The 72,089-nt window shown below is 42.7% G+C and overlaps 1 protein-coding gene across 1 annotated transcript; it reads left to right on the top strand.

Moving 5' to 3' along the window:
• Positions 1-28,152: 28,152 nt before the first annotated feature.
• Positions 28,153-56,294, top strand: fgl2a (fibrinogen-like 2a). Its single transcript, XM_084049441.1, has 6 exons — positions 28,153-29,134; positions 32,114-32,315; positions 48,451-48,551; positions 48,944-49,062; positions 50,300-50,470; positions 51,879-56,294. The coding sequence occupies exons 1-6, from the start codon at positions 28,439-28,441 to the stop codon at positions 52,192-52,194; spliced, it is 1,605 nt and encodes a 534-aa protein (XP_083905567.1). The 5' UTR covers positions 28,153-28,438; the 3' UTR covers positions 52,195-56,294.
• The last annotated feature ends 15,795 nt before the right edge of the window (positions 56,295-72,089 follow it).

The following is a 72,089-nucleotide window of genomic DNA, read 5'->3' as shown; positions in this document are numbered from 1 at the left end:
CAGTTTGGGAACCAACTGTGCTAAATTGTAAATTGTACAGCAGGCCCCTTTGAGGCCTCTCTTCTCTTCCTCTCTCTCCTATCTGTTCTCCCCTCCCCTTTCATCTGTTCTCTCCCTCCTCTCTACCATCCTGTACATCCTCTCTGTTCTCTCCCTCCTCTCTACCATCCTGTACATCCTCTCTGTTCTCTCCCTCCTCTCTACCCTCCTGTACATCCTCTCTGTTCTCTCCCTCCTCTCTACCATCCTGTACATCCTCTCTGTTCTCTCCCTCCTCTCTACCATCCTGTACATCCTCTCCAGTGAGTCAGCATTCAGTCAGCATATGACGGACAGATGCTGCCCATGCAAAATATGTCTGCCGTCTCTCTCCTTCATCGTCAGCCAAACACGCACTCAGGAATTCCATCCGTTTTCCGCACGCTCCTCACATATTTGATCGCTGACGCTCCTTCTCTGTGTATATACCCGCTTCGTAACTGCTGTAGATCAAAACTGTCAGTATAGCGACGTTAATGCACTTTTGCTGAAGTGTGCAACCCGCTCCTCGACCACCGCCGCCACCTCCGTCATCGTGAAGTGGGGCTTATCGTCACGGAAATTGACTTTGACTGATTTTCTGTGAAAGGGAAAACTTATTTTTTGTTTCTGCACCGAAGCAAAAAAAAAATAATACAAAAATAGAAGGCCTCATTCTCTCTGCTTTGAAAAGGATGAAAAATTCATACGATTTATTTTTCTTTCTTTTTTTTCATTTCATTTTGCAACTTTCTGCTCTGTTTGGCAATGACTATATGTGTGTGTGTGTGTGTGTGTGTGTGTGTGTGTGTGTGTGTGTGTGTGTGTGTGTGTGTGTGTGTGTGTGTGTGTGTGTGTATGGTTTTGTTTATGTATGAGGGGTGGTTTTAATAGACGTGTGTGTTGTGAATGTAATGTAAGCGATGCTGCAGGCCACAGACATTGATATTTTAATCACACACCACCAAGAAGTCAAGTTTTCTTCTAACAACTTATGCCATATATAGTTCGTCGTACAGGTAGTGAAACAAATAGTGAAAATTGCCGATCTACAAGCTACAATAAATAGATCGTCTATTTTCCAAACAATGAAACCACGGCAGATCATAGCCAGTGACAAAAATGCTAATACACAGCTTGCATTTGGGGAAAGTGAAGAATGGGCTTCCTCACTCCCAGCATATGCCAGAGGTCAATGCCCATGTGCAAGTTCAGATCAATAGCTCAACCCACTGAGGATAAAAATGGATGAGGATGGACTGATAGTGTTTTGTTCATTTAAAATAATGAAAAATATATATTTCTGAACATATCTTTCAGGGATAAACTGAAATAAGACATGGTCTGCTATAGTTGAATATGTGTCAAGGCACACTGGCTTGTTGTTTACCTCCACAAAATGTGAATTCTTCCTCACATGTTTGCTGACTGCACTGATGTCTTGTGTGCACTGTGCATCACTAATTTCATGTTTAGCTTTGGCCATGACTTCTTCTTTGATCTCATTCCCGCGACTGTAACAACTTAATGTGCATGATCGCCCTCAGCCTTGTGGTTAATGTTACCTTGTTGTCCTTGTTAAAAGGAGAATAATACATTTTATTGGTAGTTGCTATGACAATGAAGGGTCGCAGAAAATATGAAACATGGGCCGCACGCATTGTTAATTTTGACAGCAAATGTAGTTTTAGTCACATTTTACATTTCACACTGTTTTAATCTAGTTTTAGTTGAATAAATGTCGTAAGATTTTAGTTGACTACATCTGCAGTTAATTTTGTCAACAAAATTCTAATTTAGCAGGCCTTGATGGTGTCCTAATGCCTGATTTATACTGCGTCGACTGCGAAGCTATTTTCAGCTATAGTTTTAGTCAGTTCTAAATCCGATTTTCATCATGTCATATAAGAACTGTGTTCCAAAAATAAACAAATGAGTCATATATGAAGCATCAACTGCCGGCGAGAATTTACAAAAGTATCCAAAGGGACGGCTACAACGCGACTAGAATTCTTCAGGCTTAAAAATGACCTAAAGACTACATCTCCCATTACCCATGAGTCCGGATCACTATTGTCGCACATAATCAGCGCCAAGTTGTGCAGCACTGGAGTTTTTTCTTTCTGTAGGAGTGTAACGTTGTCAATTCTCAGTCTGTTTCATCAAACAAACTGAACAATAACACATGGTGATAACAAATATAAGGAATGTCAGGAATGTTTTTGGTGGAGCGTGACGTGCTTCAGTGGGGACGGTGAGTCACGTGATCTCCTACTGTGGTTTCCTACGCTACTTTCATTAACAGAGAGTTAATTCAATTTCCTTCAAAGTACAGACGTTATGAAATGTAACTAAAAATCATAAACGACACAGAGCCACACATCTGACCTGTTGTATTTTTGGAACACAGTTCTTATATGACGCGATGTTGGAAAAAGTGTATGGGATTTAGAATGGAGAAAACAACACTGTGACCCAGGGGATAAGGTTAGTAATGTCAGGACTTCTTTGCTCTATCAGGGCTGTGCACACTATTATAGATAAGTGGTTTCTCAAAGTGGGCTTTATACTTCTCTCAAGTATAAAGTTATTTTCAATCTGTCGGAATGGAAAAGAGGATATTCTCTGTGTGTGTGTGTGTGTGTGTGTGTGTGTGTGTGTGTGTGTGTGTGTGTGTGTGTGTGTGTGTGTGTGTGTGTGTGTGTGTGTGTGTGTGTGTGTGCAACAGGGGCGTAACTACCGTGACGCAGATAACGCAGTTGCATTGGGGCACAGAGTCATTTGGGGCCGGGGGCGGTGACCATAGATATATATAAAGGCTAGATGACTCACCCGCGCTGCTGGCCAATGGAGTAGGACGTTGCCACATGGCGGCCATCTTGCAACAGTCATTCATAACATTATGTCTATGGTGCATGTACTTTGAAATAACCATAGCGTGCTCAATTTTCATCTGATTTTCAAACGGTTTGGTGTGTTGTAAATACCAAAGATGTAGTTATGATACTGCATACTTAATGTTATTTAAAAAAAAAAAACATGTTATCTAAAAAAAAAAAAACATGATTATAATGATAAGCGACGCCCCCTTGAGCCATCTAGCCTTTATATATATCTATGGCGGTGACCACCCCACCCCGGGGCCCACTGTTGGCTTGTTACGCCACTGGTGTACTCGTTCCTCACCTCTCCAGCTGGTACTGGGTGATGTGCTCGCGGTCCTCGGCAGCCTTCAGGTTGTTGTACATGTTGAGGAGGTCCAGTCTCAGCCGGCCCGCCTCGCTGTTCGGTTCCTCGCAGGCGGCCCGCTCCTCGGACCCCCGCACCGCCGTGCGCAGACCCTCCAGCTCGGCACGGCACCGCTTGGCCTCGGCCAGCAGGAGGAGCTCCGACTCCTGCTTACTGGAAAGAACGGGAGGACATATTATTATTATCGTCGCTGTCGTCGGGCAGAAATCTCATATCTCAACTTTTTTTGTATGTTTTTTTTCGTAAATGAATACCCTACTTCTTCATACAAGAGTGTCGCTCAAAAGTAGTGTGAGTTTGTAGACAACGACAATATACATTTTATCATCAGGTCCAGGGACCTGATGAAGACCCGCTAGTATTGAAACGTTGTCAACATTTGATTATTTGAATATTTGATGTTGTCAATATGTTGTCAATATGTTGTCAATATATAATTATATTATACTATATTTAATGAATACCCTTTATTGCGGTTTTCACATTTCTATTTGACAAAGAATCAAATGTTTTGTGGTCATGATTCACCAGGAGCCTGGATGGCTTGGTTCCAGGCTTAAAATAATTAATATAGATATTTGAGGAAATCTCTATGGGAACTCTAAGGGGTTTCTATCTGTGGAACCACAAAATGTCCATCACTGCAATGCCCTATACTCATAGAGCTCATATGTAGTCAGTTGGCTGAAAGAGCTTTTATTGCTACCGTGTAAACCTCATTGTTTCAGTACAGCTGTCTCGGTCATGGGCACCTTCTTTTGGATGAACCTACACGGCAGCTTTTCAAAACATTATTTTGGAGTAATCTGTGACTTTATTTGGCATAACGCATACAGCGCAGGGAGACAGGAGAGAGGGTTGCAAGTGAGGACAAACAAAGCCCTAGACAAGGCGCCGAGTCAGGATTCAAAACTATGACATTATGATTATGCGGAACGTAATCTGTTTAAGCCACTGGGGTGCCCTGTTCCCATACACTTTTACCAATAAGATGGAATTTGAAATCGCTGTACAAACAAACAAATGAATAAATACAAAGTCTCAGACTCAAATAGCAGAGCGAGGGAGGGGGGGATTTCTCCTTTGGAGAGACATAACGACTAGGAAAATCAAAACACTTTGTTATGGCTGGATGAATATTATGTCCTCGGCAAGCGCTCTTGAGTGTTCAATAATATTTCAATTACTGCGAGACCTAAAAAACTGTCAGCCAGCGCCGACGTGTGCTCTGCATACGAATGGCCCAGTTCCTACGGGCCGTGGCCACGCTATATGGGACTTAAGAGTTCCTATAGGGTAATGATCACTGCTACACACACACACACACACACACACAACACGTCTGCTCTCTACTGATGCAGCCAATCCACCTCGTTTCTGAACATTATTCTAATAGCATTTTGTGCTTTAACTACAGCGAGGCCCATCCTATGGGCCTGGGTCCACTGGCGGGCTGTGAGGATATTGCGGGTCGGACCCCCAAATAATTTCCAAAACACAAAGATTTCATTGATAATACAACATTCTACTATAAATGTAAGTTCACGTATCTCGAGAACTGTCCAGCCAACCGACTTCAACCTCGGTGCACGGGTCACAGAGGACCCGAGGGACTGCCATACCCGGCATCGAGTCGGTCGGATAGGCGGTTGTCCAGAACCGCCGATACACCCAATACGCCCAATACGCCCATATATACCAGGAGATCTGGTTGTCCAGAACCACCGATCCGACCGCCATGCCCATAAATGGGCTTACCCATACATGGGACTTGGCATGCGTATTTGGCAAGGACGCAAGGACGCAAGGACGTGATGCACCAAGTGGGAGGTTGGTCGGATCAGCGGATCTCCCAAAAATATAGAACCACAAACCCCCATATATGGAGCACGCTGATGTCATCAACATGACGTCATAGACTGGCCTAAGGATCGGGCTCAAATCCCCAGAACATTTCTCTGGGGTGAAGTGAATAGTTCCATTGATCCAAGCCGGAACACAATCGATGGATTGATCATTAAAATAAACATGCTCTGAAAATGGCCCACCCAACTGACCACTTAACACGTGTAAAGTGGTCAAATGGGTGGGCCGCTGCTGTGTAGAGAGAGGAATGATCCCTGCTACAGACACAGAACACGCCTCCGCTCTGATGCACCAACTCGGCCCTGTTTTAGAAGATTATTCTAACTGCATTTTTTTGCTTTACTAGACAAGCGCAGTGGGGGTAGAGAGAGAGAGAGGAGAGAGAGAGAGAGAGAGGTCTTGATCCATATTCTAACCCACGGTGTCCCAGTTCTGTCTCTGCCTATATGAAACGCCAAGTAAGTGTCTGAACCACCAGGGTGCAATTACACAGCAAAACCCTCTGTGCTCATTTAACTGAGCTTAAAAATGCACCCAAAACGGATATAAGGATCCATATAGGTCCACGTTACTCAAAAGTATACATAACCACTTTCAATCTGCCATCCCTATTTTGGGCATGTCATTATAGGTGGAAATGTAAAAAAATATATATTAAAAGATCAGAAATGGTAAAAAAAATCTACCACTCATAAATCGGTTATTTTCGCCATCGGACAAAATACTGTAGCACTTAACCACATGAACCTTATCCTGGGGGCAAACATTCAGCGCAAATAGCCAATCTACAGCACAAACTTGTAGCTTGGCTACTTTCTGCGAAATAATTTGGCGCTGAGCAGGGTTCTTCAACAGGGGGTCCACCAAATCATTGTGTGATAGGAACTTTTTCACATTAACCACTTGAACCCTAGTCTGGTGGGAATATTTGCCAAAAAAATAGCAGATCTACAAGCTCATAACACGCTTGCGACACGTTGTGAGCTTATCAATCTTATATTTTCGGCAAAGAGGTTTGGTGTAGAGGAGGAAAAAAGCAGACCAAGTACAGAGCCAAAGGTCAAGTTTACAAAGTATTGAGGGTTCAAGTGGTTAAATGTCTGAAAATACACATGAAAATGAATCCAACATTAATAGAAAAGATAGAAAAAGAAAAGATGTGTAAAAGAAAAACAACACAAACATTCCATTTACATAATGATGATAGTGCTCTCAAACAACTCTATGAAATCTATGAAAAAGTTTAATCTGCAACACAATTTGACACAATCCCTGCTTCAGTTTAAGTGGTTCATGCAACACTTAAAGGAGAATTACGGCCTAGCCTTTTTCTTACCGTTATTATATCCTAGAACGAGTGGTACAGTAGAACATTTTCATAACTCCATCCCCGAGTCCACTGCTTATTTTTTTGTAGATATCTGACGTTCATATTGACGGAAAACTCTCCACAGTGTTTGTGTTAGACTCCCTCCGGAAGTCTCGCATGACGAGATTTCACCCGTGAATTCATCCAAGTCCGCTTGTAAACACTACGGCGGCCCATTCGGGACAAAAACACTGCTGAGGTTTCTGTCGTTATGAACGTCAGATATATCACCCCCCGCCCCCAAAAATACACAATTTAGCCATCCGCTCATGTTTTTAGACTCGGGATGGAGTTCTAGGATATCAGATAAAGGTGGGGAGGGGTAGGAGAGGAGAGAAAGATGAAAGAGAGAGAGAGACAATGATAAAAGGTAGAGACAATACATCAATACATGACTAAAGACATTTGTTTTATTTGTTTGGGAGAAGAGCTTATGATACCGATTGTTTGATTTGGTAATCTTCTTTTCTGTTTATTGTGACTGTCGTGTAATCAGGTTTGGTTACCGTCATCGAGTTTGCATCAGAATGTGTCGACTGTGCTTTGGTAACAAGTGCTAGGTTGTACAATATTCTGTGCCAATGAACCACCTTTTGAATTGAGAGAGAGAGAGAGAGAGAGAGAGAGAGAGAGAGAGAGAGAGAGAGAGAGAGAGAGAGAGAGAGAGAGAGAGAGAGAGAGAGATTCCTTCATCCTAGCATATTTTCTGCATGTTAAAAAAAATGAAAATCAGTGTGGACAGTGAGGGATTAGGATCGTTTCTGAGCGCATAGGGTGGAGTGACGCAAAACTCGGGGTTCGTCACCCGGTGGAATGTAAACACAGTGGAGTTCTCTGCCATGTTCTCGGTGCCGTGTGACTCGCCACGTGTCGCCCAAATGTGGCCTTGAAATTATCTCACGTTGACGCGTTGAGTTTTGCTGCTCTTCACGAGCCATGGTACTTTGATGGTTTCAATGCCAGTTTTTCACTGTACTGTATGTAGCTCAGTGGTTCGCAAAGTGGGGTCCAGAGACCCCCAGGGGTCCTGAGGTTCCAGGTGGTCCCCATCAAAATGTGTTAAAATTGCATTAAAATGTGTTTAAACACTTTAACCCAATTTCATAACTCGGCTATTCGAAACTAGGTAGCATACAAGCTCACGATCGAGACGCGTCGTGAGCTTGTAGAAAGCTTGAAAACTTTGGGATATTTTAACACAAATCTTGTCTTACGGTGTCCGTGGCACAACATGTTTTCAAATGGGGGTCTGCAGCAAAATATATATATATCGATCTGTGTGGTCCTTGACATGAAAATGTTTGACAACCACTGCTGTAGCACACGGCCAAGCCAATTACTTGTGTGAACCTCATACTGTACATGGTGAGAAAAATAATGAATAATGATTGTGATTCTGTGGAAAAAAACAACAACAAATGAAAACAACACAACTCTACCTCATGAGGGCATCTTGCAGTCGCCTGTAAATGGACTTCAGTTTGGCTGCTTGGATGCCGTTGATTTGGTCCTGGGACAGCAGCTATGGGGAAGGAAAGAGAAAACACATTTGATTTGGCCCTTGGGACAACAGCTATAGGGCATAGCAGTGGCAGCCATTTTGTGGTGCCACTGATAGAAAACGCATTCACTTTTCCCATAGAGATTTCCGAAAATGTTTATATACATTATTGTAATCCTGGCTCCTGGTGAATTATGACCATGAAACATTTGATGCTGTGTAAAAAGAAAATGTGAAAACCACAAAAAGATGTATTTACTAAATATAGTATATGATATAATTAAATATTCAAATACGTTTTGACACATAATCAAATGTTTTATGGTGTTTTTTTAAGCAGGAGCCTGGGCGGCTTGGTTCCAGGCTTGAAATCATTTATATAAATATTTTTGGAAATGTCTATGGGAAAAATGTATGGGTTTTCTATCTGCGGCACCACAAAATGGCCACCACTTCTATGCCCATAGGGGAGGACACAAACAAGACATTTGATTTGGTCCTGGAACAGGGGCTAGGGGAGGACAGAGACAAGCACATTTCAGCTGCCACACAAGCAGACGGGAAAATAATTGGTTCATCATTATGATTTTTTAATAGGAAACGGCTTCCAAATGATACCTGGGAGCCTGCCAGAGTGTGCAGGAGTGAATAAAAATCACCACATGCCATCATGCTGCCTGGAAGGTGCTGAGCTGAGGGAAGACAAGAGTCTGGCATCTGCATTTGATCCAGGCCTGGGCAATTAACCCAAGATTTATCAAAACCCATATTTGGAACCAATAACCAAATCTTGCAGGTTAATCCATTAATCGAGCAGGTTTATATACAGTAAATATCTACTGGTAATCTTTTCTTATATATCAACAAATCGCCACGAAAAAACTCTAATAGTTTTTAAAATGAACGACTAAATCGATTATTGTGATTAACCACTTAACCCTGTATTATACTTTGGTGTACGATGGTGACGTACAAAAAAGTTCACAACAAGTCGCATCGCATTGTAGATCAGCTATTTTCACACACCCAGAAAAAAATATTATTGTGATCAAAGGATTGAAATAATCGTCATTTGATTCTGATTAAATATAGGCGATGTATCAGCCCATTGGGTTGTTAACTCATTAAAATGTGCAGGCTCATCTTTTCTACACAGTTAGGGAGTGTGTCCACCGAATGTGTCCAATGATGTATGTTTTGAATTGAGCGTTCACTAGAGGCATTTTCATGTGCACATTTTTTTTGGCGAGTGCCTTGGCGCTTTCAACCAGGAAAAACAGCCTCAAACCCACCTGCCACAGCCAAACCTCAGCAAAATAGTGACTGCAGGACTACATTCAAGCTTTGATAGAGCTTTTGCACAAACACAAATTTCACCCACTTCTTTACACATGCAAACCTGTGATGTGATATAAAAGGAAACTAATTCTGATTCCAAAACATGGAGAAATTAGTCTGGAGGCCAACAATCTATTGTTACGTAAATAATCTAAAAAGCTGTGCCAGTCGGGCACACACACCACTAACCCCAACACCTAAACCTAACCTCTAAAGGTCTAATCCTAACCTGAATCTCTTCCAAATTGTAAGCCAAACTTTAAAAATCTGTAAAAATGTTTCACAAAATGTCTATTTCTCAAATTTTACTATGCTTGTGGGGAAATTTGCGCACGAGTGCACGCACATGCGCGCACACGTTCACACACACACACACACACACACACACACACACACACACACACACACACATTTTGACCATTATTTATGTCCACACAAAGGAGAGCATACGAGAACACAAATATTAAAGGTGCAGTATGGTTACATAAAAAAAAAAATCATGGCATATGTCTTCTTGATACAACAGCGTCTCTGCTATACGTGGCGGCTGCCAATTATAGCAGAGACACCACAATCTCTTTGCCTCCTTTTTGGGCATCCCAAGTTGTTGGAACACACACACACACACACACACACACACACACACACACACACACACACACACACACACACACACACACACACACACACACACACACACACACACACACACACACACACACACACACACACACACACACACACACACACACACACACACACACACACACACCTCTGTATCAAATCAATAAAAACCTTATTTTGCTGAGTATCATTTTAGAAAGTTATTGAATAGTTTTTTTGAGAGAGCATGGCTCTCTCAAAGCTATTGCTTTGCTTACTCAGAGTTGTCCATCTATGGCTGAGCAATGACATTTATTGAAAACGCAGAGCGAGCGTGTGCATGGAAATAAGGTCTTTGTTTCACTTCCACACACAGACAAATACTTAAAAGGCTTACTGTGGTTGCTAGGGAAACAGATAGTATTGTGAGCGGTAAGCACTTCTGGATAATGTGGTTTTAAGATCTAAATTAAGTTCCCAGAAAGCCAAAAGTGAATCAGCTGTGATTTTAGAGAAAAGACCCCCACATGTCCCAACAACACCACACATTTTATAGATGGGAGGGAGTTATTGTATAAAAAATATGCCTTTGTTCCCTACTTCCCACAGTAATATGTTTACTTCGGTTATTCTTTTTAATCACTAAATTGTTTGCGGCCCACCCATCTGACCATGGGCTGCCGAAAGGCTGCCGGGTTAAAATGTATATTGAGCACATAGGACCACAATGAATTGTTGAACGGCAACCTTGCGCTTCATTTTTTACAACCAGGCAAGCCTCTTGTGAGCCAGGGATCTCACACATGGTGGGGAATACTAGTAGCCCTGGTCTTCGGCTGTGCCTGGAGGAGTTAGACCCCTGTTGAAAACCTAACCTCTGCAACAACAGCAATACACAGATCACTTAAATGGATCATTGGTTAATACAGTAGATATGTTATGATGATTTAGTCAAAGCATGAACAGGTAATCTCAAGGTGAGAGGACAGCGCAGTTTTAAACAATTTATAAGTTATTGACCAAATGTGAACAGGTAGATTGTTCCAGTCAGAGGGAGCTTTAAACTTAAAATATTTTGTAACCAGTGTAACTGTAACTGTAACCAGTGCTGCTGTCGTCTTACTGGTGGAGATGGCAAATTGTGATTTTCATACAGGGTGCAGTGATGAGTCATATATGGACAACCATGAACAAATCTATATAAACGGTTATACTGTAAATTGAATTGTATAAGTATATATGATTGGGGCTATACGGTCAGCCCAGTGCTGCACAAAGCTATGGCTCATATGGCAGCTGACTGGGCAGGGTTATGGTCAAGGTATGGTGGTAGCACACCCGGCAGTCGTAAGTTACTGAAGCATGACAGGAATTATGCCACAATTGAGTGCCTAGTGATTCAAGGGAAAAACCACTCACTTTCAACATTAAACTGTCATTTATATACCTTAGCGCTGATGTATGGAAATAAGGACTTACTTTCAGAGAAGCTGGTGAATGCAAATAAGACCTTTCTGCCCCAGACCCGGGAAGAACTTGTTTGTTTTTTGCTCCCACTCCCCCACCATTTTGAATAAAGAGACACTTTTTGTTGAGCGGCAACCATCTCACAAACTGTATTTAAGTAAATTTGGAGAAGGTGCACTTTACTTGAGTATTTGCATTTTTTGATAATTATGACTTTCACACCACTGCATTCCAAAGGCAAACGTTGTACTTTTGACTCCCCTACATTTCTAGAAAGGGAAAAAGTAAGAATTAGCCACTTAAGCCCTATTTCAAATAGTGAAAATAGCACATCTATATTGTCGGTCATTGCCATTGACACCGGGAACTCCCTGCCAGAAAGCTAGTACCACTGGGAACCAACACACGGGCGTCGTTCAGTAGGACTTTTATTTAGGGGCGGCAGTGGCTCAGGTGGGAGGGGAAGGTTCGCAGTTCAATCCCAGGCTCCCCCAGAGTTAGTGCCGAAGTGCCCTTGAGCAAGACACTGAACCCCTAATTGCTCCCGATGAGCGGGTTGGTGCCTTGCATGGTTTCCTCTGGCGTCGGTGTATGAATGTGTGTGTGAATGGGTGAATGAAATGCAGATTGCAATAAAAATGCACCATACTGTACGTAAAGAAAGACGCTGGTGCGGAAAGCACAAATGATCTGGCCAGATGTATGGACACGCCGATGGAAGGATCTTCTGAGGACGACGTGAAGAAGACAAGAACGTGTAGACATGTACATTTTTCAAGTTTTTTGGAAATGTTCTAAATTTCATTACAGCATTGCATTGATATAAACTCATTCACCGCCAATGACGTTGGTGTTTTCAGTGTTAGAGTCACCATTCGACTCCCAGTGAAAAAATCACCAAAAAAAACAGCCATGTTCACTTCCATTCTAATGGATTTGGAAGAATGCCTTTTGCTCTGCTTTGAGTGCTTTCTGTTGCTTGTTGGCGAAAACAACCTACATTCAAACTTACCAATAACTATAGAATGGATGATCACGACGGCACGCTTTTCTCACCCCGATTCTACGAGACTCAGATAGGTCTTTTAATGTGATCGGTGGATGGATCGTTGTAAAAAATAATATTCTATGATTTTTCAAAAGGTTAGTGAAAACGCTCGGAATTCTTCTGGCAGTGAATGAGTTAAAAAGAAAATGTACTTTATAATTTGTACGTTTTTAAAAGCAAGTACACTTTCACTTGAGAAGTTGGGTAATATTTGACCAGGAGCCTCTATACTTTTCTTTTACCCGTGGCCATGGTGTAAGTATCCCCATAAGGTTAGCTGGTAAGTGCCTACATCCCAGATATGTGCTGAACAAAGAGATAACAGTGTCGAGCCTCCAACCATCTCTGTTCCCTTATTTGTCACGTTGATAAATTAGTGTTTTCCACCATAAGCCTCTATTAGGACGCTGCTTTTTTCCCTGAGCGAGTGGATTGTGTTTTCCCCGGCGTCTACAGGAACTGCCCTCACAGAAGTCTAGGCATCCAGAAACACAAACACATCTCCCCAATGGGCAGGCAGCAAATGTGGATTGGCTCTGGCTTGAGCACACAGCAGATATCGTGCTATCATCAAACCGCATCATCATCATCAGTCCTGATCATCCGAGTACAAACACGTGTCTCAGAGAGATTGCAGGTTTTTTGGAGGAGAGAGAGAAAATAATCCCCCCCCCCCCGAAAATGGAGCGCAGGTGCTTTTCTTCATGCTGCCGACTGGCTTGGTTCTGTGTTGTCTCTCTGTACTGTAGAACAGTGTGGCCCGAGTCAAATCAAGCCTATAGCTTCATTGACCTCACTTGACCTGACCTCGCCGTTGGGATTTTGTGACAACCACATATTATTGCAACTAGACAAGGGAGCTGGCCTACTGGGGCGCCACGCAAGTTGCGAACGATGCAAGTCCGGAATACTTTTTGAAACTCTTTATCTGACATGTTGTCTGATATGTTGGAGCCGCAGTTCGTACTGCTTTTCCAATATAAGTGGCTGCGTGTGACAACACGCAGCCACTTGTGTTACACGCAGCCACTTATATATTGGAAAAGCAGTACGAAGTGATGCAAAGCTCAGCCAATCAGTGCAGCAGACAGGTAAGGTTGGCCAATCAGGGAAGCCGATGACCACACCTCTCCCAAACACGTAAAGATTTGTTGAGTCCTCCGCAGACCCGTGGACAGACAGATATTGCTGTTTTTTTGGTTCTGCACACCACCAGGCCATATGGGACACACGGCAAGTTTGAGGCCGTATTTTTGCTATGAATGCAGGTGATGCCTTTCCCATTAGTATGCGTACGTAGGCACAAAAAGTTTGTAAAACCACACTGGCTCAGAGGTTCGAGAAGCAGACGAGTGTCTGCAAAGTCTCTGCAAATCCCCTGGACAGTCCTGAGTATCAACTACTGTCAAGGTTCAGCATGTCAATACATATCCTTGCAGAAACCTTGTATCTCCATATTTCAACTTTGTATAGTTTTTGTAAATGAATGCCCTACGTCATCATACAAGAATGTCACACTAAAGTAGTGAAAATAGCAGATCTACGAACTCAAAGCTTGTAGATCGGCTATATTCACTATTTTAAAATATTTTTGAAATAATAATCTTATAAAAGGAACGGACATACAAGGTTTCCACCCAACAGCGACAAAATCCTTGTCTATTCTTTGGCCAGACATCGACTTTGTACATAAACCCACAATGTTCACTGTATTTTTAGATTACAGTTTTGTTAACGTTTCCCCAAAAGACGTTAAGATGTTACTGAAATGGACTGTATCTGAATAATCGAGTAATGTTGTCTAAACATAGTTTGCGTTACTATTACTAAGTCATGACTCATGATGTTAGACGTTTGTTTATAAATCAATCTTTTCTCCAGGGACTACAGAATTTTCAGATTAAGACTTTTCAAATCATTCTGCACTTTAAAATGCATTAAAACGCTAGGATAGCAAAAACTTTGACAAAGATAAATAACACACACGATGATATATAGTGTGTTAAATTAATTCTTATCTCAAGCAGGTTTCAAAGTCTGCAAGTTGATTTTCATACCGGACTGATATGATCTATATCAAAAGCCAAACAAACCACAGTGTGCTTATAGGAAAACTTTTCAGGGCTGCTCGGTTGGTGCAGTGGTAAAGTGCCTGCCCACTTGTGGGTTCAAATCCACCGCGGTGTATCCGGTTTTGTCGAGCGTCTACACGAACACAATTGGCAATGTGTTCGGGGGAGGGAAGCCAGGCGGGGAGGGTGGTATCACTGCATGTATTCCTACGGTCTGGGGGGCGGCACCTGTCAGCAGGGAGTGTTGGGCGGGAGGAGTAGGACGAAGGCTCTACGTCTTCCCGGTGGGGGCTCCTCACCGGCAGGTGAGTCAGTAGGATACAACAGCAGTGACAACACACAGAATGTGTGTGGGGAGGAATCAGCAAAAACGGGGAGAAAAGGGTGTAAAAAAGCACATACACACATGGATCATAGTCAATGTTGGACTGAACATGACAGACCACTGGTATGATCCAGCAGCCAGAACTAAAGCACTGTGTTACCACAAGGGGTTCTCAAAGTCGGGTCCGACAGGGACCCCCAGGGGTCCTTGAAGTGGATCCAGGAGGCCCCCAGCTAAAAATAGTTAATATAGCATCAAAACTAGTTTAACCCTATTTAATAATGATAGTATAGTCCAAATTCCTTTGTGATATTTGTCACTGTACATTTGTATACACAGTGAAATGAGGATTCTGCATTTAACCCATCCTAAGTAACAGGAGCAGTGGGCGCTACAGGGGCAGCATCTCTGGGAGCAGTTAGGGGTTAAGTGTCTTGCTCAGGGACACCTTGACACATTGCTGAGGTCTGGAATCGAACCTTTGGTGGGTCCAGCAGCACTGTGTTAACAGGTTGTGTTACCAGGCTGGTACCAGGGAAATGTGTGTGTAACTGAAAGGATGAAGCAATAAAAACCCGCGTTCCACACACATTTGACCTTACCTTGGATAAATAATATGAGCCGAGTCATTTCCGTTGTGTCACAGTGTTCCCAGGGTGAGCCCAGATGGTCACCTGTGACCAACTCGCCAATAAATTGTGTGTGAATTGAAATTGAATCCCTTTTCTTCGCCTGCCATTTAACAAAAGGGTAACACTTGCTATGCATCCCATGACGGTAATACATTCTAATTGTATGTAATATAAACAGTGAGGTTCTCATATAAGGCCTCATAGGGTTTCTTATCTCACCAGCACAACAATATTCTGTCATCTTTCCTAGGAAAGAACTAGTACACTATGTAGGCCTATATGTATAATTCCTGTTGTGCAATCAATAAAATCCTGTCTATGATGCGTTTTAAACACACGTATAATGCATTATAATCTGCTTATATAAGACTGCATAATTGTCTCCGCCAGGAGAGTTTGTTTTCACTTTCCGTCAGCCAAGCAAACATTGGTCGAGCCTCACGTGACACTTGACAATACGGTGAAATAGTGTGATCTGATTGGCTAGTGACATATAACGGGCTATAAATACATGTGTCACTTTGAAAGAGTCTTTGCCTCTTTCAAAGTGAGGTAAGACAGGAATAATCACGAAATGGCTGAGAAATGGCGGATACTGTAACAATTGGATAGGACACTTACATAGACAGGACGGATAGGACACTTATACAGACAGGACGGATAGGACACTTATACAGACAGGACGGATAGGACAGTTATACAGTAACTCCAACTAAGGTTTATCCAACTAAGGTTTGGATAAAACAGACGGATAGGACACGGATAGGACACTTGTGTCATGTTACTATGACACAGTAACATGTTCTAATTAGAACATAAGAATTAGAACATTCCCAACATTCCCAACACAAGTCTGCTGGCGGAGACTTGTGCTCCGAGGAGCACTTTTTCTAGTTATAGTTATAATCACTCACAAATACTCCTAATGATTTATAACAATAATCATAGCACATTATATGAGCTTGCTAATTGTCTGTTTTTGAATGTGCCTGTGTATGAAATAGACTTTGGCGAGTGTTAGGCAAGTGTTACCAACAAATAAAACCATAATAGGCAGTTTTTTCCCCCGATAGTCTTTCAGAATCCACAGCCCCCCCAAACAGATGGAAGGATAATATGGTCCCTGGCTGCTAGCAACTCATGAATTGCCACAAAAACAAACAAACAAACAATTATAGGACAATTCTTGTATAATGAGGCCACAATACAGAACCGTATGGTAATAGGTAGTCTGCCGCACCATCATCACCACTGCTTCAAACTGTCCAAGGAGAATAGTAACTGTGTGCTCTTCATTTATATTCCAGCTAAATTATTGATAGGGAACCATACTGACCCTTACGGGTCTGTCACTACGAAAGTGTACAAATTGAACCAAGTGGACCCTTAGGGGTCTCAGAGTTAAATCAACACTGAGGATTTAACAGTGTAGATCATTTGGGGTCCGAAAGATTTTTCAAAAGCATATTGTTGCGGTCGAGCAGAAACCTCTTATCTCCATATTTTAACTTTAATCAAAAGTAGCAGATCTGCACGCTCAAAAAGCGCTGTGTTTTGAGCTTGTAGATCTGCTACTTTTGCTATTTTAATCCTGATAAGTTTTGGAGGTAAGAGGTTTCTGCCCGACAGCAACGATATCAAATGGGGTTCTGTGGCCTAATCAATGCATATCGAACTGAAAGTCCTTGAACTTTAAAAGGATCACTTGAGAATCACAGGCCTAGAGAAGGCCCTAGATACTGTAGGTTCATAAAGCACTGAATGGTTTAGGGCCAAAATACATTTCTGATCTTGTGTGATATCATGAACCATCCAGACCTCTCAGGTTCATCTGGGCTTTCTGTCCCTATAGAATCAGAACTAAAACGTGGAGAAGAAGCGTTCATATCTGGAACAAACTCCCAGAAAACTGCAGGTGTGCTGCAACTCTCAGTTCTTTTAAATCACAGCTAAAGCTTTCTGTTTGTCGCTGCCTTTTATTGAGATTTTCTTAAAATTATTCTTCTTAGTTTTATTTTCTGTATTCTATATAGTTATATTCTATATATATGTTTTCTGAATAGGTGTTTTCTATTGAAGCTGCACTATGTAACTTTCCTCTTCTACCCCGGATTTGAACACGGGTCTCCTGCTAAGTGCTGACATTTTTACCATTGAGCTAATAGAGTCTGCCTTCAGGTCAAGATTTGTGTCAAGCCAGAAACAGGATCAGGTCAAAGGTCATGTCTCACCTAATTGACACATTTTCTTATTGTTTATTCGTGTCACTCCTGGTCGTGTAATGATCTTTAAGATAATGTGTAAACAAACGAACATTTAAGTTACACAACACCGATGATAGTGCTGTCAAATGAATTTAGCATCATTTGGAGACAACCCATAGTCACTTAAAAATAAAAACCTGTGGAACACTTCTAGCTAGTCTCAAATCTCTCAGTTAACAGACATTGATCAGCTAAATATAGTATATTTTTCTACCCCCCTGTTCATTAAGCCAATTAATTCCTCCCTACACGCATTGTGTGTGTTGTCACTGCTGTTGTATCGTATAGCCAGTGAGGTGCCCCGAATGGGAGGACATAGATCCTACTCTTCCCGCCCAACACTCCCTGCTGATAGGTGCCGCCCCCATTTCCGTAGGAGTACGTGCAGTGACAAATATCAACCTCCGCACCCGGCTTCCCCCCGCCAAACACGGGCCAGTTGTGTTTGGATAAATGCTCGACTGAGCCGGATGCACCGAGGTGGATTCGAACCCCCAGCCTCCACGGTGGTTGGTGGTAAGCTAGCTTTTTAAAGCCTCTTGAAGTTGCATCTAATAAAATAAAATGAATATGCAACATCATTTTATGCAATATAGTTCTCTCTCTCTCTCTCTCTCTCTCTCTCTCTCTCTCTCTCTCTCTCTCTCTCTCTCTCTCTCTCTCTCTCTCTCTCTCTCTCTCTCTCTCTCTTCTCTCTCTCTCTCTCTCTCTCTCTCTCTCTCTCTCTCTCTCTCTCTCTCTCTCTCTCTCTCTCTCTCTCTCTCTCTCTCTCTCTCTCTCTCTCTCTCTCTCTCTCTCGCCTTTGCGTTGCCTTGATGTGCGAGGTAATGTTGTGCATTGTGTAACAGTGATAGAGCATGGGGACAGGTGCTGTTGGCTGTGTTATCTTTGCGTGCAGGTGGGGGAGAGATGGACTGATGAGCGATAGAGCCGCTTTTATCAAAGAGTTCTGTGGACGTGGGCCGCATATCTGAGGTCAGACGCTGTATCAGGGAGAGTAATGACACAGACAGAGAACACACACACAGTGTGTGTGTGTGTGTGTGTGTGTGTGTGTGTGTGTGTGTGTGTGTGTGTGTGTGTGTGTGTGTGTGTGAGAGAGCAGACGAGACACATGCATTGTCTGGCACGTGCACAGACAGAGGCAAAGATTATAAACCGGTGAGCTCTCTAAACTATTCTGGATCTTGAAAATCTTCAGACCATGGTTTATGTTAGCGATCAATCGATCGGTTGGGTTGCGTGTTGGCTCAATGGAACGTGTTTTGCTTTTAAGTTCCTATTCATCAATATCACAATGAAAACAATTTTTCAAGGTTTTAAAGAGGGAGAAAAATGCCATGACATCATGTGTTGTACATATTTATTTTATATTAATGTTAAATTATCAATACAATCTTGCCAATTATTTGAGGGACGCTTGCAATTATCCTCACGGCCCACAGGTTGGGTATGCTGATATGACACAAAAGCACAAAAAAACACTTGCACAGCCGAGAAGACAAACACTTACTCTCAGCTCAAGCTCTCAAGCTCACACACACACACACACACACACACACACACACAAACACTTTAACAATTTATTCATGTCCGTATAAAGGGACAAGGACACAAATATTTAAGGTACCATTAAGGTTACATTCACAAAATCATGCGGTAATGTCACCATGATACAAGAAGCATAACGCTAGTATGGCTAACTAGCAGTGTCTCTAGCAGCTGCCAATGACAGCAGCGACAGCACAATACTTTTGGGGGCATCCCAAGTTGTTGAAACCCTAACAACCAAGTAGTGGGTATGTCCTGGGCTGCCGAATATGAAAACAAATAGCTTGCACCTATAGCCCAGCCCTGAGATGGGAGTGGTAGGTATTTAATGACCGTGGTCATAAAGGCTTCCTCTAAGCTACAGTAAAGTCAAAGGTGCAGGCTCTAATACATACACTTCTCTGGACTCAAAATTAACCACAACGCACACGCACGCGCGCGCACACACACACACACACACACACACACACACACACACACACACACACACACACACACACACACACACACACACACACACACACACACACACACACACACACACACACACACACACACACACACACACACACACACACACACACACACGTTTATTTTTGTGGGGCTTTGTGGGGCATTTTTAACCGCAAGTCTAAAGCCGAATTTTTTTTTCGGTGTTTGACATCGCCGCACAACTAAGTATAAATTAGGTTAAAATCTAACCCCAACTCCCTAAACCTAACCTCTAAAGGTCTAATCCTGAACCTAACCACAACCTGAATCTTTTTCTAAATGTAAACGTATCTCTAAAAATGATTTCAACAATAAAACAACCATTTTTTCTCACGAGGACCAGGAAAAATTGTCTTTTTGTCTACTTGTGGGGACGTTTGGTCCTCACAAGTATAGCAACACACACACGCACACGCACACACACACACACACACACACACACACACACACACACACACACACACACACACACACTTCTTGACTTGTTTCATCTCCGAGGAGAAAATATAGCTGGCCTGATTATGTTTTCAGATTAATTCCATTACCTTTAATCAGACTGCTCCAAATGTGCTGGAAGGTACGAGGCCCTGGCTGCCTGCACTAACAGCCCACAGGACAGAGAGATATCTCTGTAAATGGTCACTGTCGGGTGGAAACCTTGGATGTCCAAAACCGTCACTTTCCAAATAATTGAAAATGTGGATCCAGTGTAATTATTTACAGTCACAAACTCTTGTTAATATTTTTCATTGGTTCAATATTTATGCATGCTCATAGTTGTGAGCTTGTAGGTCGGCTATTTTTGCTGATTTTGTGTGACGCTGACACGTTGTAGTATGACAAAGTAGGGCGTTCATTTACGAAAAAGCATACTAAGTTGAAATATGGAGATAAGAGGTTTCTGGCCGACAGCGACAAAAAGATGTAGGTTAGACCTCCCATTAATGTAATGGATTAACGCCTTTGTGTTGTGTTCACCTGATTGTCTACCGAGTCTCCATAACAGAAATGGAACTTTTGGCTCATTCTTTAAATACAAGCTGAAAAATACAGTCCAAGTGCTATGTTGCCTTGTGAAATTTTTTTTTTCAAGGTGTTCATTTTGTCAATTTGTACACTGCTACAACAGTTACAAATGGTTAACTTTAATATCATATAATAGTTTCCGTGGCATAACTCGGAGGGCGAAAGACAAAACGGTCTCAAATTTGGGGTGTGTCTCTCATACGACCCCTTGATGGAACGTGCTGAATGGCAATTGGGTGGGACCTACGGTTTCAGAGAACTGGAAAAAAACATGTATGCTGATATGCCAGACATCCTACTTTCATGGACATCATCAATGATATGCCAGCAGACACCAATGTTAAACAGAAGTCCAAACCGCGTCAAGCTGCATCTCTCAGATAAAATGTCTTTTTATGACCATTTCCTGCAGTCATAACTTATCAGTTAGTTGACAGTATAGCAGGGAATGTTACAGGGTGACAGGCATGACGCTCACATGTGGTGGACTGTCTTTGAACCGAGTTAGACAATCATTCAAAGATGTTTCTCTCTCTCTCAAACACACACACACACACACGCATGTGTAACTGTAAATACATGCGGCTGCACATCCCCTCAAACCCCTCAATTGCAAACACGGTGCACACACACACACACCCCCCCCCTAGTCCTTTGTGGTGCAGAAAATCAAAGACTTTGGATTCAAATCCATAAAATGAAAGAATGCTCTTATGGGCTGCTCATTGAAACCATAAAGCTAACTGTACCCCAATTGAGTTCCCACAATGATTCCACAATACTGGCATTTTGCTAGTGATTTGTAAACAGATCAGCCTGTGACTGAATGTTTCACAAATAAATAAAAAAATCTGCACCGTCTCTTGTTTCAAGTCTGTCTGCTCCCGAGATAAGACCCATTATGTGGTGTTGACCATGAACTTGGTTGTGACCTTGACCCTTGACCTTTTTGGAGTCCCGAACCAAGTTTCATGAAAACCAGCATGTCCATTCTTGATTTTCACCATGACCTTGATTGTGAAATTGACCTTCGGACGCCTCTACGGGGCATTCGACTAATCATTCACACCAGCTTTCATGAAGATCCCACCAATCAATTATTGAGTCATTTTGTTCGACAGACAGACAGACAGACAGACAGACAGACACATGCACTCATGCACACACACGATTACAATACCCTGCCACGCATGCATGCAGGCAGGGTATTGTTAATTAATGATAACATGTGAAATGGATCAACCTTTAGGTTTATCCTAATGCGCTACTAGTGCCAAAACAGCCAGAAACAAGTAATGAGGGAACAAGATGCCCTTCTGTGGCCTGTTTGCAATCTTGACACTGTAAATACTTTCCCTTTTCTCTTTTGAGTTATTTCTGTAGATGAAATGCATTCCGTCACAGTAAAATATGTTATGTGACATATTCTTTGCCAAATGCACTGATAAATTTGACTTAGAGCACTAGAGCAGTATACAATCGATCGAAATAAACTCGAGCACACAAGACTTCTCCCCACCTATCCGAAGCAAAGTATTATGTAATCTCCAAAACCGGCTAACATATTTCACCTCTTTTTGATTTGTAGTGCCACAATTTTAGTCACGAAGTCCAGCATTACTTTTTTTATGCAGGGTTACCAAATCATTATGATATGGAACCTTTCAAGGTTGTGACTCATCACAATCAACCCATTCAGACCTGAGGCCCGATTCTACAAATGCCTTTTAAGACAGTAGTTCTCACACGTTTTCAAAAATGTTAAAAAATAGCAGATGTACAAGCTTGTATAATATTTTTATCCCACGATTTTGTAACCCTTTTTTTTTCACCCCGGTGCCAATTTTCTAAGTGATCCTGGGCGCTACACTCCCCCCACCAGCCTAGGGAGCCCAGGGCCGAGCTCATGCCTCCTTCAATGCATGAGAGCCAACTGACCTTTTTGTCACCTGGCTGACAGGGGGAGTTTCCCTGGTTAGACGTAGCGTGTGGAAGGAACACGTTATTCCAAGCAGAGGCGGTATAGCGACCAGGATTACTACATGTTTTTGTGAGGGTATTAACTAGGAGACCCAGGGAGAACATGCAAACTCCACACAGAGTAGGCCCTTTCGCCAACCCTCCTAGGTATATCTGCAATTTTTGAATAGCCAACGCAAAAATCTAAAATGACACAGATTATTTCCCTGTTTTAATGGGTTAAACATCCAACTGCGAGGACAGGGGACAGTGCTGCAGATTGCGATTATTGTTGCACTAACAGCTGTGTAAGCAGCTAACACTGTCAGCCTATACAGTATGTTTTACACTATAGGCTCTGGTGTAATTGGGAGGCTGTAATATAATTGAGTTACGACTGTGTTTTGCATCAAGAATAATGAGGCCATTTAGTGTTTGAATTGCTTCCATTAGAAGGGTTTTCATCAGCTTAGCTGTGTTGTACTAACATTTGTCCAATTCACGGCCGGCATACAGGTGTCTACAAGTGCAAGTATACAAGTGTCTGTATCTGTTTTTCTGTGGGTGCAGTTTACTCAACTTTCTTTTGGTATTTAAATGATATCAATCTCCAAGGTACATTAGGCTATAGGTTGACAGTGAGTATGTATGTACTTGTCTGTACTGTACACCATAATGGGATCCGGCTCGGAGGGCTGCAAATAGTCATTCACCTTCTCTACTGCAGCTAGTTTAACTTGGCTTAGTTCAAATCAACGTATAACGTATAAATATCCCCCGCCAGGCTGGAACAGCCCAAATGCGAAGGATTATGTTTTTTTCATTCCCATGAGTAGGGCATTCACGAATAGTGATTTTTAACATTCGAATTATTCAACCTAAAAGTAGTCGAATATTCGATTATTCGCCGGTGATATATCATATTTTTTTCATCCAATACAAACGAGCCTTTATCAATAAAATGCCGTATTGCAAGCCTTGAAAACAATCAGCTTTTAAAGGGTTAACTAATGAAAGCCAGCTGTGCGTTCTGATTGGTCTAAACCCAGCTGGTCCAGGCATAGCAGATGTACAACTGCACATTGCCTCACGGATGGACGCGTTGTGAGCATGTAGATCTGCTATTTTCGCTACAACACTCTTCTACGACGAAGCCTAGCATAACATGCGTTGCTGCTGCTCTGCTCTGCGATACCACGGCTCTGGTTGAAAAGAAAGTAGCAAACTTATTAATTCAGTTCATTTAACTTGGAATAAGTCAAATGATTTTCCAAGGCTATCCCATCTACAATATGTTCAACAACAACCACAGTTCCATCCTTCGGTCCGGTCGTTACAAGGCATCTTTCTGGGATGCGCGCTGCTGTTTCAGCGCACCACTACCTACATTGAGTGACGGCACAACATCACATACAGTATGAAATGATTTAACAACAATCAACCATGAATGGATTAGGAGAACTACCAACACAAGAGCTCACAAATGCTTGTCTGCTGTTGAGAAGCCCCTGCTAAAAAAGAAAAATCAACAAAATCAACAAAAAAATAAAATAATAATAATAATAATAATAATTAAAATAATAGCGATTATTCGACGTCGGTTTACAACGTCGAATAGTGGCTTTGATATTCGAATATTCGAATATTCGACTATTCAGTGAATGCCCTACCCGTGAGTCTGTCTGTGTCTGTGTCTGTCTGTCTGTACGTCCGTCAGTGAACAGCTAATGTTGGGCACCGCTGGGCTGATTACACTCCCCGTTAGGGCAAGAAAGAACCTCTGCCCAAAATGCTTTGAATTGGCCTCAAGGTGGCGCTATAACAGCCCGCCTCACTCCACATAAGCCCCGGCCAGACTAGATTTTCCACCATTTCACGTTTTCTTCAAAACACGCCTTTTGCTACTACGAATGTTGTCCTGACTCCCACAAATCTGTATAAGAATCAGAGTCAGAATCAGCTTAATTGTCACATCACAGGTTTACAGAAGTAAAAAAGTGGGTAAAATTAGTTTTCGTGCATAGTTCCATCGTATTGTTATTTCCATAGAAAGAAGGAAAGGGAAGAAGAAGAAGGGTTTGAACAGCTTGTGAAATGGCACAGTACATATTATCTCGGGAGTAATGTGATTCGAGATGTATCGGTCAGATTTAGCAGATTCCATTCCAATTGGCCTTCCAAATTTGGAGGGCCCTGGGTAGGCAACTCGGCCTGGTTTCAGTTAGATTAATGGGTGGGTTTGCTAGTTTCAGTTTAGATTGTATTGTTATTTTTTAGTAAAAATGTTTAATATTTCATTATTGGTTTCAGTTTTATTCCGTTAAAACTAAAGTGTTAAGTTCCAGATTAAATCACTTGCTAAGAAAACCACAAATGTGTTTCACTTGCTCTTCTGTAGAAAAATGCCTGCTGACTGACGTCAGTCAGATTGTAGTGCACACAGAGCAACGGTCCACCACCACCACGGTACACACACGTCTGTGAGTGTGTGAGTGTGTGAGTCATACACTATCACTTACTACTGTTGACAGGCTGCTTGTACAAAGATCACGTTCCACAGAAACCAGCACAGAGATGCTGTAAGAGATTACTGTAACCACAAACAGAGGGCACACAACTAAATGCTGGTCACAGCAGCTACACTAGCTGGCATGTGTCAAACTTCAGCTAATCACCGCTGGACCGATCGGCACACGAATAGGACAGGGAAGAAACCCAAATTCTTACTGAAATCTACGTGATCTGATTTTCAAATGGTATATGATTTAGAAAGTAGAGTTGTTTAATAAAGTGACTGGTAAAATATCAGCGCTTAAGGATCCATTTGGTTACATGGGTACACTCTCAGTGTTAAATTAATTTAAAGTTACACTGTAGCTCAATGAATAAAGCTTGGTGCCAATAAAAGCTCAGAAATCAAGTACCATCCACTCCCAGCACACCTCAGGTCGACATGGCACTTTGGGAAAAAATATCATGCAGTTGGCATATTTTGATACATAGCCTCCTTACGGCATTTGCATTGCTAAGCCCCCATAGCGTTCCCAGCTCTGTCTATCTCTGGCTCGGACCCAAGCCAGAGCCAGAGGCGTTCCCACTCACCGCAGAGTAAACAAACAGCTTTAATAGTTTTCATGGCTTAATTATTATCAAAACCAACTCCATGAAAATGGATCCTTGCATTAATAATAATATGTCTGTGGGAGAGAATACGATGAGAGAGATTCCAATCATTTTAATCTGAAAACCACTTAAAGAATGACCCTCGCCGCCACAAACTGTTATTAATATCTGAGTCAATTAAGTGTGCAAGTAAACAAGTGTGCACATTAAGAACTTCATTAACTTTTCTATCTGCTGTTGTCGTCCAAAGAGCCTAAACACAGAACGGTGCCATTAAATCACCACTGTGGTGACATCACGTCGCAGTGGCGCTTGTCATGATATTCAAAAATGACGCTAAAGTTGTGGTAGCTTGGCATGACTTTACGGCAGCGTTTCTCAAAGTGGGTGCCGTGGCACCCTAGGGTGCCATGACGCCAGACTAGGGGGTGCTGCGGAATTTGATAATTTTTGGACTTCACTTCAGTTTAACCACTTAGACCCTCTACGTCCGTTTTCAATTTATACCAAATCTTTTTGCAAAAAATAGCGTCACAACACGTTGTGAGCTTGTAGATCGGCTATTTTTGGCAAAGACATTTTTGGCAAAGACATTTGGTAGAAACCCTGTCAAGTAGGCTATAAAGTTATTTTCAATCTATCCTAATGGAAGTGGATATTCTCTCAAGTTTATTCTCGTGACATACTGTGTCTTAGGGGAAAGATTTACATATTTACGTACCATAATTGTAAGCTATAATGTAATTCAGAGGTGCGGTGGTTGAGAAAGTTATTCACAGGGGTGCCTTAAGCCAAACCCATTTAGACCTGAGGCCAATTCTAAAAACGCCTTCTAAATCCTGACTAAATGTTTCTGGAAAAACTTCAAATTTGCATTTAAAAAATTCAAAATAAATGATATATAGCAACAGCTAATGATACATAGAGGTGTTTCCAGCTTGGCAATATGCCCACAAACTGACACCCAAATATTTTCATATTGACCGCATAGAAAGTTGTGCCTCGAGCCCTGTGGCAGAGAATTCTAATTCAAAAACTGTCAGCATCTTTTTTTATAATCAAATGTATTGGATGAGTGCATGATTACTACAGATTTGTCTTCTGTGCCCACATCCTAGAATTATTCTAACTTTTAGTGTTAGCAGAATTATTCTTTTTCCAATACTAAAGGTGAAGACAAACATTTTATTTATTTTTTCTTGCCAGGGACCCCCACACAAGATTTGTGTTGTTGAAATATTCAAAATCTTTCACATTAAATACTGTATTTAATTTTTGGAAAATTACATATCTACAACCTTGTAGATTGGTTATTTAAAAATAGTTGATGTGTGGTTAAAAGTGGTTACAATGATTTTGCTGCTATATTAACTAATGTTGCTGGGACCCCCTGGTACCCCCTCAAGGACCCCTTGGGAGTCCCCCGACCCGGATCCCACTTTGAAAACTACTGCTCTATGCGGCAACACACACACACCTGAGCCTAATTCCTCCCGAGAGAGACCTCAAATGGCACAAACACAAACTATGTATTTTTGGGGTTGTTTTGCAGGTGGGACGACTCATATTCAGAATCGGAACCGCCTTGGAATGTGACTTGGAGGCTTAGTGATGGGACCACGGCCAAAACAACAAAACCAAAACAGCGTAAAGAGCAAAGTGTAAAAACAAAACTAAAAGGACAAGAAAGAATTCCTCCAGTGAGTCATTTTTCTCTTAAGGGAAATAGGCTGAGTAATGCTGGACTAAACCATGCAGACAACGGTATGCAGAATACCTACAGTACACCCCCCCCCCCCATCCTCCTCTTTTTCTCTATTTTCTCTCTGTCTCCCTTAACCTCTCTCTCTCCATTTCTCTATCTCTCTCTACAGCGCTGCTGCTGATATTGTATTGGTATTACGCAATACAGCGCTGCCCCTCCCATCCTGTGTAACTCATCTCTCTCTCTCTCTCTCTCTCTCTCTCTCTCTCTCTCTCTCTCTCTCTCTCTCTCTCTCTCTCTCTCTCTCTCTCTCTCTCTCTCTCTCTCTCTCTCTCTCTCTCTCTCTCTCTCTCTCTCTCTCTCTCTCTCTCTCTCTCTCTCTCTCTCTCTCTCTCTCTCTCTCTCTCTCTCTCTCTCTCTCTCTCTCTCTCTCTCTCTCTCTCTCTCTCTCTCGCCCTCCCTCCCTCCCTCCCTCCCTCGCTCTCTGTCCTGATATTAATGACACAGCTATCTGAGGCAGAGGCAGTTCCCTGTGCGCTCTCTCTCCCTCCTGCAGACTGCGCTCACACACACACACACACACACACACACACACACACACACACACACTCCCAACAACTGCGTTATCGGAACACGCGCTCCACATTCCTATACACACACGCAGCTTCTCCTGGATCCAAAACTACAGACGCACAGGCGCACGGACTAAGAACCTGCACTCTGCCGTAACCGCTCGAATTGCACTTTACGCGCCGCACATACTTAATTGCACTTTACAAAACTCGCACCCATCACTCGCACCCCATCATCATCATCACCACGGGCACGGAATGAGGACCGTCTTGTTGTGCGTCTGTGCCACTCTCCTGCTCACTGCCACCGTGGTCCCGGACCCCTCTGCCAACGGCCACCAGCAGAGATGGGACGCTAAAGGACCGCGCTACTCCTCCGGAGGAGGCGACTCGACGGCAGGAGCCGTCGGCTGCGCCCTGAAGCTGAAGCCGTCGGGACAGTGCGGCGGCGGCGGGGGTTCTGGAGCGGGCTCCGCCGCCGCCTCCGCCGCCGGGGGAGAGGCGGCGGCGGGCGCCGAGTGCCCGTACCAGCTCACCCTGCCTCCGCTCACCATCCAGCTGCCCAAGCAGTTCAGGCTGCTGGAGAAGACCCTGAAGGAGCTGCAGAGCCTCAAAGAGACCGTCAACAAGCTGAAGAGCAACTGCCTGGAGTGCCAGGGCGGCGGCGGCGGGAGCCGCGGCACCGGAGCCGAGGCAGGGGGCTTTGTGCCGCAGGCAGATGAGGGACAGGTGTCGTTCCCGGAGGGGGACAGTGGCGGCGGCACCGGCACCGGCGGGGCTGCAGGAGCAGGGGAGAGGCGGGTGGAGCAGCAGGCTACTGGGGCCAGCAGAGAGGAGGTGGTGGTGGTGGTGCGGGGAGACGGGATGGTTACTGGAAGCGCGGGGAATGCACTCGGATCGGGGCAAGGCTCTTCCAGGACGCCGCTGTACCCCAACAGCATGCAGGAGATGCAGGTAAGAGGCACGCTGTGGTTACATTAGACAGATTTCCCTTTAAAATGCTGTTGGTGATTAAATATTACACCGTGGTATGATGAATAAAGTATTTAATACTGCGTTTGTGGCACCCGGACCAGCTGTCATAAATGTGAAGTACTATTATACTTCAGCAATAATTGAAGTACTAAGGAATCATTTCCTTTGGTTTCGAAGAGCGTACGCAATTTGGTTCAATTCCCCAAAATATAAACTCTTGTTCCGTATTCAGAAAGGATGTTTGCTCCTTTGACTTGAGAAGCCTGAAGTGTCATCAGATGAGAGAGTTACAAACTCAACGGTTTTGCAGCCGTGGGAAACTGCAAAACAGAAAGCGAGAAGCACAAAAAGTAGAACTGCAACAAAATCCAGATGAACACTTCTGTAATAAATGATGACTAAAGGCTTGTTTCAGTGGGTTAGTGGTTTAGTGGTTCCAGATCATCACCTGCTTGGAACCCTAGGCCTGAACGATGACAAAATGTCAGAATAAAAAAACAACAACAACAACACCACCTACATACCAGGTAGTTTAACCACTTTAACCCTGGCATGAACATTTTGGCCATGTCATTATAGGCCAGTGGTTCTCAACCTGTGGGCCGGGGCCCACTGGTGGGCCGTGAGGATAGTGCAAGTGGAACGCCCAAATAATTGGCCAAAACACTAATATTTTAATAATAATATAACATTAATATTTAGAAGAATTATGTAAAACAAATGTCACAGTATTTCTTTTTTAAAACATTGGGGGGGAATTGTTTTCATTGTGATACCGATAAATAGGAACTAAACTACGTTCCATTGATCCAAGCCGGAATACAATCGATTGATTGATCGTTAACATAAACATGCTCTGGAAAATGCAAAAAGCCCAATCATCTGACCACTTAAAGGACGACTTCACCCATTTTCAACCCATCTTCATATAATTGGTCCTCACTAATGTTCATGATAAAATGGGGGGAAGAATCTGTCTCGTAGGAGGGCTGTGGACACTTCAGAAACCCGCCTACCAGTGACATCATCGTTAAGCAGATAAATGTTTTTTACGCGAGAACAATGGCTTCCATTATAGCAAGCTAACTTTCCAGGAATAGAAAGCATGCAGTTTCTATTAGCTTGGATTCCCCATCAATGATGTCACTGGTAGACAGGTTTCTGAACTGTCCACAGCCCTCCTCTGAGACACAGACCGAGTAGACAAAAATGGTACCATATTATAATGAACATTAGTGAGGAGCAATTACATGAAGATAGGTTGAAAATGGGTGAAGTGGTCCTTTAACAAGTGGTCAGATGGGTGGGCCGCGAACGCTTTTGAGATTTTCAGGTGCGGGCCCTGGTCCATAAAAGGTTGAGAACTGTTATAAGCTATTTGAAAATAGCCTATGTACAAGCTCACAACTAGTCTCTTTTAGTTAAAGGACCACTTCCACTTGACCCATGTTCAACCTATCTTCATATAATTGGTCATCAATAATGCTCATGATAACATGGCACCGTTTTTGTCTACTCGGTCTGTGTCTCAGAGGAGGGCTGTGGACAGTTCAAAACCCGCCTACCAGTGACATCATCGATGGGGAATTGAAGCTAATAGAAACTACAGGCTTCCTATTCCTGGAAAGTTAGCATGCTAAAATGGAAGCCGTTTTTCTAGCGTTAATAAAAACGAATTATTTGAAAAGACCAAACCCGCCTACCAATGATGTCACTGGTAGGCGTGATTTTGAACTGTCCACAGCCCTCCTAGGAAACAGAGTGGGTAGACAAAAAATGGTACCATATTATAATGAGCATATGTGAGGACCATTTACATGAAGAAAATCGGTGAAGTCGTCCTTTAATAATTTAGAAAGTGTTTGTGGTCAAGTGTTTAAAACAGGAACATAAACTTCAAAAAAAGCCGACTAACACCTAATGAACACGCTGAATGCAAAGTGCCGAGTCAGATAGGATTTCCTTGCCTCCCTTCAGGTGTACTCAACTGGAATGTAAATGGAAATTAAATGCGAGTCAAATGACAATCGTATTTAGAATGCAAGGCATCCTCTCTCTCCTGGCCATTCCTACACCACACTGACCCCTACCTGGTTCCTAGCACATTAAACGGAAAAAAAAAACTAAAAACACAATTACACACTGGGTTGTATTTGTAGCCCTGGGACGTTAAAACAAGCCTCCATCTGCCAAAATGTGGGTATAATTTGGGCAGTGGCTGCACAGTGTGTCACGTTGGTGCGTATGAAGCGACCGCTCTGCCAGAAGGCACTTTTCTGCTCCAAATTCCAAATGAAACTAATTAAACGGTGGGCTGCTGATTTATACACATATTCACCAGCATCTGTGGAATTATTAACACAACCAGACTGGGGCCAATAATAATAGCATGGTTTCATGTGGGATCTGGGACTCTATGTGGCTCGTCTATATGATGTACAGTATTACAGACAGTGCAGTATTGTATTCATCTATATTTGGGTACGCTTTCAGCCCGTTCGACCACCATTCACGCCCTCGTTAGACCAGGGTCTAACACAACACACACACACACACACACACACACACACACACACACACACACACGTGAAAAAGGTGGACTGTTTTGGGAACATTTTACACAAATCTTGTATTGGGGTCCCTGGCAAAAAATATTTTCAGATGAGGGTTCGTGGACAAATACATAAATATTAATTTGGGGGTCCTTAAAAATTATATATATATTTTTGAGAACCACTGGTTAAAAGAACATTAGGCAGGAAGCCCAAAAAAAACGCAATCACCAATATTTACAAGCGACTTTACAAAAGTCTCTTATAATAAGCAGACTTGGCAACGCTGTTTTAGACAGCTTGGCCCTGAAAGAGGCCAGCCGATGACGCCATCCCTGCATGTGAGAAAAATGACAAACAAAAATGTCTGTGTGCTTCCCACCCCACAACAACACAACCCCCCCAGGTGAAGATGAACCGCATGTCGGCCAGCTTGCGCCACGCCCGCACCCAGATCTCCACGCTGCAGAGCAGCCTGGACGGTAAGCTGGTCAACATGGAGAAGGTCCAGGCCATGGTGGACACCAAGGTGGAGAACATCACCGGCGTGGTCAACAAGCTCAGCTCCACCTGCCACAAGGAGTGTCCCCAGCAGCAAAGCCCGCAATGTGAGTTCACACTTAGTTACTATAAAATCCATCAGTACATTTACTCAAGTACTGTACTTAAAGAGGTGGTGCCATGGTTTTGCACTTTTTCTGGTTTTCATGTGTCTATGAGGTTGATAGAACTTCATTAAGGCCCCCGCTGGTGGTTTTATGGTGTTTCATGTCTTCTCTGACTATTTGGAGTTTTTTCCTGGAGGCTGAAACCTTGAGAGTCAAACGTGCCAATCCAAAAACAGGGGCATAGTGACATCACAGAGCCCCCAAAAAACATACCCTCCCCCTCATTATCATAACACAACAGGTGTGGGCATGAGGAGGAGGAGGGACTAGGACAGGTGGGTGGTGCTAAGGTGGTGGAGGAGGTGCTAAGGTGAGAACCAGGCATACTTAATGAACTGGAGGCGTGTCCAAATTTTTTTTTAACAATTTCTGTACACTTTTTTTTTTTGAAAAAAATCCTTACATAATAATACCTTATGATTTGGTTTTAGGGTTGAAAAATATCATGGCACTCCATCTTTAAGTACAATTTTGAGCTATTTTTTACTTTACTGGAGTATTTCCAATTTTCAGTACTTTTGCTTCTACTCCACTACATCTCAGAGGAAAATATTATGCTTTTACTCCACTACAATTATTTGAGAACTTTGGTTACTAGTTATTTTGTAGATTCTGATTATTATTACAAAACACGCATTACCCACTTCAGCCCTATGTATATTTTGGCCATTTGAAAATAGCTGATCTACAAGCTCACAATGCGTCGCGATGCGACGCATTGTGAGCTTGTAGATCTGCCATTTTCAAAAGATGTTACATTTGAAAATTCTGCATAATGAGTACTTTCTACTTTTGGTACTTTAAGTACATTTTGATTCCAATACCTTTGTACTTTTATTCAAGTACATTTTTAATTCCGGACTTTTACTCAACAGAGTATTTCTAAATTGCAGTATTGAAACTTTTACTTGAGTAAAAAAGTTAATTTAAACTCCGAACCCCTTGTGGTCCTCGGCCCGATGTTGAGAACCAGTGACCTACATGATTCCATTTTCTGGGGGGGGGGGATCCATGCCTCTGAATTTGATATCCTCCTCTCTGGTCATTCATATTTTAACACCGGTGGGGGATATGTTTTCGTCTCTGCTCCTGGTCAGAATGAATATAATATGCATGCATTTCCTTTTGGAGATGTCTGACATGTTTGATATTTATGTTTGATTAACACAAAATAACAATAAAAAAACAGCATTAACAGCATTAACCATGGCATCCCTATTTTGGGCAAATGTTTACAAATGTTCAAACATATCTACAAACTCACATGGCGATGCGACATGTGACATTTTGGAACGGCCCTATTTTTATTATTTGTTGTACACGGTCAACGAAGTATAGAGCTTAAGTGGTTACGAAAATACACCCCCCCCCCCCCTTTTTATAAATTACAAATGGAACCCTGGTTACCTGCTATTGTTTTCTATTCTCGTCTATTCTCTGTGGAGCGTTGCAGAGTCCTGGTTTTCATAGCTCTCTGAGTAATATCACTCCTATTCCATTCTATTCTGGTCTCTATTCCTCTCCCCGTTTCGTTCGGCACGGTACACAGTTAGGCAGGCATGGCTGAGGACAGGACACTGCAGCACACACACACACACACACACACAGTCCCACCACAGCAGCAGCGCTGAGTTTTTGGCCGTCCTAACTGGTGTGAGGTGCATTCTGGCATGGAATCAATCCAATCATCCGTAAGAGGGCTAGGGGGCTGAACTGTAAACACAAAACAAACCTTGAGACGCTTCTATCTCACCTCCCCAGAATATACAATTCCTTTCTTGATGGGAACATTGTCTTCCAGGATAACAATATCCACGTCAACATATCACCGGCACTGTCGGGGCGAAATACCTTGTATGTCCAAAACTGTTACTTTTCAGGAAATGAGGGGGAAAAGGAAACCTATGTTCCAATTAATGTAGCTATTCTTTATGCTCTTACTGGTTAAATATACATTTAAAAAAACAGACACACTTAACTACTTATTTTCATTTGGCATTCATTTACAACAGTGGTTTTCAACCTTTTTCATGCCAAGGACCCCTAAATTGATATACATTTGGGCGCAGAGCCCCATCTGAAAATATTTTGTGCCAGGGACCCCCAGAAGAGAAGATTTGTGTTCTGCAAAATTCTTCAAACACTGTCGAGATTTTTCAAAAAAGTTCAAAAATAGCAGATGTGCAAGCAGCGCGGCACAAAGCGACGCGCTGTGAGCTTGTAAATCTGCTATTTTTGAATAGCCAACGTACACAATATGGATAAAGGGGTGAAAAGGTACTAACACCTTTTGCTGGGGACCCCCTGGAACCCTCTCAAGGCCCACTGGTGGTCCCCGGACCACTGGTTGAGAACCACTGATTTACGATAAAAAAACTAAAACATAAAAAGTTGAAACACGGACATACAAGCTTTCTGCCCGAAAGCAACGGTATGGCCCACGATTTCTCTGTATGACAGGCCTCTGCAGATTGCACAACGCAGGAAGCACATTGAGTGATTTCGGGAGGTTGGGAAACTGAAAAGGCATCCTTCAACCGCCAATAGAGGAAGCCCCCCTATAAAATGTAATTGAATCAATATTTTATTTAACTTTACCTGGGGCGAGTTGGCCAAAGCCATTCCAGGAAAGCACACTCCATTATAGAGCCAACATCCCTGAGGGAGGCCTTTCACTTTATATTGGCCTTTCCTTTATTCTGACTGACTGCACCGCGTACTGTACCTTCAACCTACAGCTACAGTATGTTCCCGCTGTCTATTAGCCCCGAGTCAGTGCAATAGGACAGAGCTTCTCAAAACTTTTTCATGTCAAGGACCCCTAAAATTGTATGTACTTGGCCGCCGGACCCCCATTTCAAAATATTTTGTTCCAGGGACCCCCAGAAGCAAAGATTTGAGTCACAAATGTTCGCTTTAAAAATATATATATTCAATGCACACATTTTCTGTGTGTACTGTATATAGGTTTAAAGTGGTGAATCAGATTTGATGCTATATATACAGTATTACCACATTTAGCTGGGGACTCGTCTTGAGGGGGTTCGGAACAACAACGGACGACAACGATGCGATGCGTGGTGAGCTTGTAGATCAGCTATTTTCACAATTTGTTAAACCTTGTATTCGGACATGCAAGGTTTCCCCCCCGACAGCAACTATTTCAAAGATGCATGGGGGAAAATTCTGGTCGTGGCTGCTACTACTTTAAAAACCGGTTTGAAACATGGCAGCCTTTTTAATATCTTAAATATCTCTAGCTCTCTGTGCTACACGCAACACTGCCTCCTCCTCACTGAGAATGATGATTAACACATTCAACCCGGGAACGCATCTGTGTCATTTTAGATTTGAGCTATAATTAAATAAATAAAAGCCATTATTTTATACTTTGGCTATAAGAAAATCTTGAAAATGTGTGGAAATCTTTGAATATATATATTTGTAACTGATTAACTCGAACATTTGTAGCTCAAATCTTTGCGGGGCGCTGCTCCGCAGCCTGTGAATGATCCAAGCACCACCGAAGGAGAGTACACCCAGAAATCGCGTGATCACAACAAAATAAAAGATCGCCTCCTTTCATGTTAAAGGATTCACAAAAGTCAAATTTTCGCGGATTTCTGTTGTTTTTGATGATTTCTGTTTTTCAAAAAACACGCCACATTCAAACGGCCATAGCTCTGGGATGGAGGATCGCGGACAGCCAAATTTGTTTCCCCGTTTCTACCGGACCCCCCGTGCGTGTAATGAGCCGATCTCCGCGAGGACGGCGGTCACGGAAAATATTCCATGATTTTTCAAAAGGTACAGTAGAATCGCCGTTTTCGCTGGCAAGGGGATGGTAGACGGATGAATTAATTAATTAGTTCCTGGCAGTCAATGAGTTAAAATGACACAGATGCGTTCCCGGGTTGAATGGGTTAAAGTGCAAAGAAAAAGGGCATCAGCCACATTACTATATGCCTCAGAGATATTTTCTGCCATCTAGCGAGGTACACAGTGGCGTGCACAGACATTTTGAGGGCCAGGTGCTCAAGTAAATTATACTTTTTTTTGTTTATTTGATCAGCTCTTTTTTCCCTCTACACCTATACCTCTTTGCCAAAAATAGCCGATCTACAAGCCCACAACGCCTCACGCTGCGACGTGGTGAGCTTGTAGATCGGCTATTTTTGGCTAAAGTTCTCCTCAGAAAAGGGATGCTAGGTTTCGAGTGGTTATGGTAAAAAGAAAAATCATATCACATAACGATTCGGCGGACCCCCTGTAGTAACTCTGAGGACCCCCTAGGGGTCCCGGACCCCCTGTTGAAGACCCCTGCTGTAAACTGGGGAAAAAAAAGGGCACTTCTGCTCTAGCACCACCTAGAGTCTATCTGTGCACGTCCCTGGAGGTACAGTCCAGCTACAGGAGCAAAATGGCTTCACGTTGAGGTCATGCTGAGGTCTCGCCTTACTGAGTGAAGTGAAGTGATGTGCTGGCTCCATGGTGTTGAATTATAATGATTGCAGATTCTATTACATAACGGAGTCAGGTTCCCATGACATTCCAATACGCTCCACTGTGGAGTGACTCTCAAAAGGTGGAGCGTAGAGGCAAAGCTATTGACAGGAAGAGAGAGAGAGAGGGGAAGTTGTTGGGGAAGTTGGCCGATGGAAAGAGAGGGCAAGAGAGCGAGGGAGCTAGAGAGAAAACGAGAGGGCAGGCAGAGGCCTTCCAGATCTATACCAGTGGTTACCAAGCTTTTTTTGGATCAGGGCCCAACTTGAATAATATTGAAAACAACTTAACGAACACATTGGCTGCCAGAATTATTTATTTATTTTCTACAGTAGACTGCCAGACTTTTTCAATGAAAAAAAAAAAGTACTCAGGAGCCGAGATACAGAATTTTTAAGTTTTAAGTTAACAAGGAAGTGGATGGGAGTCTAAATCTTCGATAAATCATATCTCCTTGGTCTTTGGGTCAAATTAAAAAAAGAAAAAAAAAAATTCAAAATAAAACGCAGATCTGCGTCTTTGGCAGCCTGCGTTCTAAGGACTCAATAGAACGCAGATCTGCGTTTTTGGCAGCCAATCTTAACGAACAACCACTTAACGCGGCAGCCGTTCAGCTGCCGCGTTAACTCATGTGTCCTTTTCAGATTTCTTTGGCTATTCAAAAATAGCAGATATACAAGCTCATACAGGCACAGAGTGCCGTGCTATGAGCTTGTAGATCTGCTATTTTTTTTTAAATCTTGAACATTTGTACAAATCCTTGAATATATATATTTTTTAAAGCAAACATTTGTAAAATATTTTGTTCCAGGGACCCCCAGAAGCAAAGATTTGAGTTACAAATGCTCGCTTAAAAAAAAATATATACTGTATATTCAAAGATAGGTGCAACTTTTCACGATTTAAAAAAAATAGCAGATCTACAAGCTCATTCGAGTGCCGCGTTATGAGCTTGTATATCTGCCATCTTTGAATAGCCAAAGAAATCTAAAATGACAGCGATGCGTTCCCGCATTGAATGGGTTAAGTTGCAGTAAGGTGGGGCATCCGACTTGTCGAGTGTCCAGAGCCGTCTGGGAGAAATGCGGGGCCCGGTGCGGAGTTGGCGAGCACGCGGAGTTGGCGAGTGCGTGGAGTACCCGCGCGCGCGCGATTTTTTTGCGGTTTCTGCTGGATATATCCGAGTTTTGGGTGGTTATTTGCGGTTATTTTTGCCCTCAAAACATTAAGTTGGGTGTCATGTTGGGTGTCATGTTAAAAAAAAAATGTTCCCGTTTTTTTGCGAGGCCCCCCGTAGCGCGGGGCCCGGTGCGGCCGCACCGTTCGCACCACCCTTCCTGCGGCTCTGCGAGTGTCCATACAAAACACAATTGGCCCGTGTTTGGGGGAGGGAAGCCGGGGCGGGGAGAGCGATATTTGTCACTACAAGTACTTCTGGGACGCACCTGTCAGCAGGGAATGTTGGGTGGGAGGAGTAGGACAGAGGCTCTACTATTCTCCGTCCTCTCGGTGGGGGCTCCTCATTGGCAGGTGAGCCAGTATAGGGCACAACAGCAGTGACAACACACAGGAATGTGCGTTGGGAGAAATGTGCCCGAAATTTGCCGAAGCAAAGATTTGAGTCACAAATGTTCGCTTAAAAAAAAATATATTCAATGCACACATTTTCACGATTTAAAAAAAATAGCAGATCTACAAGCTCATAGCGCGGCACTCGGTGCCGCGCTATGAGCTTGTCGATCTGCTATTTTTGAATAGCCAAAGTATAAAATATGGATAAAAGGGGTTAAAATGATTGCTTCATTAACGCTTTATTAACACATTTTGCTGGGGACCCCCTGGTACCCCCCTCCCCCCCAAGGACCCCTATTTCTGAAGTTGGACCAAAGAAATTGGCCATGCTTAATATAAACAGTAGATCTACAAGCCATGCGCCTCGATGTGTTCAGCAGTGCTTCCCAAACGTTTTAGCTCGAGACCCAAAAGAGAAATTATTTGATGTCTCCCCAGGACCCAAAGTAGTGAAAATATTTTCACTACTTCTTAAAAGTATCCAATTTATTTATCTATGAAATTCTTTGGAAGAATGTTGAAAAAATTGTGAATTTATTTTTGAAAACGTATGTAAATCTTTTGAACTAATAATATTAATTAAAACATTTAAATAAATGTAGGAAACAAAAAACAAAAGGGATATTTACTCAAGTCCTGACCCATAAAGGGGGTCCTGATCCACTGTCTGAGAACCACTGCTGTACCCCCCCCCCCGCCCCCCGCCCCATCCGTTGTCTCCTCATTTCCTATTCTCTCCGTCTCTCTCCATCCATCCGCCGACTCACTCACTCCCTCTCTCCTCTCCTCCTCTCTCGCTTCCTCTGGAGGTCGTGACCTTCGGCGCTCAATCCAGCGTGAAAACGACTAACCCTCATTACGTCTTGGGCTCGGCACCAAAGACGCTGCCGCCGGCCGCGGACGAGGGCAGCCCACCCCGCCCTAACATTAGTCACGGCCGGCTACGCTGGGGTCAGAAAACACTTGTCTCGCTAGATCAATCTGTCATGTTGGAGCTTGCGGATCTGCAAATTACTCTGGCGCGGGTTTAGCAGAAAAAAAAAAGAAAAAAATGGTGCCTGGTAGTGACTGTTATGAAGCCAAGAGAAATAAACAATTAACCCATTCAATTCGGGAACGCGTCTGTGCCATTTTAGATTTGACCTACAACCGTTATTTTATACTTTTGGCTATTCAAAAATAGCAGATATATATTGCAGATCTGCAATTTTTTTCTACATCATGAAAAATCATTTGAATACGTATTTTTTTATTTGTAACTCATATCTTTGCTTCTGGGGGATTCTACAAATGTCTTCTAAATCCTAACAGTTTTTGGAAAAAAACGTATGTTGCTGTCATCTAATGTATGTAACTAATGTATTTGGCCGCGGACCCCCATCTCAAAATATGTTGTTCCAGGGACCCCCCCCAGAAGCAAAGATTTGAGTAAAAAAACTGTTGCTTTAAAAAACTATATAATATATAGTTTTTAGCGATTTTTCAAAAAATAGAAGATCTACAAGGTCATAGCGCGGCACTCGGTGGTATATCTGCTATTTCTATTGCCAAAGTATAAAAAAAAAGGGTACACAGATGCGTTCCCGGTTTTAATGGGTTAACAGCCGGAGGGCTGCGGTTACGACGCGGACGGAACTACGGCCAAGATCAGAGTCAGGTGATAAACGCCTTTGTGGGTGTTAAGTGCTTTTGTAATTGCGGTGTAATTGCATTTTAAATGGTTACTGGACGAAAAAGTGATACATAATAGAGAGATAGACAATAAAAAATCTCCCGGTGTTAATTTAGTGTTAAATTAATCCTGAAGGATTTTACTGTGTCTATTTCAGCATAAGCTATAAATCTTCGGACCAGATCAACGGTTCGGTTGAGTTGTTGTTGTTTTTCTAATTAGGATATTGTGGAAACAAGACACGTCTCTTAAATCATCAGTTAAAAAGCAGCAACCCCAAAATGTGCTCTGTTGTGGTTGTTGGCCAGGTTTCTATCCAGATAACGGTGTGCTGTAGAGACGGATCACTGGCATTGGAACCGATCAACAGGCGGTCACACATGTGCAAGGCTCTTAGAAGTTAAAGTCACGGGTCATTACATTTAGTCGACGGTTCAAACAAACGTCTTCAGACAAACGTCACATATAGTTTTGCCTGCACCCTGTCAAAGTATAGAGTAGTTCCAGTCCTTTCGGTTCACCTTGTTATAAGTCCTGATCCTGAGATGCACCGGACCAGCCTGAACCCCCACCCCCCCCCCACCAGTGGCGTACACTGACATTTTGAGGGGCAGGTGCTCAAGTAAATTATACTTTTTTTTGTTTACTTGGTCCGCTCTTTCTTCCCTCTACACCTATACCTCTCTGCCAAAAATAGCCGATCTACAAGCCCACAACGCCTCGCAGCGTGAGGTGTTGTGGGCTTGTAGATCTGCTATTTTTGGCTAAAGTTCTCCTCAGAAAAGGGATGCTAGGTTAGTAGGTTTCGAGTGGTTATGGTAAACAGAAAAATCATATCACATAAATATTTGGCGGACCCCCTGTAGTAACTCTGAGGACCCCTAGGGGTCCCGGGCCCCCTGTTGAAGACCCCTGCTGTAAACTGGAGAGAAAAAAAAACTTTTTTCTTTCTTTTTTTCAAAAGGGCACTTCTGGTCAAGAGGGCAAAGGGCAGGTGCTCTAGCGCCACCTAGAGTCTATCTGTGCACGTCCCTGCCCCCACCCCATTTTTCTAAAGTTTAAACGTCTTCAGCCGTTGGAACTTTGAAAGGGCATTTCAGGTCAACAAAACAATATATACAGTATACAGGACATACAGTAAATAATATATCTATATCTACATTCTCTTTCACTAAATACATCCGCGGCTCTTTCTACCCATTAGCCCTTCAGCTGCGGCCAGGCTTCCCGTTTTAAACCCCAGTGTTTGTGCACAAATAATTACACATGCTAAATAATACAGCGATTTGCATTCAATTAAATTCACTCAAGAGCCTGTGCGTGCGAGCGATCGCTTGGAAGGGGATGGAGCTTGGCAATTAAGCCCACAAACTTACAGCCAAGAGGATTTGATTCACGTTCCTCTTGTTCTGTACACCTCACTTTTGTTGTTGTTGCCATCGATTTTGCTCCAGTTGCCAATTCCTTTCACTGCTGCAGGCATCACTGTCCATTTTGGGTGCTGCTGAGAAACTTTGCCCGTGTCTCACTGGGCCCTAAGATGGATGTACAACCGATATGTGTTACTGTTTATCTGCATTGCCTCTGTGATGGACAAGAGTGCATTTACTTGCTTAGAGCAGTTGTTCTCAAAGTGGGGTCTGGGGGCCTAGCATTTAAAAAAACCCCACTGTAAACCACTTTAAAACCTACAGTATATACTGTACGTCACGGTGTGATGTGAGCTTGTAGATCTGCTTTTTTCAAAAAAATCACAAATCTTGTAATGGGGGTCTCTGGCACAAAATATAATCAGATGGGGGTCCGCCGCCATACAGTATACATATTAATTTGGGGGTCCTTGACATGAAAAAGTTGAGAGATGAGATGAGATACTTTAATTAATCACCAAATTAAGGAAAAGTAAGGCGTTGCAGCAGCAAATGTGAAATAATATACAAGACAATACAAAAACAATACTCAACAATACACCAAACACCATCTCAACCATACACCATAGAGTACTTCCCTTTGCTCTTGTGTAAATCCTCTGTTTTGGGGAGGGGGGGGGGGGGGGGGGACGACGACACATTATGTGGAAGCAATGCGTTTCCTACAGGAAAGGGAGTGCGCGTGTGGACGAGTGTGGACTTTCAAAAAGGGACATTTAAATTCCACTTAGGGAAGAGACATACGTACTATCGCCGGCGGAACACATTTGCCTCTCTGACAGGTGGTGGTGTTAGATGAGTGTTTGTTGTCACTGGGCATGCTTCCCCGCGATAGCGCTGAAGGTTGCTCCCACCGGCCTGCCTGCCTGCCTGCCTGCCAATCAGCCCTATCAGGCTGAGTGGCTGTCAGAAAGTCACTCAGCCAGCTACTGAGATATTAGCAGCCTCATCACTCACTACTTCACTCTTTCAAGTACTATGCAGGGGCAGAACGCAGCGCACCGCTCAGTTCAGTCAGTGACGCAAGTCGGAAACGATTTTTAGTTTTATGTACTGTGATGTCAAGTCTGTCAGTCAAACAGATGGTCATTCGGTCTAGCGGGCGGGCGGGCGGGCGGGGGCGCCGGCAGTGAGTTTTTCCGTCAACAACAGATCCGAATTTCAGTCGTTTGAAAGCGCCGCAGTCAGTCAGAGAGATCAGAGCCATTGATCACAGACAGACAGACGGCTCTTCAGACAATGCAACAATCCCAACCACCGGCACGTCGATAACTCATCCAGGCAGACATTTTGCTATGCCGCCGGCCATGGCGGGCCAGCGAGCCAATCACTAAGAGGCTTCTTTTATAGTTATTTGGGTCAGCCAATGTAGCATAGCCGTGCTTGTGAGATGGCTCCTGGCTATCTAAAGCGCGATGATAGGACTGTTGCCCGGTGAAGAGCGATGAGGAGAGGCTGGGAGAGTGATAACAGAAGTTACAGTTAGACTAATGTGGAGAGAGAGCCTCCGAGAGTTTAAATGAGGGAGAGACGTTAGAGGAATTTATAGATACAACACTTTGTGCTGACAGAAGTGTTAATGTTACAGAGATATAATTCAGCAGCCTCGCGGCTTCCAACAATGTTTTTTTTTTTTACAGTGTACTCATAGTGCCGTATCTCTCATTTATCAAAGCAGACCCTGAAACCAACGGCTGTCTGTGGATTGAATTCTAATTCTAATACACCCAGGGAAGAAAAAGAACAGAAGTATTCTTTATCTCAATAAAAATGTAGATGGATGTCTGCAGTTGCAGTTGGACTTCTTCCTATACTTCCACCTGAGAATTCAAACACATCCTCCTGCTGTATAAGCTATAAAACGGTTGTAAAGCTAGAAGTACGACAAGAACATTTATCCCAAATAAGTTATTTATCCAATATCCAGGGGCGTGCGCATATAGCCTTTTGTCCCCAGAAGGAATTGGGCGGGCGTCAGGGGGAGAATGTTGAATACTCTAATCCATGCCTGTGGTCATTAATCATTATGCACTATGTCAAAAACTCAGGGCTCTTTTTGGAAAACTTGGATTAATGATGTTGCTTCCATCTGGCATAGACCAAACTGCATTGACTGGCCTAAGGAGGGGTGTAACAGCATTTAACATAAAACTTGGAACAAGCGAATCTACCTTACCTTGAGCAATGGTCGTGAAATGTTTTATTCAATCTGTTGTGAGGAACCTTTTTTTAAATCTACCATTATGGTCAATCGTTTACCTTTAAATATCGTTGCTGTCGGGTGGAAACCTTGTATGTCCAAAACGATTTTTATTATTATTTTACGTTTAAAAATTGTGAAAATAGCAGATCTACAATATCACAACGTGCTGCGATGTGACACGTTGCAGGCTTGTAGATCTGCTATTTTCACTACTTTTGTGTGACATTCTTGAATGATGAAGTTGGGGATTCATTTACAAAAAAATCACACCCTGTGTGAAGGAAGCGGTGCCTTTGGGTCCACTTACCAAATTTGTACTTGGTAGCATGCTGCAAACTGGAATAATGGCTGTTTAAAGGCCAGCCAATGGGCAGACAGAGGGGGCGGGGCTTCAGTAATTACAGTTCGTCCCTATTGGTGGTTTTAGTCCATGTACAAAATTTGTACTCCGTAGCATGCTGCGAACTTGAGTTATGGCTGTTTAAAGGCCAGCCAATGGGAAGACAGAGGGGGCGGGGCCCGTATTGGTGGTCTAAGTCCACATACCAAATTTGGACTTGGTGGCATGCTGCAAACTGGAGTTATAGCTGTTTAAAATCCCGTGCTCATCCCGTGCTCATACGGGCGGACGTCCCTGGGGTCCCTGGACCCCTCTTTGATAACCGGTGGCACGTGTGGCCAATGAGAGGAGAGATGGCATAGGCAATCTCCAAGTCTGTGTGTGTGTGTGTGTGTGTGTGTGTGTGTGTGTGTGTGTGTGTGTGTGTGTGTGTGTGTGTGTGTGTGTGTGTGTGTGTGTGTGTGTGTGTGTGTTTGTATGTGTTGCTTCTTTGCCGTGCTCATCCCAGGCTCATACGGACGGACACACAGACAGACGGACGGACGGACACACAGACACACAGACACCGAGTCAAAGCCACGTATAGAGCGGTTGGCACCGCTAAAAACATTAGAATATGGAGATGGAAGGTTTCTGCTCGACAGTGACTACATGTCTCTACTTCATTCCTCCACAGCTCCTGCCTTAATGCACGGCACATACCTCATATTAAAGATTGATTGTTTGAGAACACAAAATAGCCTCCGTATTGATCGGTGAGACCGACCCGAAGACATGTTTTTATCCAAGCCAAACCTTTAAGTCCAGGCCAATGTGATTGTTTCGATTTCTTCACTACCGTCTTCTACTGTCATTATCGCCTCTCGCCTCGCTTTGACATCGGGCAGGCAAACCTAACTCTGACCTTGCTATATCGGTACTGGCCTATGTGCAATCGCTGTGTGTTTTCACCCCGTTCGACTCTGTATACAACCACTTAAATCCTCTAGACCAAACCTGAGTTGGCTCTGTACTTGGACAGTTTTTTTTCCCAGTCTACACCATATCTCTTTGAGAAAAATAGCCAAGTTTGTAAGCTTGTAGATCTGATATTTTCAAATAAATCAAAAATTCAAGTTTTTACAAATTTGGAATCTTTTTTAAACATTCCAACATTCACATATCTTGTATGGGTGTGCCTGGCACAATATATTTTCAGATTCAATCTTTTTTAAATGGACCACAACGGAAACAAGCTTCTGCTTGTTTTGTGTGATCTTATCCATGTTGGCGCCTCGTGTACTTTTGAATGATGCCAGTAAAAGTGTTTGGTAACACTTTACTTAAAAGGTCGGGTCTATCATGCAATTTATAACAAGGTTTATGAAGTATAGTGCTGGTCATAATGCATTATACCAGCACATAGCAACCATAACTTAGTCAGTTATAATGTAGTCTTTGTTATAAGTAGTTATGCATAATTATAAACATATATAACCAGAAGCCTTATAAGTGCATTATAATGTATTATAAACACGCTTATAATGCACTATAGACACAACCTTTAAGTAAAGTGTTATGAAATATTCTATTCTAGTCTGCTCTCCTCTCCTCTCGCCTGGTGTCAGGATGTCTTACGTGCGGAGCGGGGTCCCTGACTCCCAGCGAGGTGCTACATGTCTCTTTAATCCCATTTCAACCCCCCTCCTGTTTTGACACGTCTGTCCCTTTCATTTCCCAATCTCTAACTGACGGGGAGTGTTGTGGACTTTTGGACCCGGGTTGCAAGCTAATAAGGCAGGCAGCGGAACTCTGTTTTGCAGTGAGTGGCCCTGCGGCAGTAGTTCGAGCCAAGGACCCCCAAAATGATATGTATTTGGCCGCGGACCCCCACCATTTTTTGTGTGCCAGCCTGCCAGGGACCCCTAAAAGAGAAGATTAAGAAAATGAAAGGTTAAGAAAATGCAAAGCTTTTCCCCCAGATTTTTCAGAGATGCACAAGCTCGCAGCATGGCACGAAGTGACGCGCTTGGAGCTTGTACATCTGCAGTTTTTTGCCCAATGTTCCCCCCAGAATAAGGATGCTGGTGTTCAAGTGGTTAAACGTCAAGTATAAAGTTAGTTTAAATCTGTCCTATAGTGGAAATGGATATCCTCTCCAAGTTTTTCTTGTGACAAACTGTATCTTAGGGAGAAAGATTTACATAATTATATACCGTGATATGACCTAAATGTAAGGTGCTATTAAAAACTATGTACAAATGTCAGGGGTACCGTGGATGGAAAAAGTTATTTACATTTACAAAAAGTTTGAGAACCACTGGTCTCTACTTTGACTCGAGTACTGTTGTGAGTACTTTGTCCACTTCTGGACCCGTATAGCATAGACTTTTCTCTCCTGTATTTTTTTATACTTATACCTCTCCCCTATATTCTCCAGTGTCTTCCTCTCTCAAACCCTCTCCCCCTTTTCCCACCTCTCGTTTATCTTTAAATAGCATTGGTGTACAACAACTTTTATTTTATTTTTTGCTCTTCCGTGATCTTCTTTCAACACTGACTGTACGATTCCCTCTCGTCTCAAGACGCTGTACTCTCCGCCATGCTGCTGAGGCACATACAGGAAATAGGCCAGAGTGCTAGCGGAAATATAATTCAATATAAACTATTGACTCTCTTTCTCTCTCTCTCTCTGTGTGTTGCCTGGTCTACAAGATACACTACACCTCAAACACAAAGACACCCATGTACCTGTCAAAACGTTAAAGACGTCCACAAACAAAACACCAGAGGGAGCTCCATAGATCACGTTCAACACAGATTTGGTTCAAACAAAGGGTTACATTCGTTCTACTGCTATGCCACCAAAATGTGGAATGCCCTACCAACAGTCATTTGGATATCTTGTCATGTCCATAGCACTCACACACAGTGTGGATATCATGTCCATAGCGCTCACACACAGTGTGGATATCATGTCCATAGCGCTCACACACAGTGTGGATATCTTGTCCATAGCGCTCACACACAGTGTGGATATCATGTCCATAGCGCTCACACACAGTGTGTGCATATCATGTCCATAGCGCTCACACACAGTGTGGATATCATGTCCATAGCACTCACACACAGTGTGGATATCATGTCCATAGCACTCACACACAGTGTGGATATCATGTCCATAGCGCTCACACACAGTGTGTGCATATCATGTCCATAGCGCTCACACACAGTGTGGATATCTTGTCCATAGCATTCACACACAGTGTGGATATCATGTCCATAGCGCTCACACACAGTGTGAATATCATGTCCATAGCACTCACACACAGTGTGGATATCATGTCCATAGCACTCACACACAGTGTGGATATCATGTCCATAGCGCTCACACACAGTGTGGATATCATGTCCATAGCGCTCACACACAGTGTGGATATCTTGTCCATAGCGCTCACACACAGTGTGGATATCATGTCCATAGCGCTCACACACAGTGTGTGCATATCATGTCCATAGCGCTCACACACAGTGTGGATATCATGTCCATAGCACTCACACACAGTGTGGATATCATGTCCATAGCACTCACACACAGTGTGGATATCATGTCCATAGCGCTCACACACAGTGTGTGCATATCATGTCCATAGCGCTCACACACAGTGTGGATATCTTGTCCATAGCATTCACACACAGTGTGGATATCATGTCCATAGCGCTCACACACAGTGTGAATATCATGTCCATAGCACTCACACACAGTGTGGATATCATGTCCATAGCACTCACACACAGTGTGGATATCATGTCCATAGCGCTCACATACTCAACAGAAGCCGGAGATAGGCTCCTGCCCTATGGGCCTCATGGCTCGGCATGGCTTAGTTACATACAATCAGCGCTCCTTTCCAAAAGTTGAACTGAAGTGCCCCAGGGCGCTGCAACAAAAAAAAGCTGGGTGTCGAGAACGCTGAAGTGCGATGGTCAGCACTGAGAAGAGGAGCGCACCAGCGGGTCTTTAACATAGAAATACCAAACTAAGTATTAACGGTGGGTGCCAACTCAAAGGGCGTTCTCTGTGGACACAGCCCTTAACAAAGTACATTTTTATTTCATTTGATTATCTGTACTTTACAGGCTGCATTAGAGTCTATGGTATGCGCGTGGACCGCTAGGCCAGCGGGCGCCCATTAAATGCTACAGTTGCTGTGTGCATGAATGTACAGTATATTGTCCAATAAATGTCTTGAATCTGATAAGAACCAGGTTAGTGGATCTCTCCCTTGCAGCGTGATGGTCATGAACATTACTGACTTTTGTATAATTACTCAGAAGAGCTACATTCTTCTCTCCCCTCCTCTGTCTCTCTGCAGTCATCCTGGCACCCAGGGACTGCTCTGACTACAACGTTTTGGACCAGCGGAAGAACGGCGTGTACAACGTGACGCCGGACCACCGCAACGGAACCTTCCAGGTACAGTAGAGACGATGGGGTCATAATATGAGAATGTCAAGTCACCATGTTGATGCCAAAATAATTGCGATTAAACGCTATTATCGCGATAATAAAAATTATGCTTAAAACTCTTCCACTTGCACCCCCAGCGTCCATAATCTGTGGGGAACATTAGCCAAAAATAGCCGATCTACAAGCTCACAACGCGTTGTGGCGTGTTGTGAGCTTGTAGATCGGCATTTATTTTGGCAAAAAGATTTTAGGTAGATGGAAAAAAAGCGGTCCAAGTACAGAGCCAACTCAGGTTCAGTGTATGACGGACAATTTCAGGATAAATTAAAATCTCCGCGATGCAAGTTTTTTTTTGTTTTTATCTAATAACGATTATCTTCCTATCCCTATACTTCCAGGTGTTCTGCGACATGGAGTCGTTCGGCGGCGGCTGGACCGTCGTCCAGCAGCGACTCAACGGATCGGTCAGCTTCAACCGCACCTGGGCCGAGTACAAGAAGGGCTTCGGGGACTTCAGGTTTGTGTGAGAAGGTTGACGGTTCCATTACGGTGCCATTACGTGTTTTTGGGGGGGTGGGTTGTACGTACATAGGGGTACAACAGGAAATCAAACTAAAACGATCGATAATAATTATTTTATGACATTTTTTGGGGGGGAAAGCAAGTGAAAGAAAGTGAAAATGTTCTATTCAAATAAATAGCAAAAAAAGTTCTTATAGATCAGCTGTTATTGTGCGACAAAGCAGAAAATAGGGCTTAATTGGTTAATCACGCTAATCGATTACAAAAAGAAAATGTATATTTTTGTACGCGTCGATTCATATAAAGTGGACTTGAGCCACGAGAGGCACCGCCCGAGTGAGCCGCAGGCGAGAGGGTTGCCATGCCGAATGATGTGAAATCCCCTTCAGCCCAGTCCAGTAGCACTAACACAAGTCATTTTATGCTTGGTTGCGCGTGGGTGTCACGCTCTGAAAAGAGTCGATCTACAAGCTCACAACACGTCTGCCACGCGAGCTTGTAGATAGACTATTTTCGGTTGAGTGCTTAGTATAAATCCGGCATTACGACACCATCAAGGCCTGCCAAAATACATTTTAGTTGCCTAAATCAACTGTAGATTTAGTCGGCTAAAACTAAACTAAAACGTTTCAGATGACTAAAATATGACTAAAACTGAATGGAATTATATTCAAAATACTATGACTAAAACTGCATCGACTACTGTGTCAAAATTAACACTGATCCCAGTCTATTGCACGTTGCATTCCAAAAACACATCTTCCCTCCACACTTTATTTGAGCTCAGAGGCAGCTAACAAGTCACTGTCCTCCATTCACCTCTCCTTAAATTACCCTCTCCTCTACGCTAGGTGTGAATTCCATCTGGGAAACGACGAAGTGCAGTGATATATTAGATTATAACTTCCCTCTTTTATAACCTCCTTCTCCCTCTCGCCGACTCTCTTAGGCTGAATTATGGCTCTCTAACAAATGATGATGATATCCCCTTGCTGATCAGGTCTAAGAATACAAGCCTTTATTTATAATCTCCTCTTTCCTTCGCTCCTCTCTTCTCTCCAAGGTTATCATAGTTAAGTAAAACTAACGAAATAGCGAAAACTACAATTGAAAAAAACATTAGAGTTAAAAGAAATAAAAATAAAAACTAGGCTTGACATAAAAATGAACGATAACTAACTGAAACTGTGTTGTGTGTTTACACGTCTCTCCGCTCTCTCTCTCCCACATAGGGGTGAGTTTTGGCTGGGTAACGACCACATTCACCTGCTGACCAAGTCCAAAGACATGATCCTTCGCATCGAGCTGGAGGACTTCGAGGGCGTCCGTGAGTACGCAAAGTACGACCAGTTCTACGTGGCCAACGAGTTCCTCCGCTACCGTCTGTCCATCAGCGGATACAGGTACAGACAAAGCTTTTCAGCATCAATTGATTGATTGACTCAACTGTATCAAGTAAAGCCTATTATGTGGAGCTCATACTGAAATTGCAGGCCAACTGAACTTTAGCATGCAAAATATCAAGTTCAATTGAGTGCAGGAGATATACACATAAATGTCTTATTTTTACATCACGTTATCAGCCGTTTCTTTAGAAGTATTGAGCATTCAGTTTAGCTGTTTGGGAGCTGATCAGGTGAGTCAGTAGGATACAACAGCAGTGACAACACAGACATGTGTGTGGGGAGGAATCAATTGGCATGACAACTAAATTGGGGAAAAAAGGGGAGAAAATGCAACAAAAAAAAAAAACTTCAAATAACCATACAGCACGGAATGTGCAAGTCTGCTGCTCTGCTCCCTTCCAAAAAAAAGAATAGATTAAGGTTCAGTGGCGTTTCATTCACTGCAGGCAAGCAGCACCTCCGCAGATTATATTAAAAAAAAAGTATAACTACATTTCCACGCTTCGTCCTCACCGCTGACTGACAGTAACTCGAGTGTTTAATAAAGCAAGACTAAAGAAGCAATTTGTTTTCTGTGACAGAGGTCCCTGGACTGCTCTCGACTTATCGATTTCATAAGAAAAGCGTTCTTTTCTAAAAGAGCGCCGGTGTTCCATTTGCATAACTATGCAATTTAAATCAAATGAGCGATTTGAAAGGATGTCTGACTATGACAACTATTTAATAAAACTATTATCATATACAGACGGTAAGGTTGCACCATGGGGACCACTGTGGGATAATGTCTAGTGTAATTGAAAAGCTCTTTGTTAAGGTGTAGGGCAGCGCTTCTCAAAGTAGTATAGCATCACAATCATTGTAACCACTTTATCCAGATCTACAAGCTCTACAATCTCTTCAAGATCTACAAGCTCACAGCGGGTCATTTCGTGCTACGCTGTGAGCTTGTACATTTGACATTTTTTAACAAATTTGGAAAGATCTAAAAAATGATTGGAAAATGTTGAATATTTTTTCTATTTTATATTTTAACACAAATCTTCTCTTCTGGGGGTACCTGGGACAAAATATTTTCAGATGGGGGTCTGCGGCCAAATACATATCATTGTATATAATTTGTAGATTTAGATCTGCTATTTTTGAAACATTTTGAAAGTGAATGTGGAAGTAGTTGAGTCAGTCCGTGCGTTTTGTAAATATTGAACAGATGAAAAGTATTAACAAGGAGCTAGTGGCAAAATAATAACCACATTGGATCCGCTGGACACTGAAATGTAACAGATTTGGACATACAAGGTTTTCCGCCACAACAGCAATATTAAGCAACAATCTACTGTATATCTACTTCCTTCCTTTAAAAAAAATATATAACCAAATATGTGTGTCTGAATTTAAACCACTATAGCGGCACGGCGGGGAACGCCATCAGCTTCAACAAGCACTTCAACCACGACCAGAAGTTCTTCACCACGCCGGACCGCGACAACGACAAGTACCCGAGCGGCAACTGCGGCGCCTACTACAGCTCCGGCTGGTGGTTCGACGCCTGCATGTCGGCCAACCTCAACGGCAAGTACTACCACAAGAGGTACAAGGGCGTGCGGAACGGCATCTTCTGGGGCACCTGGCACAACATGTCCACGGAGTACTACCCCACCAACTACCGGCAGGCTTTCAAGACCGTCAAGATGATGATGCGGCCCAAGAACTACGCGCCGTAGTGACCGCAGGACGGACGGACAGACAGGACGTGACAAAACCCAATGACGTGGACGGACAAACGATCACGGACACAGACAGACGGATGAACGGACGGACGGTGCGCTGAGATGACCAGCCGAGATGGTCATACAGACGAAGACTCTCCCACACATGCACGCAGTCACGCATGTATTAACAATGCTCCTACAAACAAAACAAAACAAACACACACACACGTTTGTATTACTATACTTGTGAGGACATCAAAACGTTAGGACGGTAATTTTATAAATGCCATTTTTACCTCTTTTTGCCATTTGTAACCCTACAGCCCCAATGCCCGAGTTTAGTTGCGTGCCGGTGTCGTGCACCCCAAAATAGCTGATCTACAACCTCCCGGCGTGTCTCAGTGCGAAGCATTGTGAGATTGTAGATCAGTTATTTTGGGCGTGTGGCAGCATCGCACAACAGAGTATAAATCAATCCTAAATCTATCATTTTTATAACCTGTCTAGGTCTGAAATTCTACTATACTTCTGGGTACATTTGTCCCTCACAAGTGTAGTAACACACACACACACACACACACACACACACACACACACACACACACACACACACACACACACACACACACACACACACACACACACACACACACACACACACACACACACACACACACACACACACACACACACACACACACACACACACACAGAGAGAGAGAAAGAAATCATGAACCTTTAGGACCATTTTGATGCAGTAATAAAAATAAACCGGGAAGTAACGAAAAAAAGAATAAAAAAAGACATCAGCCCGACTAGCAGTAAAGCTTGTGGGAGGCGGAGGTGATGTGATATAATGGACAATGGAGAATGGAGAACAGCAGGCGGGACAAGAACTAAACCTGATGTAAAAGGCTTCACATAAACACAGGACAGCTTTTTACCGTTTCTCTGTTATTTCTGCACTTGCTATCCCACTGGCTCATTGGCTACCAGATAAAGTCTCTGTCGGGCAGAAACCTTGCATCTCCATACTTAATTTATGCTTTTTATACCCCCTTTTCTCCCCAATTTACCCATTATGCCAATTCCTCCCCACACACATTCCTGTGTGTTGTCACTGCTGTTGTATCCTACTGACTCACCTGCCAGTGAGGAGCCCGCACCGGGAGGAACTTGTAGAGCCTTTGTCCTACTCCTCCCGCTCAACACTCCTTGATGGTTCTTTTTTTCCCCATTTCGGGGTTTTTGGACATACAAGATTTCCGTCCGACAGTGACAATAAGCTCGCTCTCGCTCTCTCTCTCTCGCTCTCTCTCACACGCCCATGAGACAGCCGAGCGAACGATGCCAGTACATGGTACCACTAAAATCTAATGAGCTGCTATCATTTTCCACTGCTCTAAGCGCTTTCATAATTAATGGCAGCCACTCAAGTGTGGGTTTTATGAGAGGCTGATGTGACAATTTCAGCTGCAGCTAAAAAAATCTGTCACAAAAAGTCATCATGACGAGTGGTGCGATTCAAAAGATTTTTTCCTTCTTCACGGAGTTCACCTCTGAAGTCTGAAGACAGTTGGCACACATGGAAAACTTTTTCAAGCAACCCCCCCCCCCCCCCGCAACCCCCCTGACGGGCGGCGTGGCGGCATGCAATGCACAATACGTGGTTGGTTTCCAGGGGGTCCTTGAGGGGGTTCCAGGGGGTCCTCATAAAAATGTGTTAATTTAGCATCACGATCAGTTTAACAACTTCTTTAACCCTATACACATCGAATATAGATCTACAAGCTCACAATGTGAACTTGATTAACTCATTTTGGCTGGGGACCCCCCGGAACCCACTCATGGATGACCTCTGGGGGTCCCCGGACCCCACTTTGAGAACCAGTACTCTAGATCCAAGAAGTATTGGTTGTGAACATCTATGCAACAATACCTGTCAAAACGTTGGCCATGGTTATTGACGCCTAATTTGTGTTGTTTATGAAGAGCAACAAACGCCATGCGACAAAGTATAAATTAGGCTTGTTTGAGGTGCCCTACATTCCAAAAAGCAGCAAGCTCAGAGGATGACTATGTGACCTAACACAATCTAACTGCACGGCTCAAACGCTTTCTGTCTATCGTGTGCGTGTGTGTGTGTGTGTGTGTGTGTGTGTGTGTGTGTGTGTGTGTGTGTGTGTGTGTGTGTGTGTGTGTGTGTGTGTGTGTGTGTGTGTGTGTGTGTGTGTGTGTGTGTGTGTGCGTACTGTGTACATCGAACAACTGCACATCTTGCTACTCGCCAGTTTCCAGGTGTATCACATCACTTGTGCAACACTGCCACCCAGTGTTCTTTAATGGTATAGCATCACAAAAAGGTATAAGGGCTCAACTCCACAGAGAAATCTGTTTAGAAGTATAAATTATTTCAGGAAAAGAAATAGGACATTTTGCGACCAGTAATCCCTTTGTCTACGTCGACCGACATCTATCAAGCTGCAATAATCAATTAGATACAAAAGTTGATTTTTATGGTTCCCCTTTTTTTGGTGCTTGGTGGGTTACATGCTGTAAGCCACTGGTTTTCATAGTGAGCTCCGGGGACCCCCAGGGGTCCTTGAGGGGGGTTTCAGGGGGTCCCCAGCAAAACGAGGAGGCGCTTCAACCCTATTTTGTACACTTTGGCTCTTTGAAAATAGCCAATCTACAAGCTCACAACGCGTCACATCGTGAGACAATTTTTGAATCATTTGAATGTTTTTAAACAATATATATCACCTACACTACCTTGTTCTTGTCCTTATACCCGAGTATCTCTGATGAGCAATGTAACATAAAAAAGAATTAACCACATGAACCCTAGCGTCCCTGTTCTGGGGCCGAACATTCTGCGGAAAAAAATATAGCCTCCCCAAAAAATACAAGCTCAACACTGACTAAAGCTCAATGTTGTGAAACTGTAGATTGGCTATTTTCTGTGAAGAGATTTGGTGTAGTCTACACTGGCTGTTTCTCAAACTTTCTTTTATTTTATTTCAAGGACCCCCGTAGCTCTGAGAGTGTACAAATGGAACCAAATGGACCCATAAAGGGTCCATTTGGTTCCATGTGCACACTCTCAGAGTTTACACAGACCTGTCCATTTGGAAACCCCCCCTCGAGCAACCTTGAGGGTGTTCCTGGACCCCACTTTGAGAACCACTGGTCCACACCACACCTATAAAGACAAAAGGAGGGTGCCTAGAGCAGACCCCTGAGGGACTCCAGTCAATGAAGTACAATAGGGTTTAAGTGGTTGTTAATGGAGTATGAGGGGGGGGCGACAAAAGGAGGGTGCCTAGAGCAGACCCCTGAGGGACTCCAGTCAATGAAGTACAATAGGGTTTAAGTGGTTGTTAATGGAGTATGAGGGGGGGGCGGTAATTGTCTCCATAAGTTAGAACAACACGTTATCGAGGCTAGGGGTTTAAGCTGAAGACGGATAATGTACAGTATTTATTTTTGCTGTGAGGTTATGATCGCTTTTTATATCATTAATATATTGGATTCATACAGTGAACTTTAAAGGCATAGTATGAAACTTTGCCTATAGTTAAACAAAAAACTTTTCTTTTTTACCAATTATTTCCCTCTATACCAGCCGTTATCAGCGACCTCTTGCTGTATTTTGATGTTTTCATTGTTTGTTTTGGTAGACTGGGATGTTCTGGGGGATTTTTTTGGGCTACCAAAAGCATCCCCATCCACCAAAACAAACAGTGAAAACACCCAAATACAGCGAGAGGACAATGTGTTTCTGCAGGTAAACACCACACTACTCCAGTGTCTGATGACTGCTGGTATAGAGGGAAATGATGGGTAAAAATGAATGTATTGGTTTGTTATGTAAACACAAGGGCAAATTGACATACTAAGCCTTTAATTAATATTGATTTATTGAGTGTTTATGAAGAATGTATAGAAATGGGATGCTTTGATGATACGGACAATGCGTGTACATCTAGAAGCTATATGTGTGTACATAGCTACAAGCTTTTCTAGCATTTCATCTTCAATTGCCATGCAAAAATGAGAGATGCATTTACTTTTTTATATCAAAAACATAAATAAAGCTTAACTACATGGTTGTGCTTGAGCTCGTTTTGTTATTTGCTAAGTGATAGGTCAGCACCAGGCCTGGAATTTCATCATTTTAGGGACAAGGCCACTTGGCCTTTTTGGTGGTGTACGTTTTTTGAGGGCACAAAGGCCAAATGCCAGGGCAGGAAGGCCATCAAATGCAAATAAAATGATCACGGAAACCATATAAATAATTCATTTAAATATGTTCATACATTTTTCAATAGATACTGTAGTATAACTAACACTGAAATAGATATAGGTGATAAATGCACAAAGTAATATACTAACAAAAGTTCATGCACGCACAGCCCTGGACTAATCACCTCATCAGTTACTGGACTCTTGAAGATGGGGATGTGGTGGGAGGAGTTAAGAATTCACAATGTCAACAAAAGACAATGGAGTTTAAAACAAAATATTGACAGGACAGAGACAGAGGAGAGGCATCAAGACCTCTGTGGTCTCATGGCACATAATTTGTGAGGGGCAGAAGGCCAAACTGAGGAGCAATGGCAGCTATGGCCTTGAAATTCCTGCCCCGGTCGGCACTCAGGGACTGATTAAGACTCACAGGGCCCCCACCCCCCCCCCCCCCCACCACCATGATACCCAAAACGGGCAGTCAATTGGGCACAAAAACACAGTATTCGGATTCTAAGGCATTTGTGGGTCAAGGAAGCACCTGTAGAGACAGTCTAAAAGGGCCCTCTAGGAGGGCCGGGGGCCCTGTTACGGCTACTGTATATATCGTCTCTGTTGGAAACCTCATATGTCCAAAACTATTACGTTTCAGGATTCAAATGAATAAATAGCAAAGGTAGCAGATCTACAAGCTCAAAACGTGTTGCTTCGCGCCACGCTTTGAGCTTGTGGATATGCTACTTTTGCTACTTTTGTGCGACGCTGTAGTATGATCAAGTAGGGCGTTAATTTCACACAGCTCTGTCCACACAGGAGTGAGTGTCCTTGTAAAAACAGAGCCCTTCCAGTCCTGAATCCCTCATCTAACTATATAAATGGCGACCGACTTCCGCACCCTCGGTGGCGACACCCCACAGCTCTGTTATCGAATAAACAACGCACCACCAGACCACATGTCGCCAACTGACTCGCCACGGCGGCCGCGCTGAATTTACGCCTCGCGTAGGGGACATCTCACTGCTCACTACACCTTTTCCACCGCGCAACATAATTAATTCTACTCACCAAATGTCGGACAAAACGGAAGGGGAGGCAGCTTCGTACCGTTTACCGTGCGCACGACCTCATCACCACAACAGCAGGCAGCCGCTGCGGGGGTTTTTTCCTTTTTTTCCAAACTTTTTTTTTGGTCACCATTTTCTCCAGGCACCATTTCTGGTGTAACGTGCGGCAGCATGCGCTGGGTTGCCAGGTTTGCACAGCCAGCGCGGTGTAACGTGCGGCAGCATGCGCTGGGTTGCCAGGTTTGCACAGCCAGCGCCAGAAACAAGCAACCACCTTCATGAAAAAAAAAAAAACACCGAAATGGTCCGCAATGTTCCAGGGGTGTCCCCGCGCGTCCCAACACTCCACAGGGGGTCAGTGGACCATCAGGGGGTCCGCGGACCCCCTGTGGACCCCCTGAAACATAACAAATATTATTTCTTCAAATTTTTTCCTTTTTCAAAATAACTTTTCCACAGTTTCACTCCGGCGATTTGGGTCCCCCAATATACACACGGCCACGCTGGGCCCCGTGCGCGGCTGGGGTTGAGGGGGGCGTAGCCCCCCGAAACTCTAGTAGTAAATAAAGAAACAAACAAACATTTAACCACTACAATAAATTCCTCCCTGATTATATGATTTTTCCGTAGAGATAACGTGGCCTAACATGGCATAAGACAGCCAGGGCTCCTCTGACCCGCTTGGAAGGTTTAACTGTGGTGGCTTGTTAATAATGGGGGCAGGAGATGTACACCCATAAAACGGTTCATGAGGTGGTGAATAGCGGGGATAGCAAATCTTGAATATATAAAAAAAAGACATAAAGCCACGTAATGCTACACTGAATTATGAGTCAGGGTGGGACATTTGTGTCACAGTGTGGCCCTGGGGGAAGGGGTCAAGCTTGTCTTTGTGCTATAAAATTATACATCTGATGCTACAAATACAAATTCCCATCAACATTCTGTGAAATATTCTGACCAATAAGGAACATAGTGAAACAGAGACTGGCTCACGAGGCTACAGCAAGTGAAACGGCATATCGTGCGGCCAGCCGATTTCGAGTGGCATGTCGCCTCGGCATGCCTTCATAGACAAGCGGTGTGGCTCGGCTCATGGACAGGGGCCTGTTACAATGGAGCCACCAGGAGGTCCCCCAAACAGGCTCTGAACCCCCTTACCCTAGATAGACAGATATATACGTAGGTGTAGGTAGGTGGGTAGGCACTGTAGGTAGGCCTTAGATAGACAGATAGATACGTAGGTGTAGGTAGGTGGGTAGGCACTGTAGGTAGGCCTTAGATAGACAGATAGAGCAAGAGGCACTGTCAATAAATATCAAAGTATACCGATGTATACACTCTATACCACTGTTTCCCAAACAGTGGGTAGGAACCCATTTTTTGATTCATACAGTGAACACACACTTCTAGTACTTCTAGGATTTAGACAAATAATTGCTTCTCTTAACTTTTTTAACAGTTTTATTTTGGTATTATTTTGTGTAATATCCAGACTGCTGCATGCTCTGCTCTTTTTTTCTTTAATATTTATCTTGTAATCTACTTATCGTGCTATCTTTTCATTCTCAGATGTGCGCAGTGGAAGGCTGTGTTTTTTTTTACTGTGCATGGCCTGGGAAGACCCCTTCTCCGCTTTAACCCATTAAAACCGGGAAAGCATCTGCGTCATTATAGATTTCAGCTATATATTGTCTCTTTCGGTTGGAAAAATCATATGCCCAAAACTGTTACTTTTCAGGATTCAAATTCAAAAGTAGCAACAGTAGCAGATCTGCCAGCTCAAAACTGTTGATGCTTTTGTGTGACGCTGTAGTATGATCAAGTAAGGCATTACTTTACAAAATATGGATATAACGGGCCCTACCTTGTACAGCAGCTTACCCCTTATGCCTAATCTTATTAGCCATATTTTACTATTTTGAAAAACATTTTAAAATAGTTCAAGTAACCGATCTACATCGACACGTTGTGAGCTTGTAGATCGGCTATTTAAACAATTTAGGGATATATAGCAAACATACAACATACAGCGATTCCCAAACTGTATGTGGGCCAGGGAAAGTCGGGCCCCAAATAATTTTTTTGGGGCTTTTTTTTCTTTCTTTTTATAGTGGAAAGTAGAGATTGACAGGAAACAGGGAGAGAATGATGGGGAGAGACATGCAGCATAGATCGTCGGGAACGGGACTCGAACCAGCGATGCGCTGTCAGGCTACATTATAGCCTAGGTGCCCGGACCTCTACGCCAGCGGATTTTAACGATAATGAAAGATGTAAAATGTTTTTTAAATACTTGACAAAATGTCTTCTCATTGTGATACCGATAAATAGAAAATGTAAATACACTACATCAGTTCCACTAATCCAAGCCGGAACTCCAAGCCGATTGACTGCTCATTAAAACAAAACATGCTCTGAAAATGTACCTGGGCTGGCAAACGCTTTTTTGAGATTTTCCAAGCGGGCCCTGATCCAGAAAAGGCTGAGGATAGGACCGATGTGATAATAAAAGGATCCTGGATCCTACCTCATCCACACACTGGATGTCAGGGCTGGCAGAGGTGGCTGTACTGCTGCTGGAGGGTCTCTCCTCTGGCAGGGACGCATCGGGGGCCAAAGCAGTTAGTGGTGCTGCATCCTCCTCCTCCTCCTACAATTTCACGGAATATCACAGATGGAGGCATTAACCTTAGTTTTTTTCATGAAATATTCTGAGACCATTCATGTTTATGGAAGATGCTTCTGAAGATGTATTCTATTGGTAGTTTGACCACTTCAAATACTCTTTTATCTTAAAATAACGAATAACCAAAAATGTGGCGACTGAGAACTTGAATTCACTCAATTTACAATTTAGGCATTTAGCAGACAGAGAGTATGCTAAATCGAGAGTGATTTACAATAAACCAGCTATTGTCCCTTTATGTTCATATTTCTTTCATTGAATTGTATTTATGGGGAGAGTTTATGTCTGTGAAGCACTTTGTAAAGCAGTTTTTTTTAAGTGCAATACACATTTTACTATTATTATTCTTAAAGCTGCATGTAACCTCTATCTACCCCGGATTTGAACCCGGTTTCCTGTGCAAGCGCTGAATGTTTTACCATTGAGGTAATAGAGCCTGCCTGCTTGCTCAGGGGATACATTGAATCTTGACCATCAAGTCAAAATTTGGGTCAGATCCTGTGTCTAGGTGAGACATGACCTTTGACACGATCGAAATGTCTCAATAGAAGAGCAGGGAGACATAATACAACCACCCCAGAAGTCATGTTGTATGAACATACTCTACCATACAGATTGGACAAAATTACATTTTATTCATTGACAAAAAGGTTACATAGTGCTGCTTTAAGGTAAACACATACATCAAATGCAGAGAGACAGTGTAGTGCCTCAATAAACCAGGATCACAGGTTAAACCAAGAACCTAGCATCAGTCTAAACAAAATACTATCAAAAGAATAATCTGTACATTGAAATAATAGGATACCTCCATCATTCCTTCCTCCTCCTCCTCCTCTGGTTCCACCCTCACCTCCTCCTCTGCTCCTCTCAGAGGTCCACTCCTCTGTTCTTCAGAGCGGCTCATACTGAAACAAAGTACATGCACACACACATGCAAAGAGTGTTCAAATCAGTTTTCATTTTGTCGACTAAAACTTTGATGAAAAATGTTCGCTTCATGATATCCTCAGAAATAGCCATTTTAACGCAACAAAATGATTTATCATCATTTGAATTCATTCTGATGGTCTTAAAAAAAAAAGTGACACTTGTGGTGTTAGGGTCCGAAATGACCCGGCAGAGAAGTGTGGCTCAATTCCCCCTTAATTGTCAATATTCAATGTTTGCATATTTGAGAGTAAGAGACTTGTCCTCAATTAGCATTTGCTATCAGGAGTAAAATAAAGTTTGAGTTTATGAAAAATAAATGACTTTTTACCTTCTATGGCATACGGGTCAAAAATGACCCTAACACCACTAGTGTCACTATTTCTAATAATATTGACATTGTTTAAAGTTAAAAAACAAAAACAAGTATTTTTTTTCACATTTTTTTTTAAAAGTGTGTTCTAATTATTATTCTTAGTTATTCTATTATAGCTAGATAACATCATTATCCATTGCCTTCATTATAGGAAATGTAATGAGGGAATTTTAACATTTATATATTGAAAGATGAAACCCTAGCCCTAACATAATATTTTAAAAGGTGTTTACACTTTACATGGATATGAATGCATTACAAGTCTATGAGGTGGGAGAAAAAAATGAATGAAAATAATTATTGTTTGAGTATTTTGGGGTGATTTAAATCACGGGTCAAATTTGACCCGCTAACACCACAAGTGGATGCAGTTTTCTAACACAATGCAAGGGTCAAACACATGTGTCACCAATGATAGGGTATATTCATTAATTAAGGCTGTGTTCCATAGTCATGGCCAGCAACCCCCAGTGCATCCTGCGCTTTCACCATTAAAGCCCGTATTTCTCTAAACATGTACAATACAAATATATAAGGTGCTTACCCGGTTGCTCTAAATGTTAACTAGCGGTCCGGAGTCTTTGTGCAATGTATTAGTCCGTATTTTTCAATAAAGACGTGTTTTAAACCCGTCTGTGGCCGAACGCCATTTGTTTCCCCTCGCTTACTTCCGGTTTACATGAGTGTAATACCGGCTTTCACCAGATGCGCACGGTCACTACCGCCCATTGAAGAATACAGGGAACTTCCGACAGAATCCGACAGATGGGATTAAAACACATATCTATTAAAACATACGGGTTAATACAGTGAACACTGGTCACTAATGTCGAGTTAACACCCGTAGCGACAGGGTCAGCACGTTAGCATTTTTTGTACATGTACGGAGTACGGAGAACTTCAGAAGTACGGGCTTTACTGGTGAAAGTGCCTATACCTAAACCTCACCCTAACCCTAACCGCACGCGGAAGCCACTAGTCGGAGTGGCGAGATGTCGGCGTGGAACACGGTTACCCTGGGGGGTGCAGGCCAAGGCTAAGTAAAAGTCAGACTTGATAAAATACATCTATGGTAGTCTTAATTGTGGTTAATTCATTCTTACCTAAAACTCCCCACACTCACAATCGCACTTTCTTTTCAATTATTCGCATGTGAAGATATTTCCAAGCAGTTACTTCGTCAAATGAACGTGTTTGTAGCGTTTTGGTCTCGTTTCGCTACAGACCTACAAACACAAATCACTGCAGCTGTGTTGATTCACTGGTTGTTGGTTGGTTGGCATAGCAACGACGACGATACCTCATCGTGGAGTAAAAACCCAGGTACAAATAAATAAACATGTTTTCACTTATTTAACTTCCCATTCAAATTCCAATAAGCAGCACGTCGAAATGTCTCAAACAAAAATAGAAACGCAAAACGTACAAAACTGAGGGAAAATAATGATAATCTAGGCTTGCCGTTGACCTCCAGAAGATGGCGCCAAAGAACTGCGTATGAAGGGAAACCATAGAGTTGAAGAGGGAAACCCACAGAGGTCAAAGTGAATATTTGAACTTCTGTTCAAATTACGCAACTACAAGTTGTCAAATTTATACTAAGTACTGAAGTACTTGAACAAATACGCAAGTATTCAAAGGTACACATTTTTATTTATTTATATCAAAGCATTCGTTGCTGTATTTCATTTTGCAGATTGTCCAAATATTTACAAAAATATCAATAAATGCAAAGTGGGGTCCAGCCAGGGACCCCCAGGGTTCCACCAGGGGGTCCCAAAATGGACCCTTACAGGTCTGTAACTCAGACTGAGAGTGTGCAAATGGAACCATTTGTAATGGGGGTCCTTGAAATGATTAAAACGTTTGAGAACCACTGAGCTAGTGGTAAACAGCTACAGGTGTCTTAATGATAATGATGTTTGCTCCATTCACATCAAAACAGTCAGGGTGCCACTGCTGATGATACCAAGAAAAAAGCAGGTGGGAATTTTATTTGGGACAATAATAACAATCAATTATATCTTTTAACAGACCCAACAGTTCTAAATATAGGCCTCTACCAAACAGTTGAAATGTCTCTTCATGTCAAAGGGTGTTTTCAAGCATTTACATAGATGTATATGCATTCACCTGAAAATACATTTCTATTCATACATATCTCTTGTCTATGAACATGACTATGTATACAAGTTAAAAATGTAAATATTAATCTAAAAAGAAAAAAGATTATAAATGATAACAGTGTATGTATCAAATCAAATACATTTACAAATACAAATAAATGAAGAAAAAGTCAAAATAAAGTGAAAGCTTATGTAGAAATAAACCAGTGTGGTCCAAACTAATTGGGCATAAATGCATGTGCCTGCAGTCACCATTGACATACAGTATAAAGGTAGACGCCGGCTCTCAGGCGCCCTTTTAGAGAAGGCATGCTTCCTGACTACTGGCCAATCACAGCGCGTCTTTTCCAGGACTTGCCAGAATGAGATATTTTTATACAAAAAAAGTGATTACAAAGATGATTTATCTTTTATGTTCTGGGTAGAAAAGCAGTAACTCTAAGCTGTTACATACAAGTAAAGTAGAATATTCAATATATCGGTACTAATTCATTCAATATATGTAATAATATGTATGATAACATGGAGGTGTTCTGAAATGTCTTTATTTACACATTCAACGACAGTGTACCTCCACGATTAATGTCTTTGTACCTACTACTGCATGTAATATTCTCTGTCATCAATCTCCTTTCAGAACAATACAATTAAATTCAGATTGGTCTCCCCTGACTGTTGAAAAGTACATTGAAAATAAGAAGTGATTGGATATATTGCTCTGCAGTAATGTGCATTCTGTATTTATTGTTGATATTTCCTCCTAACTAGGACAGATGATACATGGTTTAAAATCAGTCAATGTGAGCAACCACAAGTGAGAAAAACAGTTCAACAAGTCAAGGGACCAGCGCCCGTAGCTGTCAAACTACTTCAAAAGAGTGAAAAATGCCCATGGGCGCAACAGAGGGAGTTCTACTGATCTTATTCCCCCTAGTTTCGACACAATCATGGGGATGAATTAATTTTACGATTATGCCACCACAATGTGGAATACCACACCAACAGCCATCAAACAGTGCAGTTCCGGCCCGGATCATGGCCTGGCGGTCCGGACACCTAGACTCTAAAGTAGACTGACAGTGCGTCGCAGGTTTGAGCCCTGTTCCTGACGATCTTTACTGCATGTCTCTCCCCATCTCCCTCTCCCTGTTTCTTGTCCATCTCCACTTTCCACTATAAATAAAGTCAGAAAAGCCGAAAATAATATCTTTATAAAAAAAGGAAAAAAAGTGGTGCCCCCTACCCTCCTCCAAAACTGCCATAAAATATCACCTGTCTGCAATTTGCAACTGTACCAAGGCAAGTCTTCTTGCTTGCCAAAAGAAATTCACCTCCACTGCTGTTCTATAAATACTTTTGCTGCTCCTAGTATTGATGATTTATTCTTAGTATTGTATGTCTACAGTATATATGTTCCTTGATGAATTGAATACATAGGACCACAATGGAAACAAGCCCTCAGGGCTTTTTGCGTTATCCTTTTTGCATTATTTTATAACTGTACCTTTTTGCAAACTGTTAATAACGTATTCAATCAACCAATCAATCAAACAAACAAACAAGTGTCTTGCAGCTTTTAATAATAGGGACATACATACCTAACCCAAAATAAATGAAAAAAAATCATATTTGTGTATTTTTATACTAAAAGTCCCTAAAAGTTGAATTTTAATTACTTCCTGTCAAACACAAACTTACTGCATAGATAGATCCTTATTATGAATATAAATGTATGTTGATTTCATTGACCTGTGTGATTCCCATAGCTCAAGTTGCTCCACTCGCACCTGATTTTAATTAGGGAGACACTGCTGCATAGTTCTTTATCCAACTCAAGATAACGGCCAGACTCGTTTTAAACTTAAACAGTAGTACATTCAAATATGTATCTGAAAACATTTGATGTGAACGTTTATGTTTTTGTTTATTAAAGGATCCCCATTAGAGACACATGAATGAGCCTCTCATCCTCCTGGGGTCTTAAAACAGGCAATAAAGAAGTCTCAGCCAGCACTGCCTGCATGTGTGCTCAACATGTGTCTATTGTTCCCATAGCTCACGTGGACGGGGCGGTCGGTTGCTACTGGTTGCATCGGTGAATGGTTGATGGACCGTTTTCATTTAGCAAATTAGCCGGCCAGCTAGCAAAAAAAGCCATTTCACCACGTCTTTATGCATCTGCCAAGGACTTGACCATTTTCTCCAGTTCATCTATGTGAAGGCGGAGCTTCTGCTGAGCCTCCTGGGCTTCGCTCCTCGCAGTTTCTACGCATTTTTCCTCTGGGAACTTTTGTTTCAAGAGGAGGCTGTCTCTCACTTCCTGGAACGTGGTGCTGATAGAGCTCTTCACATCCTTGGCAGGTTGTTGTTTTTCAGGAGGGTCTTCGACTTTCTCACTCAGAGACGTCTTCTCCGCGATCAGCTTGGCCTTCTCCTCTTCCAGCTTGATGTTCTGTAGGATCATCTGGTTCATCTGAGCTGCTACCTGTCAAAGAGATTCTGTATTTGGGTACTTAGCAAACACAAAGACATAATAAGGCAAAGACAACAGTTCAGATTTTAGAGTATGAGATTTTTTAGTTCTCGAATAGGAGCTGACTTTCATTTAAATGCAATCTAGAACATCCTGTCTGACACATTAAACAAGAGTAGTCTAAATGATAACTTCAGAAATCTTTAACATACCCGACGCACCAACATCAGCTCCTCCATCAAAGTCTCCTTCTGCTCCACCAGCTCCTTGTTCTCCTGCTCCATCTTCAACATGGCCTCCTTCATCTGCTCTGGATCCTGAGGAGCTGAGCTAGACGTCTTACCCAAAGACTTCTTCTCTGCAATAGAGTGATTATGGTTAAAGGCATAGTATGTAACTTTGCCCTGTGTTTACATAACAAAACAATAAATACATTTTGTTTTACCAACCATTTCCCTCTACACCAGCAGTCATCAGCCACTGGAGTAGTGTGGTGGTGTTTACCTGGTGTTTTCACAAAAAAAAAATTTGGTAGACGTCCCCGTCTACCAGCAAAGATTTTAGATCTACAAGCACACAACGCTCATCCCTAACTAATAAAAAAAATCACACCCTGTGTGAAGGAAGCGGTGCCTTTGGGTCGGGCCTTAACTCATTTCAGTTCATCCCTATTGGTGGTCTGAGTCCACTTACCAAATTTGTACTTGGTAGCATGCTGCAAACTGGAATGATGGCTGTTTAAAGCCCAGCCAATGGGCAGACAGAGGGGGCGGGGCTTAAGTAATGACAGTTAGTCCCTATTGCTGCCTTTAGTCCATGTACAAAATTTGTACTCCATAGCATGCTGCGAACTTCAGTTATGGCTGTTTGAAGGCCAGCCAATGGGAAGACAGGGGGGGCGGGGCTTCAGCAATTCATGCTGGTCCCTATTGGTGGTCTAAGTCCACATACCAAATGTGGACTTGGTGGCATTCTGCAAACTGGAGTTATAGCTGTTTAAAATCCTGTGCTCATCCCGTGCTCATACGGGCGCTGGGGGTCCCTGGACCCCTCTTTGATAACGTCATCAATTCATGCTCGTCCCTATTGGTGGTCTAAGTCCACATACCAAATTTGGACTTGGTGGCATGCAGCAAACTGAAGTTATAGCTGTTTGCTTCTTTGCCGTGCTCATCCCGTGCTCATCCGGACACACGGACGGACGGACGGACGGACGGACGGACATACGGACAAAGTCAAGCTTAGAGCGGTTGGCACCGCTAAAAAATTTAAAAACTAATACTAAAATTAATAAAACAATAAACAAAAAATAAATAAAATAAACTGAACTAGAAACCCCGCCTTTAAAAGTAATCAAAGCTAAACTGAAATTGAAAACAAAAAGTGAAAATGTTTTTTTTTTTTTTATGAAATTAAATTGAAAAATTAAAGCTGCACTATGCAACTCTCCTCTTCTACCCCGGATTTGAACCTGGTTTCCTGCGCAAGTGCTGACATTTTTACCATTGAGCTAATAGAGCCTGCCTGCTTATGGGATGAATTGAAGCTTGACCAAAATGACCTTTGACACAATCTAATGTCTCAATAGAAGAGCAGGGACACAAAATACAACCATCCCAAACTCTACAAAACAGATTGGACAAAATGACATGTTATTCATAAAAAAAGAGTTACATCGTTCCATGTTAAAGTAACCTTGAAGTGTCTTCTTAATAATAATAATAATAATAATAAATTAAAGTAACCTTGGAGTGCATTCTTCTCTACGATGGTCTCCTAATTGTCCTGTTTCTTAAAAATAATAATATTAATAATTATAATAATAATAATAATAAATTAAAGTTACCTTGAAGTGTCTTCTTCTCTGCAATGGTCTCCTGTTTGTTTTCCTCCATGTTGTTGTTGTTCTTTAAGTTGTCCTGCTTCATCTGCTCAGCTGAACTCAGCTCCTTATTGGCCACAGCAGGCTGCTGGTCTGGCTCTTTATTTGCCACAGCAGGCCGCAGCAGGCTTTTTGTTGGCCCCAGATGTGGGGTCACATCTTGTTTGTTTTCTTCCATGTTGTTCATCAGAATAATACTGGTTCTTCTGAGCCGCAGTCTGCCGCACTAAGGTCAGCTCTTCATTCAGCTCTTCACTGTTCTCTTTCAGAGCATTATTCACCACTAGGAGGCGCTCGTTGTCTATTTCATTGACTTTAACGCTGTCCAGCTGTGAAAGGAACACAGATTTGTGTTAGATTGATTTGTACGTTCATACAAACATAAAGCAAAAAAGTTACAAACAAAGTTCAAAAGTTACAAAAAGTTCCGAAATGTGTCTTTGGAAGATTAATTATCTGTTGTAACACTGATTTGATTGATTGAATACTTCATCGACTGTTTGCAAAAAATACAGAGGCATAGTTATACAATAATGCTAAAAGGATGACACAAAAAGCCCAGAGGGATTGTGTCCATTGTGGTCCTGTGTATTCAATTAATCAAGAAATATAACAACATAGAATACTACATAAGAAATCATCAATACTAAGAGCAGTAAAAGTATATTTACAGAAAAATAGTGGGAGGGGTCGAAATTTTGATTGGCTGTTGGTAGGGCATTCCACATTTTGGTGGCATAATAGTAGAATTAATTCATCCCCATGTCTGTGCCAAATCTGGGGGGAATAAGATCAGTGGAACTCTCTCTGGTGTTGTGCCTGTGGGCGTTACTCACACTTTTGAAGTAGTTAGATAGGTACACATGGGCACTGGTCCCTTATCTTGAAAACTAGGCCCATTGCAAGTTGCTGTACTCTGTCCTCTATCTTGAGCCATCCCAGCCTATAGCATAATGAGCAGGGGTTAGGTGAGACCTAGGTGTCAGGTCTAGTAGTCTGACTAGTTTGTTTTGAAAGGTCTGGAGTTTTGATTTTAGTATCTTTGAGGTGCTACTGTATAAGGTGCATGCATAGTCAAAGTGATATTGGGTGAGTGCTAGTGTCCTCAGTGCATTCCTACTGACCAAAGAGGAGATCCTGCCCAAAAATTGTATTCTTTGGTTGACTTTCTTGGCTAATTTTGTTGCCATTATCACCGAAAGGTTGTTATCTAAATACAACGCAGATATGTAATCTCTTCTTTCCTTGTGACAACATTGTCACCCACTCTGATTGTAAAGTCTGTGGCCTTACTGAGGTTCATTTTGGACCCATGAAGAATATGGATACAGTTTTATCTAGGTGTAATGATAGTTTGTTTAGCGAGCCATTTGCAGATTTTACCGAGCTCGGAGCTATTAAAGGGATTTTTCAACCTGCAATTTGTTCTTCTCTGAGAACAGGAAAGCAGAGTCATCTGCGAACAAGAACAAATTGCAGTCACATGCTGATGTCGATTATATGTTATCGATGATGTTGAGGTAAATGAGGAACCGTAAAGGCCATAGTATTGCAGTGTCAAATGCCTTCTGGAGGTCCAGAATGACCATGTTGCAGTATTTGCCTGAGTCCACCTCACTATTGATGTAGTCGGTCAAATAGAGAATGCAGGGGTCAGTGGAATGAGATGTTCTGAAGCCAGATTGGAATTTGTATTTTTTTTTTCTGTGAGTATACTAACCTCTCAATAACCTTCAAGATGGAACATAGAATGGAAACAGGGCGGTAGTTGCCGGGGTTTATTTTGCTTCCTTTTTTGTACAGATGGGTTACTCTCGCAAGTTTGAAATCTTGTGGGACGTGACACTGACTGATTCAATAACTCAATAACTTTTATACCGTTAAAAAGCCTGTTTATTTAACTTTAAAATGGTGCCTCATTTGTAAGGAACATGCATTTGTGGGATGAGCAGCATAGCTCAGTATGTGGGTCACTCTCATAAAGAATTTGACAAATCTTCTCGGCCAAATAGCTTATTCTGCTGTTGTCCTGTTACCCAAGGTGCTTTGCTTAAAACTTGTGGTAATTGTTAAGCAGTTCATCAAAGTTAGTCACTGCTTGTTTGGCTTTTGTTAACCGTGATCATAGAACAAGATGTTTACTTCCTGATTTGTGGCACAGCTTTGTAAAGAAGACATGATCAAATGTGTAACAGTTAAAGGACGACTTAAAAAATTGTGTCTCAGAGGAGGGCTGTGGATGGTTCAACATCTCAGACACAAACCGGAGTTTGGGAGTTTGGGATTAAGTCAATAAGAGTGAATGAATTAACAATGTCTATGAACTACTGTGACCATTGATTGTCAAATAATCCATTCAGGAAAATAGAAGAAGACGTATCACACATGTATTGTGTGGTTTCTAAAGAGCTCATTTCTGACTCGGCAGTTTGGGTTGGGCAACTGCTGTTGTGCCCCACTGGCTCACCTGCCAGTCAGGAGTCCCCACCGGGAGGACGTAGCGATTCCGTCCTACTCTTCCCGTTTGATATTCCCCGCCGAAAGGCTCCGCCCCAGCCTGTAGGAGCACGTGCAGCAGTGGCGAGGCCAGAAATGGAATAGGGTGCGGGCCTTGGCAAGACAGGGTGGGCACTAGTCACAGAGCTGTCATCTTAAGATCTTACAAGTCATATTGTATAGTTAGTCTTTAGTACATGTTTGCCCATTTAACATCTCTTTGGAATATCTTGTTGTTTTACATTAGACAGAATCTACAGCAAAGCAAATGCATTTTGGTCTCATTGTTTCCCTTAGAATAGGGATGCTATAGGGTTGAAGTGGGCTTTGTTGTGCTTTTTACCCCCTTTTCTCCCCAATTTAGTCGTTATGCCAATTGATTCCTCCCCACACACATTTCTGTGTTGTCACTGCTGTTGTATCCAGTGAGGAGCCCCCAACGGGAGGACGTAGACTAGAGCCTTCGTCCTACTCCTCCCGCCCAACACACCCTGCTGACAGGTGCTGCCCCAGCCCGTAGGATTACATGCGATGACAATTATCACCCTTCTCGCCCGGCTTCCCAATTGTGTTCGTGTAGACCAGGGGTAACCAACCAGTCGATTACGATCTACTGGTAGATCATCAAAGCCTTGTAAGTCGATCGCGGGGTGGTCCCGGTGGCAAACGGGCAGCCATCGACAATTCACAGAATTTGTGTAGTGTAGACTAGGCTAGTGCGTCTAAGGCAGTGTTGCCAAGTCTGCTTATTATAAGCTACTTTGGGCTTGTTTTTCTGTAAAGTCGCATGAATATATTGGGGGTCCTTCAAGGACCCCCAATATATTCGTCCTTGACATGAAAATGTTTGTGAACCACTGCTCTAAAACAACATTCAACAATAAAGTTGGACTGGACTGCCCTAGTCGCTTATTTTGGACTTCTTTTCATAGACCTGGTTGCTTGTTTCTCTCACACAATCTGGCAACGCTGGTTCAATGGAAGCCATGCGTGGTTCCGCTGACACATAATTCGACTCGCGGGTCGCACTCAAGAAATAACGAGCGCAGTCTTGTGACATGCAAGCCTTTTCAGTGGTGGAGAACGCTGGATTTAAATCTTCAAACTGTGTTCTACAACCAGTGGTGGCTTATCCAACGGGCTTTAGGTGCTGAAGCACAGGGCACCAACAGATTGTTTTTGTTTTTGTTCTCGCCGTTAACGGCGAGAACAAAAAAAAAACAGACGGAAAACTCAGCGCATACAAAGTGCCATCGCACTGATCACATTTGAGCACAAGTGGTGGAAGAAGTACTCAGATAGTTTACTTAAGTAAAAGTAGCAATACCACAATATAGAAATACTTTTTAGGCCTGTGTTCAAAATGTTACTTGAGTAAAAGTACAAAATTATTGGCATCAAAATATACTTAAAGTACCAAAAGTAAAAGTACAAATATGTTTGAAAATAGCAGATCTACAAGCTCACAACACGTAGCAATGCATGTTGTGAGCTTGTAGATCAGCTATTTTCAGATAGTTATAAAATAGGGCTAAAGTGGTTAATGTATGATTTATAATATTTAAATGTATATCTGCAAAGTAACTAGTAACTAAAGTTTTGAAATAATCGTAGTGGAGTAAA

This window comes from Gymnoscopelus microlampas (assembly GCF_963454915.1).
Source record: "Gymnoscopelus microlampas genome assembly, chromosome: 23".
In the NCBI taxonomy this organism is placed as follows: domain Eukaryota; kingdom Metazoa; phylum Chordata; class Actinopteri; order Myctophiformes; family Myctophidae; genus Gymnoscopelus; species Gymnoscopelus microlampas.
This window is presented reverse-complemented; position numbering and strand designations above follow the sequence as displayed.

Excerpts from the sequence above, each read along its gene's own strand:
- fgl2a (XM_084049441.1), top strand. The coding sequence starts at position 28,439 with ATGAGGACCGTCTTGTTGTGCGTCTGTGCCACTCTCCTGCTCACTGCC. Across the intron at positions 49,063-50,299 it reads AAGGGCTTCGGGGACTTCAG|GGGTGAGTTTTGGCTGGGTA; the intron begins GTTTGTGTGAGA and ends TCTCCCACATAG. Across the intron at positions 50,471-51,878 it reads CTGTCCATCAGCGGATACAG|CGGCACGGCGGGGAACGCCA; the intron begins GTACAGACAAAG and ends AAACCACTATAG.